General features: G+C 44.7%; 1 protein-coding gene across 1 annotated transcript; it reads right to left on the bottom strand.

Annotated features, from left to right (window-relative positions):
• Positions 1 to 514: 514 nt before the first annotated feature.
• LOC139251761 (beta-1,4 N-acetylgalactosaminyltransferase 2-like) lies at positions 515 to 43,578 on the bottom strand. The gene is made up of 10 exons (XM_070873300.1): positions 43,444 to 43,578; positions 41,339 to 41,467; positions 33,044 to 33,150; positions 32,917 to 32,954; positions 27,110 to 27,290; positions 20,570 to 20,656; positions 20,289 to 20,476; positions 18,028 to 18,168; positions 13,794 to 14,019; positions 515 to 1,660 (listed from the first exon to the last, which is right to left on the bottom strand). Exons 1-10 carry the CDS (start codon positions 43,530 to 43,532, stop codon positions 1,449 to 1,451), a joined length of 1,398 nt encoding a protein of 465 aa, XP_070729401.1. The 5' UTR covers positions 43,533 to 43,578; the 3' UTR covers positions 515 to 1,448.
• Between the last annotated feature and the right edge of the window lie 17,370 nt (positions 43,579 to 60,948).

Here is a 60,948-nt window from a genome sequence, read left to right as displayed (position 1 = left end):
AAATGTGTCACATGCTTTGCCTGTCTTAAATCTATTGTTGAACATCTTCTCTTCTTCCTAACTCCAACTCCTCCAAATTGCATCTTCAGATTGACCCTTTAAATACTGGCATTGAGATCGTGTCATGCGGGTCATCACACCCGCTGCCGCGCATTAGGCGCCAAACCAGTAAGTAAAATCCGAATATGCTGTCTCAGTTTAAAAACCCATGGCAGAGACGCTGAATTTACTTCTGGGTGTCCTGCGCGATATCGGACCCCATCCCCACCCCCCACCCGCTCCCAACGCATCTCTGAGTGAATATCAGGGTCAATATGTTGAAGATATTGTTTATTAATTTTAGAATTTAATGTTCAAAAACTAAATTAATTGAGTTCAAATTTAGCAGGAGCTCATAATTACATATAAGATTAAAATGATTAACACATGTAATTTTAAATCTACAAAAACATTAAGTACATTCAACTCACCAAATGTGCAGACAATTCAACAACTTGCATTTGTAGAGTGTCCTGAGCAGAATAAAACATTCCAAAGTGCTTCACAGGTGTGTGATCAAACAAAAATTGCTACTGAGCCAAAGAACGAGACATTAGGACAGGTGACAAAAAGTGTGTTCAAAGAGCTGGCTTTTAAGGAGTGTCTTAAAGGGGGAAATAAAAATAATAGGATGTAGGGAGAGCATTTCAGAGCTTATGGCCTAGATAGCTGAAGGCACGGCTGCCAGTGTGCAGCAAAGGAAGTGGGGAATGCGCACGAGGCCAGAGTTGGAGGATCTCAAAGTTCCGGGTGGGTTGAAGGGCTGGAGGATATTACAGAGGTAGGGAGAGGTGAGGCCATGGAGAGATGTGAAAAGAAGAATGGGAATTTAAAAAATGAGGCATTGTTGGACTGGGAACCAATGTAGGTTAGCGAACAACGGGGTGATCGGTAAACTGGATTTGATGCGAGTTAGGATACAGGCAGCAGAGTTTTGGATAAGCTTAGTTTTGTGGAGTGTGGAAGATGGAAAGCTGGCAGAGAGAGCATTAGAACAGTCCAGTCTGGAGGTAACAAAGGCAAGGAAGACGGTTTCAGCAGCGGATGGGCTGAGGCAGGGTGGAGTTGGAAGTAGGCGACCTTGTTGATGGAAAGGATATGTGGTCGGCAGCTCAGCTAATGGTGAAATATGACTCAAGGTTACAAAGAGTTTGGTTGAGTCTGAGACAGTGGCTAGGGAGGGGATGGAATTGGTGACCAGGGATGGAGTTTGTGACAGGGGCCAAAGACAATTATTTTGGTCTTCCCAATGTTTAATTGAAGGAAATTTCAGTTCATCCAGGACTGGATGTCAGATAAACAGTCCAACAATACAGAGGCAGTGGAGGGATTGAGAGAGGTGGTGATGAGATAGAGCTTGGTGCTTTCAGTGTACATGGCGAACCTGAGATTGTGTTCAACCGTAGCCATTAAATCTTGGTATAACATTTTAAGTGGTTTTTGAAATAATGTAGAGCAAGTTTGTAATTCGCTCCAGCTTGACTGTTCCATCTAAATGTTGCATATCTGTTTTCAACTGCTTTCAGTGAATCGTCTTTTGGTCTATCCCTCTTTTGATGACTAACGGTGACATCATTACACGATCCCACAAGCAGCCTGCCAAGACCATCAACGAAAAACTCTAGGAATGATTCAAATTCAATATTGTTGGTGAAATCATTATTGTTATAGAAAAAATAAACTTCGTAATACAATAACACAGAATGAAAAAGGCCATTCAGTCCGTCAAGCCCACTTCTTCCACACACCATATACAATCTACACTATCATGAAATCTACTCCATCCATTAAATGTCTTGTGGGGAAGCAATGTTTCAAACTACCCCGTGCTCCCAAAATGATCGGGTCGGGTTCATCAGCTTTGGCTGGCTGTGATCCACAAGACCTTCTGCATTCTGAGTCCTGGTGCCCGATGTTAAAAGTGGAGGCGGGAAGGGCACGCGCGAGCCTCAGAGCTGGCGGCGAGATGGAGAACCAACTGATCTTAACAGCCGGGCCTGATTTAAATAGACCTTCCCAGAGTTCCGCCTGGCACCACGCCGTCCGGCTGGTGGCAGCAGGAAGTCGCAGCCGGGGTCCCACAGGGAAGATTCCAAGCAGACAGTGGGAGGACGGATCTGGAGGCAATCGGGGCGAAGCCGGCTGGAAATGGAGCAACCTCAGGCCGGTATGTCTCATTTTAACCACTCCTTCGCACCATTCTCGTCGGGGGGAGGGGCTTAAAACTCAGGCCATTGTCTCCCATGTACTATTTGGTTTCTCATATTGAATACATCATTTTTTAAAATTGGTTCATGAGGTGTGGGCGTCACTGGCAAGGCCAGCATTTATTGCCCATCCCTAATTGCCCTTGAGAAGGTGTGGTGAGTCGCCTTCTTGAACTGCTGCAGTCCATGTGGTGAAGGTGTTCCCACAGTGCTGTTAGGGAGGGAGCTCCATAATTTTGACCCAGCGACGAGGAAGGAATGGCGATATATTTCCAAGTCAAGTTGGTGTGTGCCTTGGAGGGAAACATGGAGGTGGGGGTGTTCCCATTTGCCTGCTACCCTTGTCCTTCTAGATGGTAGAGGTCGTGGGTTTGGGAGGTGCTGCCGACAAAGTTTGGCGAGTTGCTGCAGTGCATCTTGTAGATAGTACACACTGCAGCCAGGGGGCGCTGGTGGTGGAGGGAGTGAATGTTTAAGGTGGTAGATGGGGTGAAAATCAAGCGGGATGCTTTGTCCTGGATGCTGTCGAGCTTCTTTAGTATTGTTGGAGATGCACTCATCCAGGCAAGTGGAGAGTATTCCATCACACTTCTGACTTGTGGTGGAAAGGCTTTGAGGAGTCAGGAGGTGAGACACGGCACAGAATACCCAGCATCTGACCTGCTCTTGTTGCCACAGTATTTATGTGGCTGGTCCAGTTAAGTTTCTGGTCAATGGTGACCCCCAGGATGTTAATGGTGGGGGATTTGGCGATGGTAATGCTGTTGAATGTCATCGGGTGGTGGTTAGACTCTCACTTGTTGGAGATAGTCATTGCCTGGCACTTATGTGGCGCGAATGTTACTTGCCACTTATCAGCCCAAGCCTGAATGTCGTCCAGGTCTTGCTGTATATGGACATGGACTGCTCCATTATTTGAGGAGTTGCGAATGGCATTGAACACTGTGCAGTCATCAGTGAACATCCCACTTCTGACCTTATGATGGAGGGAAGGTCATTGATGAAGCAACTGAAGATGGTTGAGCCTAGGACTGAGGAACTCCTGCAGCAATGTCCTGGGGCTGTGATGATTGAACTCCAATCACCACAACCATCTTCCTTTGTGTTAGCTGTGACTCCAGCCAGTGGAAAGTTTTTGCCTTGATTCCATTGACTTCAGTTTTACTAGGGCTCCTTGATGCCACACTTGGTCAAATGCTACATTGATGTCAAGGTCAGTCACTCTCACCATGTTTGGACCAAGGCTGTAATAAGGTCTGGAGCTGAGTGGTCCTGGCGGAACCAAAACTGGGCAGCGGTGAGCAAGTTATTGGTGAGTATAGCACTGTTGACGTCACCTTCCATCACTTTGCTGATGATTGAGAGTAGACTGATGGGGCGGTGCTGTGAGAGAGCAAAGAGTCGGCCTTGCTATAGCCCTCAAATGAGGGGGAAGCACAATTAAAGGGCAAAAACACCCTGAAAATGTCTTTCTTAATTTAAAAGAAACTCCAGGAGCAGATAAAGGCCATGAAGAATGGGTGGAGTATCTTTCCCTATCAGGATGGTGAGTAGGAGGGGTTAAAACAAGGCTGAGTTGAATTATTGGCCTACGGTTGCTCCATTCCCACCCAGCTTCCCATTACTAAGGCCTCTCCCTCAAATAGTGGCAATAGAGGGCTACCCACCACTGCCCCAGGGCTACCATTAGCCCTCTTCTGTTGATCCCTGGGTCAACTGCAGTAGAAGCCGGAAACTCAGCGAGGTTCCTTGGCCTTACCCCTTGCCTTCATTTAAATGCAGTGAGGTGGGCAAGGGTTGTGAGGCAGAGATCCCTGTGGGATGGGAGGGAGGCAAATGAATTGTGGTGGAGTGGAGATGTTTGCACACCCAATTTCCCTTCATTTGCTGCCACTACCCCACCCAGTTACGGGTGGTAAAGCAGAATAACATCCAACTCATTGTCTGCTTACATCTGCAACATCTATGCCTTTCTGTACTTCATAAACCTGAATCACGGCAGGCCTCAAACTTTTTTCCTGGAATGAAAGCAAATTCACACTTGTGAACATCTTCTCACAACTTAAAGAACCAACTCCTGGTGTCACCTTTATTACTTTTGTCTTAACCACCTCCAATGAATATATGTTCTTTTGAAAATGCCAAAACATCGCAGAAGGTATTCCAAATATTGTCCAACCAGTACATGGTTAGAATAACAGGCTTTGACTCGTATTCCAATAACCTGGCAATGTATCCTTTCATTTGATGAGCATTATTGTTGATAGTTTCACATTTACTGTCACTTTCAGCGAAAGATCATTAATCAGCCTAAAAATATTTCTGCGTTTGCAAATGGCCACCACCATAACGCCTAGTTTGATTACTTTGATTTATTTTTTGGTATTTTGCTACTTTTTGTTTTGTTTTGTTTTGGCGCCCCCTATAATTGTAATTGTGTTGCCCCTAAAGTAGTGGTGGGCAAAATACGGCCCGCCAGTTCATTCTATCCGGCCCACCCACGCCTGAGCTGTGCAGTCGGTCCAATCTTGCGAGCGGGCTCCCCCAGAGGAGATCTCGCTCAAGGTTAATGCAGTCTAGGAGTCGGCTGCTACCCTGAACCCGGCAATTAAAAATATTAAGGTGCCGGGACTGCCTGATGCAGATCTACTTCCGGTTTCTGTCTCGGAGCTGGCCTAACATCCTTCCGTGGCTCTCTCCTGCTCTGACTGCGTTTTTCAAAAACTTGCCAAATCCGCCGCTCATCACTGGTTTGTGGGGGCGTTGCTACACGTACACATTGGATGCTCTTCCTCCATCGAGTCTTGACTACTCATCTTGACGACTCATTAGTTTTACCGAAGAAAGACGCATCGCGTCTTTCGGTATATACAATCCTCTAGAAATTAATCCAATGAAATAGTAAGTTGCAAAAAATTCTATATTACATAAAAAACCTTGCATCACATCTGCACTGATCACCCGATCTTTAAACACTGAAAATGGAAGGCAATAATTGACAAATGTGAGTAAATGTTCTTTTTGAAAGACAGCAATTTGAAAAAAAATTGGGCAGTTAGGTTTTTCTTTTCCCTTTCAAAAATGAGTGCTGCAAAAAAAAAAGTGGATAGTGAGTGTCGGGTTTTTAACAAATAATGGACGACAAAATATTTCTTCGCAAACGTGGACTCGAAGGCTGTATGCCTGATTTGTCAGGAGAGCATCATGGTGTACAAGGAGTACAATTTGAATTGTCATTTTTCAACAAAACATCCTAATTATGGAAGCAACTTAGCAACTGAGGAAAGAACATGAAAAGCTTCAAAAAACTCTACTAACTTAAAAGCTTAGCAAAACATTTTCGTGTGACAAACTACAGTTCAGAAGCCACTACAATGACAAGTTATGTTCTGGCGTTTAAAATCGCTTGTCAAAATCAGCCTTTTGCTGAAGGGGAGTTTTTGAAAGAATGCATGGTCGATGTTGCTGGCATGCTGTCCCCCAAATACCCTCCAAAATTTGGGAACATTCGTTTGTTATGAAGAACTATTACTCGCTGTGTAGAAGTGATTGATGAAGACTTGGCTTCTGAGTTGAACAAAAAAGCAAAGTGCTTCATGTTGTTTTCATTAGCTCCCAATGACCGCACTGACATCAAGGACACAGCACAGCTCTTGATTTTTATCAGTGGAATTAATAACAAATTTGAAATCACAGAGGAATTTTTATTAATGGAATCAATGAAAGGCACAGCAAAGGGATGGGATTTGTACGAGAGGGTGTCTGGCTGCATTGCATGTTTGAAGCTCCCCTGGAGTAAACTGGAAAACGTGACCATAGATGGACCGCTAAATTTAACTGGGAAAAACGTGGGACTTTTAAGAAGAATTAAGGACAAAGTAAAAGAAGAAGACCCTGAGAAAAAGGTCATTTTCCTGCATTGTATTATATATCAGGAGGCCGTCTGCAAAAATATCCTGGACATCGATCGTGTTGTTTGCACAATAGTGAAAGTAGTGAACTACATAAGAGTGAGAGGTCTTAATCATTAGCAATTCATTTCCCTTCATGGAGACACTGACGCTGAACACCAGGACTTAATTTATCAGACAAATGTCCGCTGGCTTAGCCTAGAAAAGGTATTGCAGCGAGTGTGGGAGCTTAGAGATGAAATTTGCACTTTTCTGGAGATGCAGGGTAAGAAAATGATTTCTCTGAATTAAGGAATTCCAACTGGGTGAGCAACCTCACTTTTGGTGTGGATATCTTACACATGTAAATGGATTTAACGTCATACTGCAAGGCAAGAATGTGTTTGTACAGGAATTGCATTTGAGTGTGAATGCTTTCAAGGTCAAGTTAGTCTTGTTTTCAAAACAAATGAAGAGCAAAGAGTTCATCCAATTTCCAACACTGAAATACTTGAAAGTGTTGCCAGAGCAGACAGAGATGGACAGCAAAATTTTGAGTGCCTTGCATGGAAAATTTTCTCATTGTTTCTTTGACTTTGAGATGATAGAAAAGACACTGGAGCTGGAATCATGTCCACTGTCATTTGACCATGAGGAAGCCCCGCAAAAATTACAACTTGAGTTCATTGATCTCCAGTGTGATTCCAGCTTCAAGGAAAAATACAATTCAGAAAAACTGGACCAGTTTTATGCCTCCTCAAGTGAGATTAATTTCCCAAATAACCGCAAGTTGGCACAGAAAATCCTTGTTTTGTTCGGCTCCACCTATGTCTGCAAACAAACATTTTCCCTACTGAAATGCAACAAATCTCACGACAGATCCTGGTTAACTGACCAGCATTTCAGCTCTTTATTGTGGCTTTCCGAACTTGCATGCCATTGCAGGTGAAGGGTACACAGCCAGATAGGGGATGGGTGACCAACAGGAAGAGCAGTGGAAGGAAGGTAGAGCAGGGGTCCCCTGCGGTCATCCCCCTGCAAAACAGATACACCACTTTGGGTACTGTTGAGGGGAATGACTCATCAGGGGAGTGCAGCAGCAGCCAAGTTCATGGCACCGTGGGTGGCTGTGCTGCACAGGAGGGCAGGAAAAAGAGCGGGAGAGCTATAGGGGTAGGGAATTCTATTGTAAGGGGAATAGATAGACGTTTCTGTGGCTGCAATCGAGACTAAGGATGGTATGTTGCCTCCCTGGTGCAACGGTCAAGGATGTCTCGGAGCGGGTGCAGGACATTTTGAAGGGGGAGGGTGAACAGCCAGTTGTCGTGGTGCATATAGGTGTCAACGATATAGATTCTACAAGACGAGTTTAGGGAGCTAGGAGTTAAATTAAAAAGTATGACCTCAAAGGTAGTAATCTCAGGATTGCTACCAGTGCCATGTACTAGTCAGAGTAGGAATCGCAGGATAGCTCAGATGAATACGTGGCTTGAAGAGTGGTGTAGAAGAGAGGGATTCAAATTCCTGGGACATTGGAACCGGTTCTGAGGGAGGTGGGACCAGTACGAATCGGACGGTCTGCACCTGGGCAGGACTGGAACCAATGTCCTTGGGGGAGTGTTTGCTAGTACTGTTGGGGAAGGGTTAAAATAATATGGCAGGGGAATGGGAATCTATGCAGGGAACAGAGGGAAGTAAAATAGGGGCAGAAGCAAAAGATAGAAAGAAGAAAAGTAAAAGTGGAGGGCAGAGAAACCCAAGGCAAAAGTTAAAAAGGGCCACATTGCAGCAAAATTCTAAAAGGGCAAAGTCTGTTCAAAAGACAAGCCTGAAGGCTCTGTGCCTCAATGCGAGGAGTATTCGTAATAAGGTGGATGAATTAACTGCACAGGCAGCAATTAATGAATATGATATAATTGGCATCATGGAAACATGGCTCCAGAGTAACCAAGGCTGGGAATTCAACATCCGGGGGTATTCAACATTCAGGAAGGATAGACAGAAAGGAAAAGGACGTGGGCTGGCATTGCTGGTTAAAGAGGAAATTAACGCAATAGTAAGGAAGGACATTAGCTTGGATGATGTGGAGTTTGTTTGGGTGGAGCTGTGGAATACCAAAGGGCAAAAAACGCTAGTGGGAGTTGTGTACAGACCACCAAACAGTAGTAGTGAGGTTGGGGACAGCATCAAACAAGAAATTAGGGATGTGTGCAATAAAGGTATAGCAGTTATCATGGGCGATTTTAATCGACATATAGATTGGACTAACCAAACTGCTCGCAATCCGATTGAGGAGGATTTCCTGGAGTGTATTAGGGATGGTTTTCTGGACTAATATGTCGAGGAACCAACTAGAGGGCTGGCCATCCTAGACTGGGTGATGTGTAATGAGAAAGGACTAATTAGCAATCTTGTTGTGCGAGGCCTCTTGGGGAAGAGTGACCATAATATGGTAGAATTCTTTATTAAGATGGAGAGTGACACAATTAATTCAGAGACTAGGGTCCTGAAAAGAAAAGGTAACTTCGATGGTATGAGATGTGAATTGGCTAGAATAGACTAGCAAATGATACTTAAAGGGTTGACGGTGGAAAGGCAATGGCAAACATTTAAAGATCACATAGATGAACTAGAATAGACTAGCAAATGATACTTAAAGGGTTGACGGTGGATAGGCAATGGCGAACATTTAAAGATCACATGGATGAACTTCAACAATTGTACATCCCTGTCTGGAGTAAAAATAAAACGGGAAAGTTGGCTCAACAAGGGAAATTAAGGATAGTGTTAAATCCAAGGAAGAGGCATATAAATTGGCCAGAAAAAGCAGCAAACCTGAGGACTGGGAGAAATTTAGAAATGAGCAGAGGAGGACAAAGGGTTTAATTAGGATGGGGAAAATCGAGTATGAGAGGAAGCTTGCCGGGAACATAAAAAACTGACTGCAAAAGCTTCTATAGATATGTGAAGAGAAAAAGATTATTGAAGACAAACATAGGTCCCTTGCAGTCAGATTCAGGTGAATTTATAATGGGGAACAAAGAAATGGCAGAACAGTTGAACAAATACTTTGGTTCTGTCTTCACGAAGGAAGACAGAAATAACCTTCTGGAAGTACTAGGGGACCGAGCGTCTAGTGAGAAGGAGGAACTGAAGGATATCCCTATTAGGTGGGAAATTGTGTTGGAGAAATTGATGGGATTGAAGACTGATAAATCCCCGGGGTCTGATAGTCTGCATTCAAGAGTACTTGAAGAAATGGCCCTAGAAATAGTGGATGCATTGGTGATCATTTTCCAACAGTCTAGCGACTGGATCAGTTCCTATGGACTGGAGGGTAGCTAATGTAACACCACTTTTTAAAAAAGGAGGGAGTGAGAAAACGGGTAATTATAGCCTGACATCAATCGTGGGGAAAATGTTGGAATCAATTATTAAAGATGAAATAACAGCGCATTTGGAAAGCAGTGACAGGATCGATCCAAGTCAACATGGATTTATGAAAGGGAACTCATGCTTGACAAATCTTCTGGAATTTGTTGAGGATGTAACTAGTAGAGTGGACAAGGGAGAACCAGTGGATGTGGTGTATTTGGACTTTCAAAAGGCTTTTGACAAGGTCCCACACAAGAGATTGGTGTGCAAAATTAAAGCACATGGTATTGGGTGTAATGTACTGACGTGAATAGAGAACTGGTTGGCAGACAGGAAGCAGAGAGTCGGGATAAACGGGTGCTTTTCAGAATGGCAGGCAGTGACTAGTGGAGTGCCGCAGGGCTCAGTGCTGGGACCACAGCTCTTTACAATATACATCAATGATTTGGATGAAGGAATTGAGTGTAATATCTCCAAGTTTGCAGATGACACTAAGCTGGGTTGCGGTCTGAGCAGTGAGGAGGATGCTAAGAGGCTGCAGGGTGACTTGGACAGGTGAGGTGAGTGGGCAAATGCATGGCAGATGCAGTATAATATGGATAAATGTGAGGTTTTTGGGGGCAAAATCACGAAGACAGAATATTATCTGAATGGCGGCAGATTAGGAAAAGGGGAGGTACAAGAGACCTAGTTGTCATGTTACATCAATCGTTTGAAAGTTGGCATGCAGGTACAGCAGGCGGTGAATAAGGCAAATGGTACGTTGGCCTTCATAGCTAGGGGTTTTAAGTATAGGAGCAGGGAGGTCTGACTGCAGTTGTACATGGCCTTGGTGAGGCCTCACCTGGAATATTGTGTTCAGTTTTGGTCTCCTAATCTGAGGAAAGATGTTCTTGCTATTGAGGGAGTGCAGCGAAGGTTCACGAGACTGATTCCCGGGATGGCTGGACTGACATATGAGGAGAGACTGGATCGACTGGGCCTGTATTCACTGGAGTTGAGAAGGATGACAGGGGATCTCATAGAAACATATAAAATTCTGATGGGACTGGACAGGTTAGATGCAGGAAGAATGCTTCCTGCGGGCAGATTCCTCCGACCTGAAAAATTTCCACGGAAGTTCCTGGTGATCCCGAAGGAGTGTGGGATTCCGTTAGGGAGGCCTTCTCTTCCTGCGCTGCGAAGCGTGCTCCTGTCCTCGAGATTCCAATGCAGACTGTGCAACCAATCAGGTACAGTATTCCACAGCTTTCTCAGTAATAGCAATGAGAACTCCGTATCTACAAGTTCTCATTGCTATTAATGAGAAAAAAAAACAAATACACTAAACACCATAATAAAAAACACACCTCACATAATTCAAATTATTTGCAATTAAAGTTAATAAATGCCTCTCCTGCAATATATTTTTCAGATTTTTAAAAAAAACTTTTGTAATTAAGGTTAAAAATAAATTTACCTTAGGGGGCAGGGTTTTTAACAATAAAATGTTTTTTAAAATTTAATTTAATTATATTTTTGTTTGTTTTAAATCTCTTACGCCTGTAAAAGTAGTCTATGTGCCTGCTTTTATTTGCTGAGCAAGATCTGGGTAAGTACCCCAATCTTGCCCTTGCAAATGTCCTCGCTCCCGATATGCGTTGGATCTGTCAAGCTCCAGCTCGACAGATTGGAAAAGCCGGTTTTCAGCGCATGTGCATTGTGCGCTGAAAACCGGCTTTTGCGCTGCCTTCCCGGGTCCGTAGACACTCAATACGGACCCGGGGAGGCCGAGATTTCCAGGCCATTATTGCAATGCATAATTTCATGAGCATTTATGGCCCTCCATACCCACACAGTCCCACTATATTTCCTGTTCCAATATACTTTGCCGAACTTTTATCTGCACTGAAATATATCTGATGCTTTTTGCCTACATTTGTAAAAACCACCACAAGTGTCAGCTGTGGCTCAGTGGGTAGCACATGTGCCTCTGAGTTAGAAGGTTATAGGTTCAAATCCCACTCCAGGAACTTGAGAACATAAATCTAGGCTGACACTCCAGTGCACTACTGAGGGAGTACTGCACAGTTGGAGCACTCTTTTGGATAAGACATTAATCTGAGGCCCTGTCTTCCCTCTCAGATGGATATAAAAGATCTGTCGGGGAGGATGAAAACCCTCTCATTTTACCCAGAAGGAAAAGGGCTGTGGGATCAGTCTGTGCTGTGAATTGAAACCGATACAGTTTGATCTTGGCAGAGCAGTGATTGGACGGGGGAGGACACCGGAGGGCCAATGATGAGACAGAGTCAGCCCGAAGCATGGGACTTTCAAGCCAATGGGAGAGCACTTGCTCGAAAACTGTGGGACTGATTCACAGCCATTATCGGACTATTGTCTTCCCCATGTTTACACTATGGAAGGAAATTATGCAGATTTTCAGAAAACTAGGGAACCAATAAACTAAGGACCTACACAATGGCTACAGGAGGCCAACCCAATTAACACCTACTCAAACCTTGAGTAGGTTAGAAAAACTGAATTGAAGGAAAATTATGCAGACCTTTAGAAACCAGGGAACCCAAAACAACCCAAGGGCCTACACAATGGCTACAGGAGGCCAACACAATCAACACCCATTCAAACCTTGAGTAGGTTAACATCAGTGGAAAAAACCCCGCAATAATCTAAAACTGCTGCATTTTTCAAAATCACAAAGCCCACCAATGGGAAGAATCGATCTCAGCAGGCGAGGCAGACTGGATAATCTGGCTATAAAAAGGGGTTTCTGACGTAGTGTGGGTGGTTCCATGCCCTCGTGATCCAACAACCAGCAAGTCTCTCGACACTGAAGGAAAACCAGTGTCCGAAGACACCGAGGATAGAAGAAACGAATCACCAGACTTGCAGAAGGCACAGTAGTGAGTATAACCTCTGGTCCCCGGAACTCCCAACTCTGTTAGGCCAGGAAAGATGGGAGGTTGGGCATTGTACTGCTAAACTTGTGTAAAGATTTTTGTTGTGTCCGTTTAGTGGGATTTAGGGGGATTGTTTTGTTGGTGTATTGGTTTGTTGAGATACACCTTGTCAAATAAATTGGAAGCCTAAAGTTCCTCTTGGAATCACCTTGTCTCAGTTCTATTGTATTACATCTCCTGATCATGAGTCTTATGTCAGAACAGTGTAAGGGAAGCTAGGAGCGCATCGAAAATGCTCAACTGTGTGTCACAGGCTAGGGAAGAAGGGGTTAGGAGTGTTTGACACTCACAGGTACCTCACAGGCTAGGCATAAGCTGTGGGGACGCACGAGTCTCAAAACCCCCTTCATAAGCTGTGGACACAGTCTCTCCAGGGGTGTTCTTGCAGCACTCAGGGTACCTCACAGGCCAGGCATAAGCTGTGAGGGCAGAAGCCCAGAGAGAGACCCCCAAGGCACAACAACACTCCCTGAGAACCCCTTACAGATCCCATGGCACTATTTCGAAGAAGAGCAGGAGAGTTATCCCTGTTGTCCTGGCCAATATTTATCGCTCAATCAATATAACAAAAACAGATTATCTTGTCATTATCACATTGCTGTTCGTGGGAGTTTACTGTGCGCAAGTTGGCTGTCGCATTTCCCACATTACAACAGTGACTACACTCCAAAAGTACTTCATTGGATTGAGACATCCGGTGGTCAGGAAAGGTGCTCTAAAAATGCAAGTCCTTCCTTTCCTTTTCACGCTATGAAATCCTTCATGATAGTGAGCACTTATATTAAATCTCCCGTTAACCTTTTTCTGCCCTAAGGAGAACAACCCCAGCTTCTCTAAGGATCCTCATCCCTGGTACCATTCTCGTAAATCACCTCTGCATTCTGTCCATGGCCTTGACATCCCTCCTAAAATGTGGTGCTCAGAATTAGACGCAATACTCTAACTGAGGCCTAACCAGTGCTTTATAAACTTTATGATCTGAATGTTTCAGCTGAATGTGAAACCATCCACAATGCTAATCAATAGGTTAGATGCAGACATTAATGCTATGGTAAAATATGATAAACATTAATAGTTGTAAAGATTCCTGAACTAACTGAATTATTAATTAAGATAACAGAAAGTAGCATTAGGTTACAATATTCAGATTAACAGTTTTCAAAATATTTGTTAAAACAAGTCTAATATTAGAATGAGTAGACTACCTGGAATCATGTTCATGGTACAGCTTGCTTTCCTGAGATAGTTATCAAGGCAAGAAGACAAACAAATCTGATTATCACCATCAACGGAGAGACAGCACGATTGAATGGTTCATTTACCTGAGTGAGCCACTCTTGCCAATCGAGGATCAAATCCAACACTAAGTATCTTTTCTGTCCTGGCCAAAAAAAAGTTCACCGCACCGCTGGTTACCACGCAGTTTGGAAACCCATCCAGTGGATGAAACGAACCAGACTTGGAAAACAAGCAGTCTCCATCATCAACATTTCCTTCTTCATACCACATCTTAAACTGAAATCGATTACCATCCACAGAGGCACCAACCTATGGAAAATTATATTTCTTATTATTTGAGAAATATTACACTACCTCTGATTTTGCTATTATAAGAACATAAGAAATAGGAGCAGGAGTAGAGCAGGAGTAGGCCATTTGGCCTCTCAAGCCTGCTCTGCCATTCAATAAGATCATGGCTGATCTGATCATGGATTCAGCTCCACTTCCCTGCTCGCTCCCCATAACCCTTTACTCATTTTTCGCTCAAAAATTTCTGCCTTAAATATATTCAATGACCCAGCTTCCACAGCTCACTGGGGCAGAGAATTCCAAAGATTTACAACCCTCTGAGAGAAGAAATTTTTCCTCATCTCAGTTTTAAATGGGAAGCCCCTTATTCTAAAAATACGTCCCCTAGTTTTAGTTTCCCCTATGTGTGAAAATATCCTCTCTGCATCCACCTTGTCGAACCCCCTCACTATCTTATAAGTTTCAATAAGATCACCTCTCTGTCTTCTGAACTCCAATGTGTATAGGCCTAACCTACTCAACCTACCCTCAAAAGTCAACCCCCTCATCTCCAGAATCAACCTAGTGAACCTTCTTTCAAAAGCCTCCAATGCTAGTATATCCTTCCTTAAATATGGAGACCAACACTACACGCAGTACTCCAGGTGTGGCCTCATCAATACCCTGTACAGTTGTAGCTGGATTTCTCTGCTTTTAAACTCTATACACCTTGCAATAAAGGCCAACATTCCATTTGCCTTCCTGATTACTTGCTGTACCTGCATACTAACTTTTTGTGTTTCATGCACAAGGACCCCCAGGTCTCTGTACTGCAGCACTTTGCAATTTTTCTCCATTTAAATTATAATTTGCTTTTCTATTATTTCTGCCAAAGTGGATAACCTCCCATTTTTCGACATTATACTCCCATCTGCCAAAATTTTGCCCACTCACTTAGTCTGTCTATATCCCTTTGCAGATTTTTTGTGTCCTCCGCACAATTTGCTCTCCCACCCATCTTTGTATCATCAGCAAACTTGGCACTCGGTCCCTTCGTTGAGGACCCAGCACCGATCCCTGCGGCACCCCACTAGTCAATGTTTGCCAACTGGAAAATGACCCATTTATCCCGACTCTGTTTTCTGTTAGTTAGCCAATCCTCTATCCATATTACCCCCAATACCGTGAACTTTTATCTTGTGCAGTAACCTCTTATGTGGCACCTTATTGAACGCCTTCTGGAAATTCAAATACATCACATCCACTGGTTCCCACTTATCCACCCTACTCATTACATCCTCAAAGAACTCTAGCATATTTGTCAAACATGATTTCCCTTTCATAAAACCATGCTGACTCTGCTTGATTGAATTATGCTTTTCCAAATGTCCCGCTACTGCTTCCTTAATAATGGACTCCAGCATTTTCCCAATGACAGATGTTAAGCTAATTGGTTTATAGTTTCCTGCTTTTTGTCTGCCTCCTTTTTTAAATAGGGACGTTACATTTGCGGTTTTCCAATCGTCTGGGACCGCCCCAGAATCCAGGGAATTTTGGTAGATTATAACCAATGCATTCACTACCTCTGCAGCCACTTCTTGTAAGATTCTATGATGTAAGCCATCAGGTCCGGGGGATTTATCCGCCTTTAGTCCCATTATCTTACCTAGTACTACTTCATTAGTGATAGTGATTATATTAAGTTCCTCCCTACCTATAGCCCCTTGATTATTCACTATTGGGATGTTTTTAGTGTCTTCTACCGTGAAGACCGATACAAAATATGTGTTCAACGTCTCTGCCATTTCCCTGTTCTCCATTATTAATTCCGCAGTCTCAGCCTCCAGGGGACCAACATTTACTTTCGCCACTCTTTTCCTTTTTATGTACCTGTAGAAACTCTTACTATCTGTTTTTGATATTCGTGCTAGTTTAATTTCATAATCTATCTTCCCTCTCTTAATTATTTTTTTAGTCGTTCTCTGCTGGCTTAAAAAAATTTCCCAATCCTCTGGCCTCCCACTAGTATTGGCCACATTGTATACCTTTGTTTTCAATTTGACACCCTCCCTTATTTCCTTAGTGAGCCATGGATGGTTATCCCTTCTCTTGCAGTCTTTCCTTCTCATTGGGATATATTTTTGTTACGAGTTATGAAATATCTCCTTAAATGTCTGCCACTGCTCATCAACCGTCCCATTCTTTAGTCTATTTTTCCAGTCCACTTTAGCCAACTCTGCCCTCATACCTTTGTAGTCGCCTTTATTTAAGCTTCGGACCCTGGTTTGAGAACCAACTTTCTCACCCTCCCACTGAATTTGAAATTCAACCATGTTATGGTCACTCATTCCTGGATGATCTTTTACTCCAAGATCATTCATTAATCCTGCCTCGTTACAAAGTACTAGATCTAAGATAGCTTGCTCCCTGGTTGATTCCGCAACGTACTGTTCAAAGAAACTATCCCGGAAACGTTCTATGAACTCCTCCTCAAGGCTACCCTGGCCAATTTGCTTTGTCCAATCAATATGAAGGTTAAAATCACCCATGATTATTGCCGTTCCTTTATTACAAGCCGCCATTATTTCTTGATTTATATTTCATCCAGCAGTGTAGCTACTGTTAGGGGGCCTATAGACTATTCCCACCAGTGACTTTTTCCCTTTATTATTCCTTATCTCCACCCAAACTGATTCTACATCTTGATCCTCTGAGCAAATATCGTTTCTCACGAACACACTGATCCCATCCTTTATTAACAGTGCTACCCCTCCTCCTTTTCCTTTCTGCCTGTCCTTCCAAATTGTCAAATACCCCTGAATATTTTGTTCCCAGTCCTGGTCACCTTGCAACCACATCTCTGTAATGGCTATCAGATCATACCCATTTGTATCTTTTGTGCCATCAACTCATCTATTTTGTTACGAATAGATTTTATTTGTACCACTTCTACAGATAAAATACAGATAAGAATATTCTTGCTTTCCATCCTTTCTTCCTATCTTCCTTCCTTTATTGCAGATAATGACAAACAGTATAGCCTCGAAATTGGATATGGCCTGAAAATGGATGGTGTTATGGGCCAGTGCTGTTTGGTGCAGGGAGCATGCCCTCTCGTGCTGCCTGCTCATTGACATGATTGGAGTGCTGATCTCAGTGCTAATTGTGCTTCTGGTTGGCTTAGTGCCAATATCGGGTGCAGTCTAATAGCCAGTAATGTTTGGCCTCGTCTCTCTCCACTACTTGAGAAGGTGATTTGATGCAGCAGCACCTCATTACCACTCGAGTTTAAAGACATGGCTCAGCAGCAAAACAGAGAATGAGACAGAAGGTTCTCGGGTGCGGCTCGCAAGGCATTGGTAGTGCCAGTGGAGAGAAAGTGGGGTGTCATGGTCCAGCAGGGTGGCAGGAAGCTCTAGCAAGAGATAGCCGAGTACTTCACAGCTAACAGTGTCGTACCGTGGACTTGGTTAATCCCTGCCACTGGACCAAGACCTAGCTCTGTCAAGCCCGTGTGGTGGCTGGTGTGAAACGGCCACCACATGTTAAAATAAAATCCACACACAGGCATCTTCCACCCCTCAAGATGTAGTTCAGGACCTGGAATATTAGGTCCTTTATTGAAACACCTGTGAACTCATCCCTTTTTGGCATGGAAGCAAGTCATTCTCAATTCGAGGGACTGCCTATGATGATGACTGTGGACTTGGATCGAGTGTCTCACACAGGTCAAGGTGAGTGAAAGCTTCAGCAAATACCATATTCTACTATATGTCAGTACCATTGAATTAATCATAATCCGATTTTGGATTGATTGAGCATCAAGCAATACAGACCTACACTATAAAAACATTTTCACGCATTTATTCTAGGAATAAGTTAATAGGTGCAAATCATTTTTTGCTGCTCCAAAAAATGAACACAAAATCAATAGCTATATCTTGTATACAAATGAAGATTCATTTTGGGAATGTATCAAACGGAAATATTTATCAGATTGAAATATCGGAAACAAACATCTCCAATTCCTTCCAGTTCCATACTTACCACATCCAAGTTTGTGTTTTCCAATACATCTACCAACTTTTCCAATTTTGTTTCTTTTGTGAATAAAAAATCTTCATCCACCCAAAGCATGTATTTAGTTGTGACCTGAGAAGCTGCCAAGTTTCTTCCAGCAAACCATCCCTGAGAAGAAAAAAATTCCAAGTTGTTCAAGATCAGTAAGTGTGGACAATTTGGTTTCTTTGAAAAGGGTTTGGTCTCAATAATGCTACACCAATGATCATGTTTATTTAAAGTCACATGAGAGCAATAGCAGAAAGATTACTCTGTTTTCTAGGGTTTTCCTCCTCCCTCGTTCCCTCCCGTTGCTTTGATTCAACTAAAAGGCTTGTACATCTCTCAATCTCTAAAGGATGCTGTCCAAAATGTGGACTGGATGGGAAACTTGACATATGAGTTAACAGAGAACAAGAATAGTAGCAAGACTGCAACTCACCTAAAGGTGCTTCTACAGTAAGGAGACAATAAATAATAGAGAAAAGGCACATTTAACCTTAATGCCAGCAAGAATATGGACTCTATCGAAACCAGGCAGACATATTTTTCTAAAATTACATAAACCTGGATTTTGCGGTCAGCAGTAAAGTAATGGCGCTCGCCGTACATCTCACAAAGTTTTTGTGGGATTTTGAGTGAAGACTTGCTCAAATCTGCCACCTGATGAGGCATGGTGCCCTCTACAGGGGATTTGTGGCATCTGTCAGAAGACAAGAAGCAGTGATGCTCTTCGACCAATCAGATTGAAGAATCTGCACTGAGCTACGCAGAGTCTAAACCAGGAATTATGAACCAGGAAGTATAAATTAAGTTTAAATCATGTACAGAATGTGAACTAAAGATAGGAAAAGACAGATGGGATTAAGGGAAATATATCCAAGAGACAGACAGAAAAAATTTAATAAATTACTTTAATTTTTATTATTTTAAATCTCCAACACCAATTCACTTCTGAAAGAATTAGATTCCACACTTGTAAAATTAAATTTTCAGGGCCAGAGAGTTTGTTTGGCAGTAATTATAACAGAAAATTTTTGACAGTACTGTTACGATCTCAGACATCCAAAGTGCTTTACAGCCATTGAAGTAATTTTGAAGTATAGTCACTATTGCAATATAGTGAAACACTGCAGCCAATTTGCACCCAGCCAAGTCCCACAGGCTGCAATGAGATAAATGACCAAATGATCTGCTTCAGATATCATAATATACAGACGCTGGGAGAACTCTGCTGCTCTTCTTCAAATATTGCTGTGAAATATTTTCTGCTCATCTGAGAGGACAGATGGGGTCTTGATTTAACATCTCATCCAAAACACAGCACCGCCGACAGTGCAATACGACCTCAGTACTGTACTGAAGTCTTAGCCTAGATTTGTTTTGTGTTCAAGTCTCTGGAGTGGGACTTCAACCCCACAATCCTTCTGACTTGGAGGCGAGTGTGCTACCCACTGAGAGAAGGCTGACACCCAAGAGCTGGCACAGGGTTGTTGACCAAATAGCTTCCTTCTGTACTGCAGAATTCTATGATATTTTATAAGTCTGTATGCTTTTGAGAATAGACTTAACTCGGTGTTTATGCAATATTCTCAGTCTACATTGGAATGGTCAACATTGAAATTGAGTAAGTGGGTTACAAAAGCTAGAGAGCTGTAATAGAAAGAAAGCGAGAAAGAAAAAAAAGAAAGATTTGGATTTATATAATGCCTTTCACAACCACCGGATGTTTCAAAGCACTTTACAGCTAATGAAGTACTTTTGGAGTGTAGTCACTGTTGTAATGTGGGAAACGCAGCAGCCAATTTGTGCCCAAGCAAGCTCCTACAAACAGCAATATAATAATGACTAGGTGAACTTTTTTTTTATATTGATTGAGGGATAAATATTGGTCAGGACACCAGAGATAACTCCCATGCTCTTCTTTGAAATAGTGCCATGGAATCTTTTATGTCTACCTGAGAAAGCAGACAGCATCTTGGTTTAACATCTCATCTGAAAGACAGCACCTCCAACAGTGCAGCACTCCCTCAGCACTGTACTGAATTGTCAGCCTAGATTTTATTGTGCTCAAGACCCTGGAATGAAACTTGAACCTGCAATCTTCTGACTTGGAGGCAAGTGTGCTACCCACTGAGACAAAGCTAATGGTACCATATGAATCCAATTCAACTAATTGTGCTTTGAAATATAATTCTGGTTTAAAGTCTGTATAGTACATAAATTGAATACTGAATTCTTTACTGTACTTTTGCGAATGGCATTATGTATTGCTCGATGTGGGGTCCTTCAACTTTTTCGGTAATGTCACTGTCGTCTGCAATGATTATTGTCATGTTTGGGTAAAATCTCCGAATGCTATCTATCAAGATTCGTAGCTTATGATATCTTAAGAATGTCTTTGTTGTTATGGTAACCAAGGAATTGATGTTACTATCTGGAATAATGAAAATAAAAATCTAAGTTAGTTGAAGAAACACATTTTTGTGAAATGTACTGATCAAATCTTTGATTTGTAACTCAAATTTACCTGGTCCAGGATCATGTAAACGTAGCATTGGGGGCTGCCTGACAATGATCGGAAATAAAGCGGTATGCTCTTCAAACTGAAAAGACACTTTTTTATAAAAAGAAAAATTTATGTAAAATATGCACCAAATATCATATTTTTTGTGTAGAAAATGTATAACATTTCCTTGATTGATTGTAACAAAAATAGCAGAAGCCATTTATACAATAGATGCAATATTTAATTCTGGATCTTAAAATCATGGAAGAATCTTACTGTTAAGCTCAATATTACAACAGTCTTGCTGGTCCTGGTGAATTGTCCATTATATCATTGGTAGAGGAGCTCACAGAAGAGGCTGTAATGAGAACAACTTTGCTGGTTTTGCACGAGGCCAGAGTTGGAGGAGCGCAGAGATCTCGGAGAGTTGTAGGGCTGGAGGACATTACAGAGATAGGGAGGGGGCAAGGCCGTGGAGGGATTTAAAAACAATGATGAGAATTTTTAAATTGAGGCATTGACAGACCAGGAACCAATGTAGGTCAGAATCATAGAAATTTACAACATGGAAGGAGGCCATTTGGGCTCTTTGTGTCCGCGCCGGCCCACAAAGAGCTATTCAGCCTAATCCCACTTTCCAGCTCTTGGTCCGTAGTCCTGTAGGTTACAGCACTTCAAGTGCACATCCAAGTAATTTTTAATGTGTTGAGTGTTTCTGCCTCTACCATCCTTTCAGACAGTGAGTTCCAGACCCTCACCACCCTCTGGGTGAAGAAACTTCCCCTCAAATCCCTTCAAAACCTTCTACCAATTACTTTAAATCTATGTCCCCTGGTTGTTGACCCCTCTGCTAAGGGAAATAGGTCCATCCTATCCACTCTATCTAGGCCCCTCATAATTTTATACAGTTGAATAAGGTCTCCCCTCAGCTTCCTCTGTTCCAAAGAAAACAACCCCAGCCAATCCACTCTTTCCTCATAGCTAAAATTTTCCAGCCCAGGCAACATCTTTGCACTAGAGAAGCTACAGAGGGGATTTACAATCACATCTTTCCTGTAATGTGGTGACCAGAACTGCACGAAGTCCTTTAGCTGTGGCCTAACTAGTGTTTTATACAGTTCAAGCATAATCTCCCTGCTCTTGCCTTCTTAACCATTTTATCTACCTGGCCTGCTACCTTCAGGGATCCATGGACATGCACTCCAAGGTCCATTTGTTCCTCTACACTTCTCAGTGTCCTACCATTAATGTGTATTCCCTTGCCTTGTTAGCCCACCCCAAATGCATTATCTCACACTTCTTCAGATTGAAATCCATTTGCCACTGTACTGCCCACCTGACCAGTTCATTGATATCTTCCTGAAGTCTACAGCTTTCTTCTTCATTATCAACATCACAACCGATTTTAGTATCATCTGCAAACCTCTTAATCATACCCCCTACAATCAAGTCCAAGTCATTGATATGTCTCGGAGCGGGTGCAGGGCATTCTGAAAAGGGAGGGTGAACAGCCAGTTGTCGTTGTGCATATAGGTACCAACGATGTAGGTAAAAAATGTGATGAGGTCCTACAAGATGAATTTATGGAGCTAGGAGCTAAATTAAAAAGTAGGACCTCAAAAGTAGCAATCTCAGGATTGCTACCAGTGCCACATACTAGTTGGAGTAGGAATCGCAGGATAGCTCAGATGAATACGTGGCTTCAGGAGTGGTGCAAATGGGAGGGATTCAAATTCCTGGGACATTGGAACCGGTTCTGGGTGAGGTGGGACCAGTACAAACCGGACGGTTTGCACCTGGGCAGGACCGGAACCAATCTCCTAGGGGGAGTGTTTGCTAGTGCTGTTGGGGAGGAGTTAAACTAATATGGCAGGGGGATGGGAACCTATGCAGGGAGACAGAGGGAAGTAGAATGGGGGCAGAAGCAAAAGATAGAAAGAAGAAAAGTAAAAGTGGAGGGCAGAGAAACCTAAGGCAAAAAGCAAAAAGGGCCACATTACAGCAAAATTCTAAAGGGGCAAAATGTGTGAGAACGATGAGCCTGAAGGCTCTGTGCCTCAATGCAAGGAGTATTCAGAATAAGGTGGAAGAATTAACTACGCAGATAGCAGTTAACGGGTATGATGTAATTGGCATCACAGAGACATGGCTCCAGGGTGACCAAGGCTGGGAACTCAACATCCAGGGGTATTCAACATTTAGGAAGGATAGACAAAAAGGAAAAGGAGGCGGGGTGGCATTGCTGGTTAAAGAGGAAATTAATGCAGTAGTAAGAAAGGACATTAGCTTGGGTGATGTGGAATCAGTATGGGTGGAGCTACGGAATACCAAGGGGCAGAAAACGCTAGTGGGAGTTGTGTACAGCCCACCAAACAGTAGTAGTAAGGTTGGGGACAGCATCAAACAAGAAATTAGGGATTCATGCAATAAAGGCACAGCAGTTATCATGGGTTACTTTAATCTACATATTGATTGGGCTAACCAAACTGGTAGCAATGCGGTGGAGGAGGATTTCCTGGAGTGTATTAGGGATTGTTTTCTGAACAAATATGTCGAGGAACCAACCAGGGGGCTGGCCATCCTAGACTGGGTGATGTGTAATGAGAAAGGACAAATTAGCAATCTTGTTTTGCGAGACCCCTTGAGGAAGAGTGACCATAATATAGTAGAATGCTCTATTAAGATGGAGAGTGACACAGTTAATTCAGAAACTAGTGTCCTGAACTTAAGTAAAGGTAACTTTGACGGTTTGAGGCATGCATTGGCTAGAATAGACTGGCAAATGATTCTTAAAGAGTTGACAGTGGATAGGCAATGGCAAACATTTAAAGATCACAGGGATGAACTTCAGCAATTGTACATCCCTGTATGGAGTAAAATTAAAGTGGGGAAGGTGGTTCAACAGTGGCTAACAAGGGAAATTAAGGATAGTGTTAAATCCAAGGAAGAGGCATATAAATTGGCCAGAAAAAGCAGCAAACCTGAGGACTGGGAAAAATTTAGAATTCAGCAGAATAGGACAAAGGATTTAATTAAGAGGGGGAAAATAGAGTCCGAGAAGAAGCTTGCCAGGAACATAAAAACTGACTGCAAAAGCTTCTATAGATATGTGGAGAAAAAGATTAGTGAAGACAAACATAGGTCCCTTGCAGTCAGATTCAGATGAATTTATAATGGGGAACAAAGAAATGGCAGAACAGTTGAACAAATACTTTGGTTCTGTCTTCACGAAGGAAGACAAAAATAACCTTCCGGAAGTACCAGGGGACTGAGGGTCTAGTGAGAAGGAGGAACTGAAGGATATCCCTATTAGGTGGGAAATTGTGTTCGAGAAATTGATGGGATTGAAGGCTGATAAATCCCCGGGGCCTGATAGTCTGCATCCCAGAGTACTTAAGGAAGTGGCCCTAGAAATAATGGATGCATTGGTGATCATTTTCCAACAGTCTATCGACTCTGGATCAGTTCCTATGGACTGGAGGGTAGCTAATGTAACACCACTTTTTAAAAAAGGAGAGAGAGGGAAAGCGGGTAATTATAGACCGACATCAGTAGTGGGGAAAATGTTGGAATCAATTATTAAAGATGAAATAGCAGCGCATTTGGAAAGCAGTGACAGGATCGGTCCAAGTCAGCATGGATTTATGAAGGGGAAATCATGCTTGACAAATCTTCTGGAATTTTTTGAGGATGTAACTAGTAGAGTGGACAAGGGAGAACCAGTGGATGTGGTGTATTTGGACTTTCAAAAGGCTTTTGACAAGGTCCCACACAAGAGATTGGTGTGCAAAATCAAAGCACATGGTATTTGGGGTAATGTACTGACATGGATAGAGAACTGGCTGGCAGACAGGAAGCAGAGAGTCGGGATAAACGGATCCTTTTCAGAATGGCAGGCAGTGACTAGTGGAGTGCCGCAGGGACCCCAGCTCTTTACAATATACATCAATGATTTGGATGAAGGAATTGAGTGTAATATTTCCAAGTTTGCAGATGACACTAAACTGGGTAGCGGTGTGAGCTGTGAGGGGGATGCTAAGAGGCTGCAGGGTGACTTGGACAGGTTAGGTGAGTGGGCAAATGCATGGCAGATGCAGTATAATGTGGATAATTGTGAGGTTATCCACTTTGGGGGCAAAAATGCGAAGACAGAATATTATCTGAATGGTGGCAGATTAGGAAAAGGGGAGGTGCAACAAGACCTGGGTGTCATGGTTCATCAGTCAATGAAAGTTAGCATAGCAGGTGGTGAAGAATGCAAATGGTATGTTGGCCTTCATAGCTAGGGGATTTGAGTATAGGAGCAGGGAGGTCTTACTGTAGTTGTACAGGGCCTTGGTGAGGCCTCACCTGGAATATTCTGTTCAGTTTTGGTCTCCTAATCTGAGAAAGGACGTTCTTGCTATTGAGGGAGTGCAGCGAAGGCTCACCAGACTGATTCCCGGGATGGCAGGACTGACATATGTGGAGAGACTGGGATCAACTGGACCTTCATACATTGGAGTTTAGAAGGATGAGAGAGGATCTCATAGAAACATGCAAGATTCTGATAGGACGGGACAGGTTAGATGCGGGTAGATTGTTCTCGATGTTGGGTAAGTCCAGAACCAGGGGACACAGTCTTAGGATAAGGTGTAGGCCATTTAGGACTGAGATGAGGAGAAACTTCTTCACTCAGAGAGTTGTTAACCTGTGGAATTCCCTACCGCAGAGAGTTGTTGATGCCAGTTCATTGGATATATTCAAGAGGGAGTTAGATATGCCCATTATGGCTAAGGGGATCAAGGAGTATGGAGAGAAAGCAGGAAAGAGGTACTGAGGGAATGATCAGCCATGATCTTATTGAATGGTGGTGCAGGCTCGAAGGGTCGAATGGCCTACTCCTTCACCTATTTTCTATGTTTCTATGTTCTTCCTATGCCACAAAAAGCAAGAGACCCAGCACTGAGCCCTGTGGAACCCCAGTGAAAACAGCCTTCCAGTCACACAAACACCCATTAACCATTACCCTTTGCTTCCTGCCTCCGAGCTAATTTTGGATCCAACTAGCCACTTTGCCCTAGATCCCATGGGCGTTTACTTTTATGACCAGTCTGCCATGTGGGACCTTATTAAAAGCCTTGCTAAAATGCATATACACTACATCAAATGCACTACCCTCATCGAACCTCCTTGTTACCTCCTCAAAAAATTCAGTGAAGTTAGTCAGACATGACTTTCCCTTAATAAATCCACGTTGACTGTCTTTGATTAATCTGTGCTTTTCTAAATGAAAATTTTTCCTGTCCCTCAGAATTTTTCCAATAATTTTCCCACCACCAAGTTTAGGCTGATTGGCCGGTAATTACTCGGTCTAAACCTTTCCCGCTTTTTAAACAAAGGTAGCACGTTAGCAGCCCTCCAGTCCTCCAGCACCACACCTGTAGCCAGAATAAATTGGAAATTGAAAAAATTTCCTCTTTTGCTTCTCTTAATAGCCTGGGAGACCTTTAATCTGGGCCTGGGGATTATCCACTTTCAAAGCTGCTCAACCCCTTTATACTTCCTCGCTCAGTATGTATGTTTCATCTCATATTTCACACTCCTCCTCCCTGATTGCAATGTCTGCATCGCCCCTCTCATGTGAAAACAGACACAAAGTATTAGTTAAGAACCATACCCACGTCTTCCGCCTCCACACAGATTACCTTTATGATCTCTAATTAGGCTCTACTCTTTCTTTAGTTATCCTCTTGCTCTTAATGTATTTATAAAACATCTTTTGGTTTTGCTTGATGTTTATTTGGCAAAAACTTTCCATGCTCTTAGCTTTCCTAATTTCCTTTATAATTCCACCCCTGCACTTTCTATACTCCTCTCGAGTTTCTGCAATATTGAGCTCTCGGTATCTGTCATAAGCCTCTTTTTTTCTTTATCCTTCCCAGTATGTCCCTTGATATCTAAGGGCTCTAGATTTGTTAGTCCTACCCTTTGTCTTTCAGGGAACATACTTGCACTGAGCCCTCCGGATCTTCTCCTTGAATGCCTCCCACTGCTCTGACAGTGATTTACCTTCAAGCAGCTGTTTCCAGTCAGCTCATGGGTGAAGGGGACTTGGTCCAATTTAGGATATGGGCAGCAGAGTTTTGCATGAGCTCCAGTTTATGGAAGGTGGAAGATGGCCAGGAGACCTTTGGAGTAGTCAAGTCTAGAGGTAACAGAGGCTTGGATAAGGCTTGTGTAAGCAGTAGATCAGCTGGGGTGGGATGGAGATGGGCAATGTTACAGTCGTGGATGTAGACAGTCCTGGTGATGGAGTAGATATGGGGTCGACAGCTCAGTTCAGGGTCAAACAGGACATCAAGTTTGCGATCTGGGAGCAGCCTTGATTTTGTTCAATGGGAATGTCTCCTGGCAGAGGGAGGCAAAACTAAATTTTTTAATCTTTTTGTTTTTAATGTCTGCATCATGAAGAAAGGTCTGCAATAAGCTGCCAAGAAAGGAGCTTTATTTCATGTTCAGGTTGACTTGAAAGGTAATTCAAAACGACATTAACTAATAAAACATGGAGGTTGTACTTACCTATATCAGCTGTATTAATGTGGTACCTCTTGCTTGTGTAAGTAACATATTTGAGTATTGCATTGATGAGTTCCAAACTTGGGCTTGTTACTGTCAATTCTTTCTTGCCTAATCCATTTAACACACCTTCGGGGACTACAGCAATTGTATTAAATACTCCTTGTGTAGCTTTCAGTTTGACCTAAGTAATAAGAAAATAGCTAATTTACATCACACATATGTCATGGAATATTGTGTAATATTTTGCAGAGTACTACAGTATGTTTGTGTAACTGAGCAACTGGGGAAATTGGTGGTAGTCAATATCTGTCAAGTGAAGAACCACAACTTTTATTCTCTGAAAATTACCTTACATCTATTCATGGATTCCCCCATTTTGGTTTGTGAATTTCAAGGAAAATATAGAGGGGCCGAAATTGCCCCTTCCCTCGAGGCCTGTTACCGCCGGACATTGGCGGCCATGCTGCGGAGTGGAATGCCGCTCAATTTTTCGTGTAATGGCCGCCATAATGAAAATTGCGCTCCTGAGGTATCCCGGCGGTGACCTGTTTCCCTGCAACCCCCCCGCCACCCCCACCCCGCCCTACCGCTCCGCTGCTGCCGATCTGTGCTAAGTGCATCATCATAGCGCACAACGCCGATGTTTCCCCGACGGCAAAATTCCACCGAAAAATACTTACCCTGCCGAGCCGTGCCCAAAGCAGCTTTATTCTGCCGGCGCAGTGAGGCTACAGTCTTTGTAAAATGGCAGTGCGGCTCCCTTTATAGGGAGCGGCGCACTGCCGCTGCCGCCATGGTTTTTTTTTTGTCGGCCGACTGCCAAGTGGAGCCGACAATAATGCCCCCAGGTTCAGCCAGGCCACCAATAGGCAAGCTTGGCACCCCATCTTGGGTGCCCAACCACTGGCCCAGCCGAAACCCTCCCTGGTGGTGCAGGCTCTCCCCTTTAAGTGAAGGAGAGAGCCGGGTTAATGCGGCGCAGTGATAACTGACAGATCCGCTCCCAACTCCTGCCCCTCTAGACACCAAATTTCTGCTTACCGCCCCACTTCTGCCCCCATTATGACTGACTTCCGGTCCAGCGAGAACAATCAAACCAAAGTGTGGAATTTCACTCGAAGCCACTGCATCCACCGCGCTGGTAAAAGCAACAGAAACAGGGCAGGGGCGCCTCCTTTCCAGCAGTGGGCAACTTCGGCCCCAGAATCCTTTTATAATTGGAGACTGGTATTATTTCAAATAGTACAAACCTTTATGGGTCCAATTTTGGAATCCTTGTTAAAAAGCCACAAGGACTTCATCACATCCACTGCCGCGTATTTGCAGAACAGTGGGGAGCTGTACTGGTTGGATAATGCAAGCTCAGTTCATTGATATAATTTAAATAATCGACGTTATGCTGCTGATGCCTTGGGTAGGAAGTATGCCTGCATGCAGAAGTGGGCCTGTAACTAAAACTTAAAGGGATGCAACTACTGATAGGAAAATAGGGGTCCGAAATTGCCACATGGTTGGTCCGGGGATGGTAACCTTCTGGGCCTGGGTCAGTTAACGCCCAGGGCGTAAGTGCCGCCCGCGGCGGGGAATTGCCCTTTACACCCCTCAAACGAGACAGAGCGCTGTCTCAGGCACTGCAGCTTGTTGGAGGGGCGCTCCCGAGGCATCATGTATCAGGTAAATGGCTCCATCTTCCATGCCATAAAGTGTTGCTTGATAACTTGTCTGTATTTTTCTCACCCATGCCAAGCGTTTACACAATCTTACAGCTCTGTCGTTGCATGTCATGCATACCCGCACCTTTGCAGGGCACATATTCAAGGTGCAAGGTACAATTGAAAATCTTGTGAAGCTCATATCTTCCAAAAGCTAAGCACTTCAAATCGTTCGAGTACAGTCTAACTCCAAGATGCATTTTCACTTACGAACCCACAGGTTGGCCTCATAAAATCATAGAACAGGACAACACAGAAGGAGGTCATTCGGCCCATCAAGTCTGCTTCGACTCTTGCGAAGAGAAATCCAGTTAGTCCCACTTCCCCACACTTTCCCCACATCCCTGCAATTTTTTCTCCTTCAAGTATTTATCCAATTCCCTTTTGCTAGCTACTTTTGAATCTGATTCCACCACCCTATCGGGCATTGTGTTCCAAATCTTAACCACTCGTGTAAAAAAAAATTTTTCATGTCGCCTTTGGTTGTTTTGGCAATTACTTTAAATCTGTGCACTCTTTTTATCGACCCTTCAGTCATTGGAAACATTTTCTTTATATTTACTCTATTTAAACCCTTCATGATTTTAAACACCACTGTCAAATCTCTGTTTCGCCTTCTCTGCTGTAAGGAGAACAACCCCAGCTACTCTAGTCTATCCACGTTACTGTAATCCCTCATCCCTAGAACTATTCTAGTAAATCTCTGCTGTACCCTCTCCAAAGTCTTCAGGTCCTTCTTATAGTATGGTGCCCAGAATTGAACATAATCCTGCATTTGCGGCTGAAAAAGTGTTTTATATAGGCTTAACATAGATTCCTGGCTTTTGTACACGCTGCCTCTACTTATACAGCCCAGGATCCCATATGCTTTATTAACTGCTTTGTTAATGTGTCCTGCAACCAAGATTTGTGCACAAACACCCCCAGGGTCTCTCTGTTCTTGCATCCTCCTTAAAATTACCCCATTTAGCTTCGATTCCTCGTTCTTCGTAAGAAAATACATCACCTCACAATTTTCTGTGTTGAGTTTCATCTGTCATATGCCCTCATCTTCCACCAGCCTGTCTATGTCCTCTTGAAGTCTGTTACTATGGGCCCAAATTTCCCCATGAGTTGCACCGTTTTTTTTGGTGTAACTTGATTTTTCTGGTGTATTTTTTTAGTTGCAAATATGGCCATTTAATTTGCGTCAGTGTAAGTGAATTAGTTAGGTTTTTTGTTAGCTCATTTTTTTTCAAAAGGGGGGTTCCCAGCCACTTACACCATTTATGCCAATGTGGCCAGAAAAAAGTTGTACTAAACTAACTTAGGGCAGCGTATGTGTCCACTTTTGTCCGCACAGAAAGACCTTACTTACAGTTAAGGAATTGGCGCAAGTAATTACATTTAAAGCACCACCAAGCACCAAACAAAGCAAGGGAACGCAGCGGGCCGCCGATGAAGGAGCCCATTTGGCCAGGGCTGGGGACGGTGTGCTTCAGCCCCTCCCACGCAGCCTGCCGCGCGTTTGCCAAAATGGCCTGCCAGGAGCTACTGCACATGCGCGCAGACTCTAGCGCCGCCCCCCTATCTTTCTTCTGCACCACGCCAGCTCCACAGACGGCCCGAGAATTGGTCATGATTGGACGGATATTTTGGGGCGCTACTTCTGAGGTAAAATGTCGGCGGGGGGGGGGCTCGGAGGTGAGCCGAACAAAATCGGAGGGCCAAATTTGGGCCCTTTGTTCCTCACTGTTAAGTACACTTCCAAGTTTCATTTCAGATGCAAATTTCAAAATTGTGCCCGGTATTCCCAAATCCAAGTAATTAATATATATCAAAGCAGCAGTGGTGCTTGTACTGAACCCTGGGGAACATCACTGTATACCTCCATCCAGTCGGAAAATCAGCCATTCACCACAACTCTCTCCTTTCTATCCCCAAGCCAATTTTGTATCCATGCCCATCACTGGCCCATCAAATTTAGGACGGCAAAATTCGGATCCTTCGTGCCTGTTTTTTTGGTGCTACGAGTGCCGTTTGGTTCCAAAAAGGTGTTTTTGGTGCATGCACACACTTGTAGCGCGATTTATGTCAGATGCCATGCACGCAGTTAACGTTTGCAAGAAGTATGCAGAGCAGGCAGATCTTGACATCAATCAGTATGCAATGGTGATTTGACAACACCAGTGCAATTTTGAAGCTCCATGCTCCAGCTAACGCCCTGCCATAACATGTAGTTATCATTCTACAAGTGTTTAGTGCATTCTAAAGTTGTTTAAAGTTGCTAAAGTCTACAGGGTATGGTGTTACAGGTGCTGACGGACTTTTTCCTGACTTCAAGGCTTCTGCTCAAACCCCAGTTCCTGTTAGACATGGGTGCACTTGAAGGCATTCCCCTTGGAATACAGCACAACTTGAAGAATGAACAGAGGACATACAGAGCAGGACAGGCGACTGGAAGAGGGAGGAGGAGGAAGAGGAGTAGAGGGGGAAGGGCTCTCCGTCAGAGGCCATATCCACCCAGGGTGTTCAGGACACAATTCTCCTACCTGAGCCTCAGCGAGGAACAATGTGCGAGACACCTGCACTTTGCTAAGGACCTTCTCTTTGGAATGTTGCAGCCACAACTGCAACCTCAGAGCAGGGCAAGGACTGCATTGCCAGTGGCTGTGAACGTGATTGTGGCGTTGAATGTTTATAAGAACATAAGAAATGGGAACAGGAGTAGGCCATATGGCCCCTTGAGCCTGCTCCGCCATTCAATAAGATCATGGCTGATCTGATCATGGACTTAGCTCCACTTCCCTGCCCGCTCCCCATAACCCCTTATCCCCTTATCGCTCAAGAAACTGTCTAATTCTGTCTTAAATTTATTCAATGTCCCAGCTTCCACAGCTCTCCGAGGCAGCAAATTCCACCGATTTATATGCGTCTGGCTCCTTCCAGGCTGGTGCTGGAGATATTTGCAATAACTTGCAGTTTACTGACAACTGTTACACAAGGGAGGTCACTGAGGCTTTCTACTCCAAGAAAGCTAATTACATTTAATTCTCTCTCGCCAGCAGATGGAATGAGCTCAAGCCTTCACGAGGTTTGCAGACTTTCCCCATGATGCAGGGGGGCATTGACTGAATGCACATTGCTTTGCGGTCGCCGCATGTCATCTCTGCCATGTACTGGAATCGAAAGGGATTCAACTTCCTCAATGCCCAGCGGACGTGTGACCATAGGCAGAAATTCATGCAAGTCGAGGCCAGGTATCCTGGCAGCAGTCAGGATGCCTTCATTCTGCGGCAATCCGCCGTGCCAGCTGCATTTGAACCACCACGGTATACCAAAGGTTGGCTACTGGATGACAAGGGCTGTCCGCTGACGACATGGCTCATGTCTCCAGTGAGCAAACCACTCACACATGTGCAGCTTGCATACAATGAAAGCCATGCTACTACACAAAATGTGATACAGTAGTCCATTGGCACGCTGAAACAACTCTTCTGCTGCATGGACAGCTCTGGAGGAGCCCTGCAGTACTCGACAGAGTGGGTGTCAAGATTTTTGCTGGTCTGCTTCATGCTGCTCAACTTTGCCATCATGAGGGCACAGCCCTTGCCACCCTATCTCCACCCTCCCTTCCTCTTCAAATCCTTGAATGTGCTGTCCGTACCCAGCTTTCCCGCAACTCCATGTTTGAATCCTTCCGATTGTGTTTCTGCCACACTGCTAAAACTGATTAATTCAAATGATTGCATAATTCAATTTTTTAGTACAAAGTTGACTTAAACTTAACAGGAATAAAATCTCATCTCATCCAAAAGGCAGTGCCTCCGACAATCAGCACAGCACTGAAGCATTAACCTAGATTATCTACTCAGATTCCGGAATGGGGCTGGAACCCACAACCTCCTGACTGCGAGGTAAGAGTGCAACCACAGAACCAAGCTGACACTCAATATCCTGCTGGCAATCATCATCTGGACTCGCATGTACAGAATGGCACCTTCAATAAGGTGCAGGAGGGCTACCAGTAGCTGCGGAACAGTAGCGCGGTAGGAGTCAGCGCCCACAGGAGAGGAAAAACTTGGAGGAAAAGAAGAAATGTAAGATCTTACATACCATATAGTCCTGTCTTTCTGATGCATGCACACCTAAACCTGGAGGAAGAGATTGCGTTTTATATGAAATGAAAAATAAAAATTAATAATGTTCATTGGTTTGCTGAAAATTAAATTGATAATCTAACCTGGGATGATGATCGACTGTAGAGGCAGTACTTCAACTCCTTGGATAGGATAGCTTAGAGGAGAATTGGGTTGGGCTATGATTATATTCTTCAAGGGTGATTCATTCCTGTTTTAGAAATGGGTCATTATAAAAATACAACTTTGAACATGCACTCGACTTTTGTTTTCAACTACAATAAACTTGAATCAAATGTCTGTTCATCAACCTGAAACAAACTCCGTTCCCTAGCCACCAACTCCGTTCCTCTCCCTAGCCAGTGTCTAAAGCTTAATCGGATCATTTGTGACCTTAGTGTCCTATTTGACCCTGAGATGAGCTTATGACCACATATCCACTCGATCACCAAGATGGCCTACTTCCACCTCATCCTTGCCTTGTTACTTCTAGACTTGAATATTCCAATGATCTCCTGGCCGGCCTCTCACCCTCCATAAACTTGAGCTCATCCAAATCTCTGCTGCCCATATCCTGACTTGCACTAAATTCCATTTACCGCTGTGCTCGCTGACCGACATTGGCTCCCGGTCCGGTAACTCCTCAATTTAAACATTCTCATCCTTGTTTTCAAATCCCTCCATGGCCTAACCCATCACTATTTCTGTAAACTCCTCCAACCCTACAATTTTCCAAGATCTGTGCGCTCCTCCAATTCTGGCCTTCTGTGTATCCCTGATTTTAATTGCTGCACCACTGGCATCCGTGCCTACTGCTGCCTCGATACTATGCTCTGGAGATAAAGAGAGATGAGGTCATGCATTCTTGCCAATTGTGCTTCTCCGCCATACTTGAGTGCCTCAGCGGGGATTCCACCTGCTCCTAATGCCTTGTGTTCTTGGGCTGACGGATAGTCTTTTCTACCTCGTGCTGAGATGGTGGCAGGTAGTATGCTGCGGGATGGAGTCGAGGACACTCATGTCAAAGGCAGAGTCTCAATTAAGGAGATCTTTGAAGTGCTCCTTCCAGCAGGCCCTGACTGCTTCGGTATCCTTAATGACTGTCTCCCCATTCTTGGCCAGCAGTTGGTTAGGGCCTTGGGTTTTTGGGCCGTAGGTGGACATAACTGTGGTGAAGAATCCTTGCATGTCATGGCTGTCGGCCAGCTACTGGATCTCCTGGGCTTTCTCTACCCACCATCTATTGTTTAGGTCGCGGGTTTTTTATTGGACCTCGGCCTTCAGCCATCTGTAGAGCTGCTATGCTGCTCCCGAATTGGGTTGCTGCTTTAAGGAAGCTGCTGGAAGGAGTAGTGCATGCCAGGAGATCTCAGAGATGCCGTAATTGTGACTATCTTTAAAAAAGGGGACAAGTCCGATTGTGGCAACTACAGAGGAATCTCCTTGTTATCGGCCACTGGGAAAGTCATTGCTAGAATTCTCCTCAACTGTCTTCTCTTTTTGCTGACGATCTCCTCCCAGAGTCACATTGCATAGTGCTAAGGGAGGCATTGTGCACCTCACTTGGGTGCGAGCATGGGAAAATCCTGCGCTAAAGAGCTGGGCTGGGAGTGATCCGAGAGGCGCCTGGGAAGGGAAGAAAAACCTACCCCCACCCACCCCCACACACAAAAACATTCCCAAAACTTTGTCCATGTCACCACAACATAACTAGCAAAAAAAATTAAAAGAAAAAACAATCACTTACATTAGAAATCCAATACTTACTTCTTTGCAGTCGACATCGTTGGACGCCTGATTTCCCAGGCGTTCACTGTGGGGTGCGCTGAGGAGCGTACGGGTCGGACTGAGGTTAAAAACTCACGCCGGTGTTGCAACCAGTTGTGTTGCACACCTGGCGCAGCTCTTCCGGGCGGTGCTGCTCCACACTGCCGCAAAATTGGACCCAAGGATCCCTGCGGGGTGTTGGAGGCTGACCGTCCACCCAGAAGACATCACCATCGCTATTTCTGCCACGCCGGGGTGAAAAATGGAGCTCAGAAGACCCGAAAATCCACCCCATAGTGCTTACAGCACGGAGAGATGCCATTCAGCCTCCTCTCACATCTCTTCATCCAACCATATCCTTCTATTCCTTCCTCCCTATTGTGTTTATCTAGTTTCCCCTTAAATGTATCTATGCGCGTCGCCTAAATTACTCTTTGTGGTAGCGTGCTCTACATTCTTATCAAGCTTTGGGTAAAGAAGTTTCTCTTGAATCTCCTTCTGGATTCATTAGTGACTATCTTATATTTGATCTCGTTTGGACTCACCCACAAGTGGAAAGAGTGCCTCCACACCTATCCTATCGAACCCTTTCATAACTTTCCTATATGCTGATGACATTGCCTGGGCCACGCAAAACATGAATCTGTCCATCGCCGAGTAGACCCTGACCAATGATTTACAGAGGATGGAGGCCTACTTCTGCCGATGGCGACTTCGGCCAAACCACAAAACACAGTCACCTCGACATTCCACTTCAACAAAAATATAGCAAACCAAGCTTTGAAAGTCTCCTTTTGCGGCACAGAGGAAAACCATGCCAAAAAACCCTCCTACTTAGGGATCACGCTGAATCACACCCTGTTGTAAAGACAACATCTCCAGAACCTTGGGAATAAATTAAAAAGTAGGGTCAACTTGATGCAGAAACTCATTGCATCAACATGGAGATCAGATGCTCAAACCCTCCATATAACATCACTCGCCCTGGTGTATTCAACAGCGGAGTACTGCTCTCCAGCATGGCTATCAAGTCCACATGTCAAATTTTTGATGTCCAGGTGAATTCTATGTGAATTACCACCAGTACAACACCAACAGCTTGGTTGCCCGTGCTTGCAAACATTGCACCACCACACCAACGCCACAAATATGTAGTCTCCAGAGAATACAACCGATACACCAGCAAAGACATGCTGATCCAGGCTAACTTGAACAAAATACCATCAGCCCATCTCAAATCTAGAAGGCCATTTTGGGCCATCGCTATAACTCTTCAGCGATCTTCCTATTGTGTTCCTAACAGAGATGAGACTGCACACAGGGAGGTTAAAGTAACAGTGACCTCAGTCTTTATTAAGACACTCCAGAGTGAGGAACAGGCCTTAGGGGCCGGCTTATATACAGTGCTCCCAAAGGATGCTAGGATCCCTTGGGACTTCAGGGGATGCGCTCCCTGGTGGCGGAACATTGGAGTGCATGCTTTACAGATACACAACATCACTCCCTCACAAAGCACAAAGTCAAAATGAAAACTATTTACAAGGTGAGGCGGTCGGGAGCCTTTCTTTCCCTGGTGGACCGCCTCGGTACAAATGTCTGTTCTGGTGTGTTGGCTGTGCCCTCGCTGGCCCTGCAGGGCTGCTGGGTAAGCCTGGCCTTGCTGGGTTGTTGTGCGTGATGGGTTCGATTTCCTGGTCCGGGGTGGTGTCGTTGATCCTTTGGGTGTGTGTTGTGGGCTCGAAAAAGGTGGTGTCTGCTGTGGGTTGTTCAGGGCAGTCTGTGAACCGCAGCCTCGTTTGGTCCAGGTGCTTTCTACAAATTTGTCTATTGTCCAGTTTGACTACAAACACCCTAACTCCCTTCTTTAGCTATCACCGTGCCTGCGATCCACTTGGGACCATATCTATAATTTAGCACATACACAGGGTCATTCAGCTCAATTTCCCATGGCACAGTGATGCGACCATCGTTTACATTTTGTTGCTGCCGCCTGCTCTCTACCTGATCATGCAGGTTGGGGTGAACCAGCGAGAGTCTGGTTTTAAGTGTCCTTTTCATGAGTAGCTCAGCTAGGGGCATCCCTGTGAGCGAGTGGGGTTTTGTGCGGTAGCTAAGCAGTACTCGGGACAGGCAGGTCTGGAGTGAGCCTTCGTTTAAGGCTCTGTTTGATTGTTTGTACTGCCCACTCTGCCTGCCCATTGGAGGCTGGTTTAAATGGGGCCAAGGTGACATGTTTGATCCCATTGCAGGTCATGAATTCTTTAAATTCAGCACTGGTGAAACATGGCCCGTTGTCACTGACCAGTAGGTCAGGCAGGCCGTGGGTGGCAAACATGGCCCTCAAACTTTCAATGGTGGCAGTGGCAGTGCTTCCCGACATTATTTCACATTCAATCCATTTTGAAAAAGCATCCACCACCACCAGGAACATTTTATCGAGAAACGGGCCCGCATAGTCGACATGGATCCTCGACCAAGGTCTGGAGGGCCAGGACCACAAACTTAGTGGTGCCTCTCTGGACACGTTGCTCAACTGAGCACATACGCTGCATTGCCGTACACAGGACTCTAAGTCAGAGTCTATACCGGGCCACCACACGTGGGATCTGGCTGTCACTTTTATCATTACTATACCCGGGTGTGTGCTGTGGAGATCCGAGATGAAGGTCTCCCTGCCCTTTTTGGGTAGCACTACGTGGTTGCCCCACAACAGGCAGTCTGCTTGAATGGACAGCTCGTCCTTTCGCCGCTGGAACGGCTTGATTAGCTCTTGCATTTCAACGGGGATGCTGGCCCAGCTCCCATGCAGTAAACTGTTTTTTACTAGGGACAGCAGAGGAGCTTGGCTGGTCCAAGTCCTAATCTGGCAGGCCATGACAGGTGATTTATCATTTTCAAACGCTTCCATGACCATCAACAAGTCTGCGGGCTGCGCCACCATCAACAACAAGTTTGCAGGCTGCGCCATTTCCACCCCTGTGGTGGGCAATGGTAGCCAACTGAGAGCATCCACACAGTTCTCGGTGCCTGGTCTGTGGCGGATGGTATAGTTATACACTGATAGCGCGAGTGCCCACCTTTGTATGAGGGCTGAAGCATTAGTATTTATCCCCTTGTTTTCAGCGAACAGGGATATGAGAGGCTTGAGATCGGTTTCCAGCTCAAATTTGAGGCCAAACAGGTACTGATACCTTTTCTTTACCCCGAACACACACGCTAATGCCTCTTTCTCAATCAAGCTGTAGGCCCTCTTGGCCTTAGACAAGCTCCTTGGGGCATAGGCAACAGGTTGCAACTTCCCCACAATGTCAGCTTGTTGTAATACACACCCGACTCCGTACTATGATGATGCATCACATGCTAGCATGAGTCTTTTACACGGGTTATACAATACAAGCAGCTTGTTGGAGCATAAGATATTTCTGGCTTTCTCAAAAGCACTTACTTGGTTTTTTTCCCCATACCCAGTTCTCACCTTTACGCAATAACACATGTAGGTGCTCAAAGAGGGTGCTTAACCCCGGTAGGAAGTTACCAAAATAGTTGAGGAGTTCCAGAAACGACCGCAGCTCCGTGACGTTCTGTGGTCTGGGTAGGCGTTCCTGATTGCCTCTGTCTTGGCGTCTGTGGGCTGAATGCCGTCCGCCGCGATCTTTCTCTCCAAAAACTCCGCTACTGTTGCCAAGAAGACGCATTTCGACCTCTTTAGCCACAGCCCTACACGATCCAGTCGCTGGAGGACTTCCTCCAGGTTTTGTAGGTGCTCGACGGTGTCCCGACCTGTGACCAATATGTCGTCCTGAAAAAGCACCATGCGTGGTACCAACTTGAGTAGGCTCTCCATGTTTTTCTGGAAGATTGCTGCAGCCGACCGAATTCCAGACGGGCATCTGTTGTAGATGAACAGTCCCTTGTGCGTGTTGATGCAGGTGAGGCCCTTCGAAGACTCCTCCAGCTCCTGCGTCATGTAGGCCGAAGTCAGGTCGAGCTTGGTGAACGTCTTGCCTCCTGCCAGCGTCGCAAATAGGTCGTCTGCCTCAAGTAGTGGGTATTGGTCCTGTAGTGAGAAACGATTAATAGTTACTTTATAATCGCCGCAAATCCTGACCGTGCCATCACTTTTGATTACTGGAACAATCGGGCTGGCCCACTCACTGAATTCCACTGGGGAGATGATGCCCTCGAGTTGCAGCCTGTCCAGCTCGATTTCCACTCTCTCCCTCATCATGTGAAGTACCGATCGGGCCTTGTGGCGAATGGGTCGTGCCTCTGGGACCAAGTGGATCCGCACCTTCGCCCCGGAAAAGTTTCCAATGCCTGGCTCAAAAAGGGAAGGAAATTTGTTGAGAACCTGGGTACATGAAGCCTCATCGACATGTGATAGCGCTCAGATGTCATTCCAGTTCCAGCGGATTTTTCCCAGCCAGCTCCTTCCAAGCACTGTGGGGCCATCGCCTGGGACAATCCAGAGTGGCAGTTCATGCACCGTGCCCTCGTAGGTGACCTTGACCATGGTGCTGCCCAGGACAGTGATAAGCTCTTTGGTGTACGTTCTCAGTTTCGTGTGGATGGGGCTCAGGGCTGGTCTGAGTGCCTTGTTGCACCACAGTCTCTCAAACATCTTTTTACTCATGATGGATTGGCTAACGCCAGTGTCCAGTTCCATGGCTACGGGTAAGCCATTCAATTTTACATTTAACATTATAGGTGGGCATTTTGTCGAAAATGTGTGCACCCCGTGTACTTCAGTATCTGCCTCCTCTCTCTGAGGCTCAAAATTGCTTTGATCCACCATGGACCGATCTTCCTCTGCCACGTGGTGGTTAGCAGATTTTGCAGAGCTTGCAGCTCGTCTGCAAGCTCGTTGGAGGTGCCCCATTGTTCCACAGCTCTTGCAAACATACCCTTTGAAGCGGCATGAATAGGCTGAATGGAAGCATCCACAAAGACAACAAGGTGTGAATTGCTTTGCATTCATCCTTTGTTGCAGACTCTGAGTCATCAGGATCACCTGAGGCCTGCTGGCAGTTGCAGACTCGTGGTTTCTGCCCTGTACATTTCTGCTTGCAAACACAGTTCCAGTTACTTTATGAACAGTGCTAGCACTTGTGTGCTGAGAAATTTGTTTGGTGTTATCACTGGTGGACATAAACGCCTGTGCTATCGCAATGGCCTTACTGAGGGTCGGTATCTCTACAGTCAAAAGTTTTCGTAGGATGGTCTCGTGGTCAATGCCCATTACAAAAAAGTCTTTCAGCATTTGCTCCGGGTAGCCATCAAACTCACATTGTCCTGCAAGTCACCTTAGCTCGGCGACATAGCTCGCCACTTCCTGACCTTCAGATCGCTAGCATGTGTCGAACCGAACCTCGCCATCAGCACGCTCTCCCTCGGGTTCAGATGTTCCCGAACCAGTCGACACAACTCCTCATAAGACTTATCTGTAGGTTTCACTGAAGCCAGAAGATTCTTCATGAGGCTGTAGGTTGGTGCCCCGCAGACCGTGAGGAGGACCGCTCTCCTTTTTGTAGTGCTTCCTTCTCCGTCCAGCTCGTTGGCTACAAAGTACTGGTCTAGCCATTCGCCTTATGCTTCCCAGTCCTCACCCTCCGAGAACTTCTCCAGGATGCCCACAGTTTGCTGCATCTTTGCATTGGATTCGTATATTCATCGACAGTTATTGTGTTCCTAACACAGATGAGACTGCACACAGGGAGGTTAAAGTAACAGTGACCTCAGTCTTTATTAAGACACACCAGAGTGAGGAACAGGTCTTAGGGGCCGGCTTATATACTGTGCTCCCAAGGGATGCTGGGATCCCTGGGGACTTCAGGGGATGCGCTCCCTGGTGGCGGAACATGGGAGTGCATGCTTTACAGATACACAACACTTCCCTCAGCCTTGATCACCAATGGTGCAATGCTTGGAATGGATTCCTTATAGAGGACCCCACAGTACAACCTGAAGGATCAAACCTTCCGTGCAAGCATTGGACAACCATCAACCACCTCAGAACCGGTATTGCTAGATGCTGCCACCTTCTCCATAGATGGAAGATTAAAGCATCCCCTTCATGCAAATGTGGAGCTCCTAATCAGACCCTGGAGCACATCACTGAGCACTACCCTCAGGAAATTGACAGTTAGCCTGCAGGATATTCACACTGTTACACAGATCACTTTGGCCTGAATATCTGACTTAGATGTTGACAATTGATTTGCTTTGCTACAACCATATCAAAGAAGAAGATCTTGGGAGACCTCTATCAGGTCACCCCTCAAAGATTCAATAGGCTGTGAGTTATATTCTGGCTTCTGACCAATGAAACCTGGATTAAAATCCAACTCACACTGAAATTCTCCTATGTCTGTATTGGTCCAATGTGAAATTAGTTTGGGCAGTGCCAATCCAGGGCATGTGCTTACAGCATAAGACTGTTGTCATATTTGCATTAACCACTGGTAAAGAAATTGTGGCCTTCTAAGTTTGGGGTTGAGGAAGAACAGAAGGAGTTTTAATCTGCATCCTAATCTAGGATTACTTTGGGTAGATTTGAACTTTTGGGAGACTGACTGTGCGCTTTGTTAGTGTTAAAAATTGCTCAAAAGAACAGCATTTTCAAAATTAGATACCTCTTTCTGTGTTGTTCATACTGCAGTTTTCTCCTTTCTTTGACTGATAAAATATCTTTCTGATCATAAGATTTTTCTAAAGGCCATGGTCTCCCAATGTTACAGCTGCAATTATTTTTGAGATATGACCTGTAGAGGATTTGAAGTTGACATTAACCAAAGTGACAAATAAAATATCTGCTCATTATAATCACATTCAATGTACATATCGCTGCATTCATTCATAAGACAGAACCACTTAACCATTGATACTGCCCTTGCCAACACGGTTTGGAAATGTTTTAACCATTCAATAATAATTGTCGAGAACCCCAAGTGAACAGTTAAGAGGTTTGGGTTGCTTCACAGTGATGCAGCGTTCTCAACTATTCCATTTTGTCCCTCGGCTCTTGGGTAGGAATGTGTGAGTATTTAGTCACAGGTTTAGACACCCAATTACTTAGCAAAGCACTTCCAAAAGGAAAGATTTTACTGTTTACCTTCAGCTGAAGCATTGCTAGCTGCTACAAGAGGGTTTATCTTGTCAGCCATATCCAAGTGGGATTAGTTGCCTCAATTAAATAGACTTCAGAATCATTATATGATCTTGTGAATGATCATTCATGTTCCATAAAGTATTCATCATTTATCCTTCAGGCTTTAAATCCTGTTCTACAACTGCTGCTTATCAATTGTTTGTCTTGACTGCTGATTGATGCTGTCTCCTAGATCAGTCCATTCACCATTGGATGTCAATCATTCAGCCATTAGGTTCCTGCTCTTTAGAATCCTCTTCCGAACCATCTTTCCTTGCTATTTCTCATCGTACCTTCAACGTTTTCACTAATGGTATTGCACAACATCGCTTTCCAAAGACAGGTGTAGCCATTCTATACTATGGCATCATGAACCAGTTCAGACATGATGTCCATTTGGAGCAGATATGCAGTCCTCCCGGAGAAGGGCTCAGCATTGGCAGGGTAAGGCAGGGCTCATACTGAGAGCAGCTTTGCTCTACAGTTGAATCATCTCCATAGATTAGCTGCCAGTAGGCGGGCACTGCCATCAGCCCTGGTGCCTTGCAGGATGCTCTGCTCATTCATGTAATACCCAGGCAAAGTGCATGGGATCTCCAGGAGCTGATCTTTTATCGGCACTGGGTGGGTCAGCAGAGTGGGTGCATCTCCATCAATTTTAAAAGCACTGTTCGGCAATAGGATTAGGGGTAAAATTTCTGTAGCGCCCGAATAACTTTTGAAGACTAGAAAACGTAGCACTAGGTGATAATTATTCACTCCTGCCGGGACATTCAGCTTTCGCACTCCAAGAGGAAAGTGGATCAAGTGCTAATCACTTCTGTTAGTTGTCTAAAGGCCGAGAATGGGGCGGTCGCGGCAGAGCGCTGAACAATGTGGAGTTCATTTTTAACAATATCGGAGGCTGCTACCCTTGCTTAAAGGGAAGGGCCAGTGATGGAGCACAACCTACTTCGCAGCATTTCTGCATTGCAAGGTGACCTGTGCAAAACCATCACAGCCCCAAACACTCTCAGCAAATGGAAGGCCTGGCCATCTTCCAGCAATGAAACAGCAAAGACTTTCAGCAAGCGCCAGACTGGTGCAAATAATCAAGTTTCACCTTCCTGAAAACCAATTGCTTTAATTACCGATCCCCAAGGGGCCAGCCGAGTTGACACCACCTCCTCTTCCTGCCATTGTTGATGCCTGGCAATACAGCAGGCAATTTTGCATCTGGGGCCGTAATGGGACGCTGCACAATTCATGGCATCATGATCTGCAAGGCACTAGAGGCCCCGGTGGAAAGTGTCAGTGCCAGCATTACTGGCACTGAAGATCGCAGACGTCACTGAATTCGCCACGCCTGATCGTTAACACCTTAATGTCCTGTTACCATCGCCTCCCCCCCTTGCAGGCGCTAATAGGAGGCATTAAGCAGCCGAGTTTCACCCCCTTAGTGCTGACAATTGTCTGCTTTAAATAAAGAAAACTTGCAACAGGTGGACTCAAAACAAAATTCCTTAGATCTTCCAAGGACAAAATTAATATATATTACATTTCTAAAGTGAGATTAATTTCACAAATTGCATATTATACAACAAGGCTTACCAGCTTCCTCCATATGGAGACAGAAAGGTTAGTTTTTCCCAGGGCGTGATGTTTAAGTGCAGGTTAGCAATGATATTCTTATTTTTCATGGTGGGAATTAAATTCCATGATGTAAGAAATTCCTTGTCAAAGAATATCACGAGCAAAACTGCCGCCATTAAAATCAACATGATTTGACAAAAAGTTTTGTTTTCCATGCTGAAAAAGATACAATTAAATATTTGTGTTAAACATCATTTCAGAGCCTTTAGAAAGAATTGTACTTTAGTTATGATACTCATTAATCAGAATTTTGCTTTTTGTCATCTTTTTATTTATCCAAAGTAATTGGGATTTTAGCTTAAGCATAAATCTAAGAAACATGATGAAAATAGATACTACCCTGTGCATATTTTGGAGGATTATTATAATTCATGCTCCTTATTATATGGAAAAACTAATTAACTATCTAAACAGCTAAGATTTTGGGATCTGGTCAAGTATGCTGTTGTATATACCTGCCCAAGATGGATGTTTGAACTAAACACAACTTGTTCGACTACAGGCGCAGGTACCAAGCAGCTTTACTTAGCTTTTGCTTTGTGTTAACTAATTGCAGAATATCAGGATATGATCGACATGTTTGTGCAAGAGCACTGCTAGTTGGGCATTGCCAGTCTAAACTAATTGGGCTGTGAAATAGGTATTCTTTGTGGGAACATTGGCTGGGACTTTGCATTTGGAATAACAGTGAGGTTATTAGCATTTACCATTATTAAGGAGCAATTCGGAAAGCAACTTCCGGCATCTGCACATGTGCAGTTAAACATAGAAATCAGGAAGTTGCAGTCCACGATGCCCTGCTCCTGCACAAGCTTCGCTACACTGGTGTCTCGCCGAGAGACTCGGCATTAAACCACATGAAGGGCTTGAATTCACGGTACTTACTAATTATATTCCTACCGAACACACCAGAAATAGTTAAGGCTTGTCCATTCAAGTGTATGTGAATTTATACCGGCGTGGTGAGTGTTAATTACTACCGAGTAAACTCTTTTACCACTTGTACGAGTAAACTGTGGAGTCTCTTCCACTAGATTTTAATTATTGTTGGGGAATTAGAATAATTAAAAATTACAATCATTTAAAAAAAAAAATTTGTTCTGTCTCTTTTATCAATCTCTCGTAATCATGTCTTTCTTCACTCTATTTATTTTGCTTTCTGTGCATGTTTTTACATTTAATTAAATATTCTAACTTACACTTCCTGGTTTTGACTCTGCGTGCCTCAGTAACACTTCTTCCATCTGATTGGTTGAAGAAACACGCTCTTGTCCTGCTCACACAGATCCCAGATCCCCTGTAGAGGTCACTGTGCTGATCCAATTTTAAAACAGATTAGGGATCCTTGATTCTTACCTCGTTAAAAGCTTAGGCACTCGGGAGTCCGATGAGAGGAGAGGGAGAGGGACAGCACGAAGCTCTCCACACCCACATTCCTAACGAGCAGCTCGGCGGAGTAGGTAATTGGCCTCAAGTTATCCAAACTGCTTGCCTCCTCCCCCCTGGGCTCAGCCAGTCTATCAGCGCCACAAATAATGTTTTAAACCACACGTTGCAATCGGTAGCTGGAGCTGTCCGTCACCAGGGTCCATGGTGTGGCTACTTTTATCCCAACTTTCTCCATGTTCACCTGCAGCCCCAATTTGCCGCTCCTTCCAGCTGGGTTTCAGATGGATTTAGCGTCCACCACAAGAAGCGGGTAAATCACCTTCGCATGAACGACACTCTATCTGTGGTGGGAACAGTTGAATCTGCTTCCGCCAGCCTTCCAGGCAGTGCATTCCAGATCGTAACTAGTCGCTGCATAAAAGAAAATCTCCTCAGCTCCTCTCTGGTTCTTTTGCCCATTATCCTAAATCTGTCAGTTTCTCCTTATTTAATCTATCAACACTCCTGATAATTTTGAACATCTCTGTAAAAATCTCCCCTTAGCCTTCTCTGCTGGTAGCATCAGTAGGGTTCCAATCACCCCCACTGTTGTACTGTTGCCCTGCTTGACAATCTAGTGCTGGCTAGAGGTATCGAAACTCACCGTGTAAACCTCCCTCTTCCATAAACAGACAATAGAAAAAACTTCAAAACTGACCTGGAAAACAGATTTTATCGAATCATAAAATGACACAGCACAGAAGGAGATATAGAAACATAGAAACATAGAAAATAGGTGCAGGAGTAGGCCATTCGAACCTTCGAGCCTGCACCGCCATTCAATGAGTTCATGGCTGAACATGCAACTTCAGTACCCCATTCCTGCTTTCTCGCCATACCCCTTGATCCCCCTAGTAGTAAGGACTACATCTAACTCCTTTTTGAATATATTTAGTGAATTGGCCTCAACAACTTTCTGTGGTAGAGAATTCCACAGGTTCACCACTCTCTGGGTGAAGAAGTTTCTCCTCATCTCCGTCCTAAATGGCTTACCTCTTATCCTTAGACTGTGACCCCTGGTTCTGGACTTCCCCAACATTGGGAACATTCTTCCTGCATCTAACCTGTCTAAACCCGTCAGAATTTTAAACGTTTCTATGAGGTCCCCTCTCATTCTTCTGAACTCCAATGAATACAAGCCCAGTTGATCCAATCTTTCTTGATAGGTCAGTCCCGCCATCCCGGGAATCAGTCTGGTGAACCTTCGCTGCACTCCCTCAATAGCAAGAATGTCCTTCCTCAAGTTAGGAGACCAAAACTGTACACAATACTCCAGGTGTGGCCTCACCAAGGCCCTGTACAACTATAGCAACACCTCCCTGCCCCTGTATTCAAATCCCCTCGCTATGAAGGCCAACATGCCATTTGCTTTCTTAACCGCCTGCTGTACCTGCATGCTAACCTTCAATGACTGATGTACCATGACACCCAGGTCTCGTTGCACCTTCCCTTTTCCTAATCTGTCACCATTCAGATAATAGTCTGTCTCTCTGTTTTTACCACCAAAGTGGATAACCTCACATTTATCCACATTATACTTCATCTGCCATGCATTTGCCCACTCACCCAAACTATCCAAGTCACTCTGCAGCCTAATAGCATCCTCCTCGCAGCTCACACTGCCACCCAACTTAGTATCATCCGCAAATTTGGAGATACTGCATTTAATCCCCTCGTCTAAATCATTAATGTACAATGTAAACAGCTGGGGCCCCAGCACAGAACCTTGCGGCACTCCACTCGTCACTGCCTGCCATTCTGAAAAGTACCCGTTTACTCCTACTCTTTGCTTCCTGTCTGACAACCAGTTCTCAATCCACGTCAGCACACTACCCCCAATCCCATGTGCTTTAACTTTGCACATTAATCTCTTGTGTGGGACCTTGTCGAAAGCCTTCTGAAAGTCCAAATATACCACATCAACTGGTTCTCCTTTGTCCACTTTACTGGAAACATCCTCAAAAAATTCCAGAAGATTTGTCAAGCATGATTTCCCTTTCACAAATCCATGCTGACTTGGACCTATCATGTCACCATTTTCCAGATGCACTGCTATGACATCCTTAATAATTGATTCCATCATTTTACCCACTACTGAGGTCAGGCTGACCGGTCTATAATTCCCTGTTTTCTCTCTCCCTCCTTTTTTAAAAAGTGGGGTTACATTGGCTACCCTCCACTCCATAGGAACTGATCCAGAGTCAATGGAATGTTGGAAAATGACTGTCAATGCATCCGCTATTTCCAAAGCCGCCTCCTTAAGTACTCCAGGATGCAGTCCATCAGGCCCTGGAGATTTATCGGCCTTCAATCCCATCAATTTCCCCAACACAATTTCCCGACTAATAAAGATTTCCCTCAGTTCCCCCTCCTTACTAGACCCTCTGACCCCTTTTATATCCGGAAGGTTGTTTGTATCCTCCTTAGTGAATACCGAACCAAAGTACTTGTTCAATTGGTCTGCCATTTCTTTGTTCCCCGTTATGACTTCCCCTGATTCTGACTGCAGGGGACCTACGTTTGTCTTCACCAACCTTTTTCTCTTTACATACCTATAGAAACTTTTGCAATCCGCCTTAATGTTCCCTGCAAGCTTCTTCTCGTACTCCATTTTCCCTGCCCTAATCAAACCCTTTGTCCTCCTCTGCTGAGTTCTAAATTTCTCCCAGTCCCCAGGTTCGCTGCTATTTCTGGCCAATTTGTATGCCACTTCCTTGGCTTTAATACTATCCCTGATTTCCCTAGATAGCCACGGTTGAGCCACCTTCCCTTTTCTATTTTTACGCCAGACAGGAATGTACAATTGTTGTAATTCATACATGCGGTCTCTAAATGTCTGCCATTGCCCATCCACAGTCAACCCCCTAAGTATCATTCGCCAATCTATCCTAGCCAATTCACGCCTCATACCTTCAAAGTTACCCTTCTTTAAGTTCTGGACCATGGTCTCTGAATTAACTGTTTCATTCTCCATCCTAATGCAGAATTCCACCATATTATGGTCACTCTTCCCCAAGGGGCCTCGCACAATGAGATTGCTAATTAATCCTCTCTCATTACACAACACCCAGTCTAAGATGGCCTCCCCCCTAGTTGGTTCCTCAACATATTGGTCTAGAAAACCATCCCTTATGCACTCCAGGAAATCCTCCTCCACCGTATTGCTTCCAGTTTGGCTAGCCCAATCTATGTGCATATTAAAGTCACCCATTATAACTGCTACACCTTTATTGCATGCCTCAGATTCACACATGTGTCTGTTGTGCCACCCTTGCAGGAGAAAATAACGCAGAATGCCAGGAAGAGGGCAAGGACCAGTGGCAGAAAGCCCTCCCCTACTCCCAGATCAAGGGGTTTTATCCTGCACAGGAGGAGGCTCTTGAAAGAAGCACAATCTCTGCCTTCCTCAGCATCAAAATGGCAAGATTGGTGGTGCATTGGAGCAGGGCAGCAGCATTAATCTCTCAGACCTCCATCTCCCACAATACAAAGATATCTTCAGCTGATTTCAGAACATTATCAAATATAATTATGTGCATTTCAACATGTGTAAAGTTTCAGTACTAAATCTTGACCTTGTCTTCTGTCCTCCAGGGCCATCACGTGAAGAACATGAGCCCCTACACCCTGCAGTGTACTCCCTCTCACTCTGTCTGGTCAATCATACTTCATTCACAGCACTGCGTTGTAGGCACCAGCACAGATACAAGCACATTGCTAGGGCCTGTAAGATGGGATGTCACCTGGTGATTGGCACGGCACAAGTGACAATGAGCAGTGGTGGCAGGAACAGCTATGGCGAGTCCGTGTCTGAGGGCGCTGTCTTCTCCAAGCTGTGCTCAGTTGGACAGAGAAGCTGAACCTTGGATGCAATTAATTAAGATGAGAATGCTAGAGGCTGAGCAGCTACCATGTGAGTTATTGGCAGTCCTGCCAGGCACACTTTCCACAATGGCACAGAGGGTGGAGGAGTTTACCTCGATCATTTGTGGAGTGATGTCACAGGGCTTCTCGCCATACAATCTTCCATTGAATGTTTGGCTGCCTCTATTGAAGTTGTATAAAGGTGCACAAATGAATCCCTCAGGCCCAGGTGGAGACCTAGCATACTCTGGCTGCCAATGTTTCTTCGACAAGCTGGCAGATAAATTAGATGCGAGCTTATAAGGCATCACTGATCTCCTCCCGGGTGCTTGCCCACATAGAGGCAGGTGTGATCTGGCACTGATGTTCTTATACCCTGGCTCTGCATTATCGACCTTATTCATTCGTCTTATTGAAGGCCTTTTGAAAATCTAGACAGATTACATCTACTACGTTACCTTATCTATTCTCTCTGGCCAAGCAAGACTTTCCCTTTTGAAATCCATGCTGACTATTCATTATTATATTTTTGATTTATAGATATTCTTCTATTTTCTCCTTTAGTTGGAATTTCATTATTTTTCCTATCACCGATGTTAAGCTGACTGGTCGAAAGTTCCCTGGAAAAGTTCTATTTCCCTTCTTAAATATAGGTATTCTGTTAGGTATCCGCTGGTCCTATGGTACTACACCTTCTAATGAATTATTAAATATGTGTAGTAATGCTTCTGTTATCTCTTCCCTAGTTTCTTTAAAATGCGCAGATGGAATCCGTCCTGTAGTTTTATCCTCTTTGAGTTTGATTAGTTTATTTTATATATCTCCTCTTTTTATTTTTGCAATTATCTCATTACTCGTCTAATCATCCGATGTCATGTTCACGTGTTCAATCTATTGGTAACTCCAGAAACAAAGTAGTTATTTAAGATTTCTGCCAGTTCTCTATCACTGCCTGTGGTATTATTCTGTCTATCCCTTAGTGGTTCTGTTCTCACCCCGCCCTTCCTTTTTTTATTTATGTGCCCATAAAATATTTTACTATTTTGTGTTATGTTCCTTGACAATTCACTTTCATAGTTCCTCTTCGCCTTCCTAATAGTTTTTTTTACTTCATTCCTAATCTCTTTGTATTCTTGCTTATCCTGCTCTCCTGATGCTGTCCATGTACTTAATGTATGCCTCTTTCCTTATCCTCAATTTTTCCCTGAGTACTTTATTGATCCATGGTGTATCATTAGTGTTTAGCTTGTTCTTGTCTTTTAGCGGAATATATTTTTCCTGGACTCTGTTGAATACCGTTTCAACAGGGAAAATTTTTTCCGTTGCGCTCTGTTTGGGGGCAGCAGCGTTCACAAGGCACGAAACTTTGTGCCAGGCGCAGGAATCTCGTCTCTCACTAGAAATTGGGGTTACCGCCCTCAAAAGGAAGTGGAATGCAAAATAACGTGCCCCGTTTCCTTTCTGGGGCACTAGCAGTGTGAATGCATCGCGAGTGGAGCAGAGAGCTACACACCGTGCCACGTAAGGCTGCTGCGTAGGAGGGGCTCTTTGCTTAATTAAAGGAAAAGCCCAAGCTGCAAACTCTGCATTATAAAAATGGGCCAACCTGGACCACCGAGGAGCAAGGGTGCTGTGCCAACAGCATGGCACTCAAGCAGAGTGCGGGTTGACTGATCGCGGCATTGACCCTGTATCCAAACCACCCAGGGGTGCACCAAAACATCAGCCAATTGTTTGAAAATCCAATGCACCTCCCCTTTAACTATCACTCCAAGTTATTAACTATGAGTTACCGCACTGCTAAACTCCCACGGAATTTAGCGGGAGTCAGTAGTGGCGTCGTGCGCGGGCAAAAATTCATTTTCGCCCCGATAACGCCCCCGGGGGCCCTAACAGGAGGTGAAAATGACACAAATTTCTTGGCCGAAATGTTTCCCAATGATATTCTACGTCATTGTTTTCCAATATTGTTGTCCATTTTATTTTCCGAAATAATATTCTCAGCCCCTCAAAATCAGCCTTTCTCCAATCTATTACCCTGGTCTTTGTCATACCTATTTCCTTCTCAATTATTATCTTAAAGCATACTATTTTATGGTCACTATTGCCGAGATGTTCCCCTACTTTTACTTCTCCCATCTGTTCTGGATCATTCCCCATTGCTAGATCCAACAGCGAATCCTCTCTTGTTGGGCTTTTTACATATTGGATTAGAAGGGAACCCTGCACACATTATAGGAACTCCATTCCCTTATCCCCTTTACCTACCTCTTGTCCAATTAATATTGGGGTAGTTGAATTCCCATATGATGCCGCTAATAGGGCATTAGAGCATTATCACCTGGGTGAGGCGAGTCCCGCACTGCACACCAAATTCCACCCCCGCCCCACCACAGCTAACTGTTATCGCGGGAGCCTCAATGCCATGACGTCAGTGAGTGTGCAACTCCCACTGACCACCCGATTTGCGAAATTGATTGTTGCCACCTACCTTAGCGCCTGGCATGAAGCACCAGGGAGCCGGCTCCAGGGTCATTATTTAAATGGATCATCATTAATAAGTCACAGATGTAATCTGTCTGAACGAGTGGTTTTGTCCTCTTTTAGTTTGATTATTTTATTTAATATATCTCCTCTTTATTTTAAATGCAGTTATCTCATTACTAATCCAATCATCCGATGTCATGTCCATCTATTCTATCTCCTGGTAAATACAGAAGCAAAGTAATTAGTTAATATTTCTACCGGCTTCCGCTACCTTTGGTATTATTCTATTATCCCTTAGTGGTCCTATTCCCTACCTTTCTTTTTTTATCCATGTGCCTTTAAAATATATTACTATTTTGCTTTATTTCCCTTAATAATTCACTTTCATTGTTCCTCTTTGCCTTCCTAATTCATTTTTGACTTCTCTCCTAATCTCCGAAGAGTGAGAGGAGGAGAAGTAGGATGAGGAAGAGGAAGACAAGGAGGACGAGGAACAGAAGTGAGAGAGGAGGTAGCCAATCAATCAGCTTTTGGGACGAGCGGTCCGTGACCGCCTTATCAGATTGCGTATTGACTTAATTAAACCCCAGATCCCCGTAGCTCACCATATTCCCATCATTAAGTCCCCGTCGAAGGCCATATGAATTGAGAGGCGAGATAAAAGAATCCAAACTGAATTAATAAATTGATCAATAATCAGTGAACACATATTTACAACAAAATTATTAACTATTCACTCTTCTGCAACCCCTTGTTGCCTCTTGTTACCTGTTACTGTGCCTTTGCCTACTCTGGTGCTTCTACAACATGTTCCCCAGTGGCTGGTGCAGGGCTGGTGGAAGGCTGCTGAGTGTCCATGTGGGATACCTCAGATGGCCTTGTCGGATGCCTTCAACCAGCTCTGCGCCTGGAAGGCCCGGCTGCACACTGCGCCACTGGGTGGCAGCAGTCTGGGCTAGCTGCATGGCAATGCTGGAGTGGCAGTGGTGGGAGCTGGAATATTTTTGTACAATGTATGTTAATAAGGTCTGCCCACCACAGGGGGCACTACCGTCGGAGGTCCTAGAGTCATAGGTACACTCGTACTGGGCCCGGTATATAACCTGAACTTCACCTTTGTATCTTCACTTCTGGAAGCCATTAAATAATGACCAGGGTACACCTAGTCACTGGCTCACAGTAAGGTGTTCATTGTATCATTTCATACACCACAGTTGTCATCCTTCCTTAAATACAGAGACCAAAACTGTATGCAGTACACTAGGTGTGGCCTTACCAATACCTTGTACAGTTGTAGCAGGACTTCTCTGTTTTTATACTCTATCCCCCTTGCAATAAAGGTGAACATTCCATTTGCAGTTTTGAGATAAAATTTCGATTACAGTCTTTACTTCGGCAGATGGAGCACGATTAAAGCATTGCGTTACAACCTTTGCAACCAGATACGATGTTTCTGGCACTGCAGCTGCAAATTTCTGGAGCCTCAGTTTGCATATGGTTTATTGCAATAGTTATTTGCCACATTTAACCAATGGGCAGGCCCAGGAGTTGCACAATGTCTCAGACATCAAACCTTGACAGGAATGGAGTGGGTGGGTGGGGCGCTAGGAGCGACGAACGCGCACCATCATGGGACGGGGTGGTGTCATTTCAACGGTCATGCTTCATTATCATTTTACTTCTGGGTTTCGTGACTCCATTGCACGTGAGCGAGCCCTACATCGACCCACATGATGTGATTCCCCAATAACTACTTAAAGTTAAGAAGTTAAACGCAGGAGAATGTTTCGAGGCAAGGAGATTCTGCAATAAAAGGAAAAGATAGAGATGGCTGCAAGGCGACTGAAGGCTGCCCCTGGGTTCATGGATGCTTCCCTGGATGTGCTACTGGATGCAGTAAGGGTCATGAGGGAAGTCCTCTTTCCCCGCAGCAATAGAAAGAAAAAACCTGCTCCCAACACAAAGAAGACATGGCTGGAGGTGGTACAGGAGATTAGTAGCAGGAGCTTCACCATTAGGTCGTGGATACAGTGCTGCAAATGCTTCAATGGTCAGGAAAGGTCAGCAAATGTAAAGCTGCACCTACACCCTGCAGTGTATTCCCTCTCACTCTGTCTGGTCAATCATACTTCATTCACAACACTCCTCACACCCATTTCTCTTTCATCGACACCTATTGCTTTGTTTACATGCACAAACGCTCAACCTCACTCCCCATACATCCTCACCTCCCGCTTCCTCCTTCCACCACTGCCAGTCACCCCAGTCCTCATATAATCTGATACCATCTTATTCACCTCCCCTGACTTGCAGCACACGTCCTGAAATGGCATCGTCAACACGTTCCTCAAATGCATGCCGGCAGCTGCCTGATTGTTTTCCTCATCACATGCACTGTATGCATTGTGTGCACACATGCCTCAGGGTCACAGATGGGTCAGTCGTGCCACCTTTGCAGGAGAAGAGAACACAGACGGCCAGGAAGAGGGCAAGGACCAGTGGCAGACTCGGCCCAAATCATGGAATTTTGCCCTGCAGAGGAGGAGGCTCTTGAAATAAGTGTCATGTCTGCCTCCTTCAGCATCAAAGATAGCACGATTGGTGCTCTATTGGAGCACGGCAACAGCATTAATCTCTCAGACCGCCATCTCCCACAAAACAAAAGCATCTTCGGTTCACTTCAGTACATTAGCTAATATTTGTAAAGTTCCATTAGTAAATCTTATCCTTGTTTTCTCGCCTTTAGGGCCATCACATGAAGAACACGATCCCCTGTCCAGAGAGGAGCTAAATGCTGCAGAGGGCACACCACCACAGCAGACATGCGTGGCTGATACCAGCGCATTCATGTCCAATCTTGTCCCCAGCTGCACAAATGCATTTTTTTTACTCTTCAATGTCAAAATGTCAGTTCGGCAACTGTGATGGCCCAGAATTTGCAGTCAATGGTGAAGCAAATGCATTCACTGCTGACCCTGAAGTAAACTTCCCACAAATATCTTGCGATCTCTGTGGCGAGTACTTTGGCTTTTCCGACGTGCAGTTGAGATCAGTGTCGTGCAGTGGGAATCCCACAGCGTGAGCTGCTGTGACATCATCAAGCTATCCAAGCAGCCAATCACAGTGCAGAATTCTCACAGGTGGAGACCCAGGAAATGAGTGAGCTCCTTTGATTCTAGCATTTTTTAAATGCTATAGAGAGCAAAACAAAGATTGGGGCTCTCACATAAGGAAAAAGTAAACCTGAAATAAAGATGAACAAGCCTTTTAAAATAATAACATTTTAAAAAAGTTTCTCAAAAATGTTAAGTTTTATTAAAATGTTTAAATTTGACACTGCACAAAATAAAAATTCAGTTTTCAGCGCCCTAACATTTGTTTAGCGGTAGTTATTACTCAGATCAGCATTTAATACCCAGTTACACCTCATTTGAATGGGTCTAACTTTTTGGGGGTTTCTAACAGAGATATTTATTGGGAAAAGGGAAAGTTTTCTTCAGATCAGTGAATTCACTGATTGCCGGCTCTGAGGGGAGGGGGTGGTGGGTCCACACGCAGCCTGCGGAGGAGCTGTGAACAACAGACCAACAACTTCAGGATTTCCGCATTAGGCTGCACATGCGCTAAATCCTGAAGTTGTGTCAGTTTCAGACCCAGCCACTTCGCCGTCATCGGGACCCAAATTCCGGGCCATTATTTTTCTTAGTGTAAAGCTGATTACTGATGTTCTAGCCTTTATCCCCAGCAGTGAGTGAATGTTATCTCTTTAAGCAAATCGATGACTAAGTTTAGACTAGCGTTTGATGAGGTTTCTCCTTCGTTACACTGATCAAATCATGTAATGATTTTGAACACCTCGATCAAATCTCCCCTCAACTTTCCCTGCTGCACGGGCACGGCGCGGCAGGATTTCAAGGCTTACATTTTCAACTATCTCCGAGATATCTGCTCCATTACATTGGGCTAGACTTTCCACCTTTGTGAGGATCACCCAAAAATGGGCGTTATTTCCAGCGTGGGCGCTAAATATGGGTTTTGAGATCGTCAGGTTATTGCCCATTTTCAAAACCCTAACTGCATTTTTTTAAATCGGCGACACTGCGATCGATCTGAAATGGATGTTAGCATTAAATTTTTTTGACCTTCTGCCGTAAAGTGTCGCCGTCCATAGCAATGGCATGGCAATGCTCGTTTCCTGCATTGCAAGAGGTCAGGGGTCATCATTACTTGCACAGGAGACAGAGCGCGAGTGAACAGAGAGGAAGTGAGCGCATGTGTGGGCGTGGTGTGTGTGCTTGTTTGGCTGTTTCGGGAGGCAGGAGGCAGATTCACCAGCAGCAAAAAGTCTACTGAGCACAAAGAACGTGGTTGGCACTGAGTTTTTGTCTAAAAAATATTTAAAATAGAAGGGACGTAGGAGGCATCACAGCATGCTGTGGAGACTGACGCTGGTGAAAGCAGTGAGCTGGGAGAGAAACAATTGGGAGGACGAAAAAGAGCAAGAAGGTTCTCGGACGAGGCAAATGCCTCCCTCATGCAGGAGGTTGAGTCACGCTGGGGTCAATTGACCCAGGGAGGGTGTGGGAAGCCCACCCCAAAGACCTACCAGAGGATATGGGTCGACATGGCCGAGGTGGTCTCGTCGGCGAATAATGAGGTGCGTGAGGGCAACCAGTGCCGCAAATGCTGGAACGACCTTGTTGGATCTGCCAGAGCAATTATAATATTTATTTACATGTACTTATATATTTATATAATTTGAATTGTTAGTGTAATGAGTGATTAAAATCAGATGTGATGTCTTGCACTTATACCGGGAATGTGTTACTCAAAGCCTGCGTTCACGGTGTACGTCTTTTGGTAAAGAATGATAAGTTTCATAATAATCATGATTACATCTGTCGGTTATGTGTTGTATCAGTATCTGTGAGAGTAACTAGCAATGATATCATGCAATGATCTCAAGCCATGTCGAGCTGTTGTTACCTTTTACAGAAGAAGCTTTCCAAGAACAGGGCCAAGCAGAGGTGAATGGGTGGCGGGCCACCAGTCAACATCGACCTCACTGACATCGAGGAGCGGGTGCTGGCACTAGTGGAGAGCCACCCCCGGTCGGCCACGCATGCAGCTGCAAAACCTGATTTGATGCCACATGAGTAAAGTATACACCATTGCGTGATGTAAATTCAATAGATGCCACACCCATTCATATCCGACCAATAATATGATAGATGAATGATAAAAGTGTTCTCTAAATAATGATGGGCTCATGAGAATCATTGCAATGCAGAATTTGGTGATGGTCATGAAATGTGATGTCTGTGATGGTCTTGACAGCGGTGGTACTTTTGTCATGCATATGCTGTGTGTAGCGCTGGAATCACCTTGTAACCTTAGCACCCCCTTCTCCTCTAATAACATCATTTATGTTTTGCAGCTCAGCCAGCAGCACAGTCCCATGCAAGAACACCGAGCCCAGAAGGTGGGGGCGTGGGGATGGACTCACCGGACGATCCTCCATCTGGTGCTGAGGAGCCCGATTCTCACCTGTGGATCTGTTGGGTCCCTTCTCAATGGATGACAGTGCCGACTTTGAGGAGCCTGCATCACCAAGCTCCATAATCCATTCAACACCGATGACATCTAGTGCTCCTGTGGCCATTCCCACCTCCACCGTGGAGGTACCGGGCCCAAGCACTTTGCCACAGGGCACCCCAGGTGTCTCCAGGAGTTGGTTCAACACGGCAGGTCTGCTCCATGACACTTGTCCAGGAGGAGTGTTGACAGAGGTCAGCAGATCCTCCAGACAATGGGGGGGGCATATCCTGCCAGCATGTCCACCACCATGACGGAGTACGTGCCGTGGATGGAGAGGCCCTGGAGCTGATAGCCAGGGACACTGGTGGCAGAGGCCTCCCAGTGGTCCCGGAGCGTGGCACTGCACCCCAAGGTGCCGCACCCCCATTGCCAATGACACATGAGAGCCAGGAGGAAGATCTTGCTTCTGGCTCGGAGCACCTTCCCACCTCGTGACCGTCCTCTCCCATATCCATTGAAGTAGCGGTTCTGCCGTCATCCCCCCCAATGAAGCATCGCCTGAGGCGCTCCTCGGCCAGGCGGCTTGGAGTTAGAAGGGGAAGGGGAAGGGGTAGAGGTGGTGAGGAGAAGCGGGGGGTGGGTAGTGGGGGTGGGCGGCGGGGGAGGGAAAGGAAAGTGAGGTGCATGGCCACAGGTGTTGTCTTGGGCATATTATTATGTTGCTGACACTATTTTGTTGGGAGGGTTGGGGGAACGGGCGAGGGGGCTACCTTGTTGGTTTGCATTTGTGTTCTGTGTTGCTGGAAATGTTGACCATTTGAATGATGTAAGTGTGATACATTTGTTGTGGGGTGGTGGTGGTGGGGTGGGTGTTTTTTACAGTTATACTTATGATTTCACACAAATGTTCGGATTGAATGTTTTTTGATTTAACATAACCTTGTTGCGCATTGTCTCAGATAGCTGCACCTTTGCACACTGGTGATTCCTGAACATGAAAGAGTATAATTAAACTTAATGTGAATCAACTTAAACTTTAACTGTCACCTAGGTGATGCACACCATTGATGTATGAGCTGCGCACAAAGCTTTGTAAATAACATCAACGTTCTTTCAAGCAAAGAGCACATTTATGAGCTGCTAAAGTAAGAGACTTGCAGCTATGTAGCCACCACGGGCCCTTTCCTGCGGTCTGGAGTGTGGCGGGGACATGGTTTCAGCGTCAGCCTGATTGTCTGGCCCGAGGTCAGCGTTCACCTCCTCATCCTCCTCTTCCTCTCTCTCCTGAGGTGGACTGGCAGTCCCTCCTGGCAATTCATGTTCCCTCCTGATAGCCAAGTTGTGCAGCATGGAGCGCACCACTACGAATTGAGCTACCTGCCCAGGGTAGTATTGGAGCTCACCTGAGTGGTCCAGGCATCTAAAGCACTGCTTAAGCATTCCAATGGTTTTCTCGACGAGTGTGGGAGTGGGGCGGGGGGGGCGGCGGGGGTGGCGGTGTGGTGTAAGGTCTCGTCCTCCTCATCAGTCTGGCATGTTTTAGATTGAGCACATAATGCTGTCGAATATGCCTTCTGACATCTCTAGTCTGCAGCATGTGCATACTCATCAAGACAGGCTGAGAAATGACAGGCCCTATTCCAATAAGTATCAGTATTACACCTATTGTTCACAAACAATAAATGTCCCCACTAAGATACCTAAACTAAATTCCAATCATCCACAGTATGATAAGATGTTTGTTCAGATGTTCACATCACCTTAAAAGAACTCCGAGTACATCAAAACTCCAATGAAGTTGAAGCAGCCTTTCAAATGAAGCGACCTGCGATTTAGAAATGGCATCCATACCACTGTGATTAGTTCAGGTGAGAGCAACTTTTTCACAGCGTTTTTTTCTGCGAGCGATATTGTCGGCGATATGTGTCGAGGTGCCGAAAGTAACGCTCGACGATTTTCTGGGTGTTAGTTTCGGCAAAGGTGATCTTTACACCAAAAAAAGTGGGCGGGCGTGCGGGCGGTATTATTAAATCTCGGCGTTAATTACATGCAGAAAGTAATGGCCGTTGGTTTTGCCCATTCTGATCTTTCCGCCCAAAAAAAGTAACGCTAGGCGATAAATGGGCGTTAGTTTCCATTTTGTTGCTAAATGGGTGTTATATCTCATTTCAGCATTAACATGGACGTTAAGTGGGCGGTATATATGCAAACATAATGGAAAGTTTAGCCCATTATCTGACAAGACAAATTGTGATTGCAAGTTTTATTCTCCAACATTGACTAATACAAGCATTCAAAAACTGATTGATCTCCCAACCTGCCCACAACAACAGGTTGTTCCATGATTCACCTGGCATGCCACTGCAGAATAGGTAAAGTTCAATTATTTGCAGTATTTCTTCCTGCGATTTGTTTCAAATTTTCTTTGACAGCACTCCTGTGACCGATCATTAGTTTGATAATGCGCCTCGGATTGTTATACTACATTAAATATGCTGTATAAGAGCAAGTTATTGTTGTCGGTAAGGGAACAGGGCAATAATTTTGTTGCATCTATTCGGAAAAATTCAAACGCTAGTGCAGCCGATCACACATCAATTTAAAAAACTGTTTCTAAATTCATTACATTCAAAGACTAGTGATCAAAATAAAAATGCCGTTCAAACAGTGTAATTACTTTGGCTGCAATAAACAGAACAAAAGATAACGAGACCTACCTTAATTTTCTGTTGAGAATTGAAACTGCAGGTAAAAGAAAATATGTATTCCTATGTCTATCAAACCAAAAATGATCAATACAGAAGAATAAAATAGAAGCTTAAAATGATTTGCAGCTTCGAGTTAAAACTTTCAGTACAGAACTTTCTTAGGCAGACGGAGCACGATTAACACATTACGTTACAACCTTTGCACCCAGATACGATGTCTCTGGTACTGTTGCTTCCTGTTTCTGGAGCCTCGGTTTGCTTATGGACTTTTGAAGTACGTATTTGTCACATTTACGCAATGGGCAGTCCCACGAGCTGCACAATGGCTCAGATATTAACCCGTGACAGGAATGGTGTGGGTGGGTGGAGCGATTGTGGGCGACGAACACGCAACATCGTGGGATGGGGAGATCTGCCTGATTTTACCGGTCATGATTCATTATCATTTTACTTCTGGGTGTCGTGATTCCACTGCACGTGAGCGGGCGCTCCATGGACCCACATGGTGTAATTCCCCGTTGACTACTTAAAGTTAAGAGGTGAAATGTAGGAGAAGGTTTGGAGGCAAGAAGATTCTGCAGTACAAGGAGAAGATAGAGATGGCTGCAAGGCGACCGAAGGCTGCCTCTAGGTTCATGGACGATTCCCTGGATGTTCTACTGGATACAGTAAAGGTCATGAGGGAGGTCCTCTTTCCCCGCAGCAATGGAAATAAATAACCTGTTCCCAACACAAAGAAGGCATGGCTGGAGGTGGTACAGGAGGTCAGTAGCAGGAGCTTCACCATTGGATTGTGGGTACAGTGCTGCAAATGCTTCAATGGCCTGACTAGGTCAGAAAAGATCAGCAAATGTATAGCTGCACCTACACCCTGCAGTGTACTCCCTCTCACTCTGTCTGGTCAATCATACTTCATTCACAGCACTCCTCACACCCATTTCTCCGTTTACATGCACAAACGCTCAACCTCACTCCCCGTACACCCTCACCTCATGCTTCCTCCCTCCACCACAGCCAGTCACCCCAATCATCATGTAATCTGATACCATCTTATTCAGCTCCCCTGATTCTCAGCACACGTCCTGAAATGGCATCAGCAACACGTTCCTCAAATGCATGCCAGTTGCACTCATTATGCATCTGGCTGATTGTCATCCTCTCCACATGCACTGTACGCATCAGGTGCACACATGCCTCAGGGTCACACATGGGTCAGTCGCGCCACCCTTGTAGGAGAAGAGAGCCCAGACGGCCAGGAAGAGGGACTGGTGAAAGACTCGTCCCAGATTGTAGAACTTTACCCTGCTGAGGAGGAAGCTCTTGAAATAAGCGTTATGACGGCTGCGCATACATTAACTCCTGACGTTGCAGTGAGTTTCGGGAGCTGACAGTTCGCCGTCATCAGGACGACAAATTCCAGGCCATCATCTTTATTAGT

The sequence above is a fragment of the Pristiophorus japonicus genome, unplaced genomic scaffold (assembly GCF_044704955.1).
Source record: "Pristiophorus japonicus isolate sPriJap1 unplaced genomic scaffold, sPriJap1.hap1 HAP1_SCAFFOLD_442, whole genome shotgun sequence".
NCBI lineage: Eukaryota > Metazoa > Chordata > Chondrichthyes > Pristiophoridae > Pristiophorus > Pristiophorus japonicus.
Note: the sequence above shows the minus strand (reverse complement) of the source record. Positions and strands in the feature narration are given on the sequence as shown.

What these genes read in the sequence shown, in the direction of transcription:
- LOC139251761 (XM_070873300.1), bottom strand. Translation starts at nt 43,532, where the DNA reads ATGAAAAATAAGAATATCATTGCTAACCTGCACTTAAACATCACGCCC. An exon ending in TCTCCATATGGAGGAAGCTG is followed by an intron (nt 41,468 to 43,443) that starts GTAAGCCTTGTT and finishes AATCCTCTACAG; the next exon opens with GTCATATCTCAAAAATAATT. An exon ending in TATGAACAACACAGAAAGAG is followed by an intron (nt 33,151 to 41,338) that starts GTATCTAATTTT and finishes TTTCTAAAACAG; the next exon opens with GAATGAATCACCCTTGAAGA.